A 57110-nucleotide genomic window follows, 5' to 3' on the forward strand; every position below is an offset into this window, starting at 1 on the left:
AACATCCATAGGTGCAACTATAAACCAAGTTTCAATGACCTAGGATTTTTTTTTTTTAATCTAAATGCAAATCCACCATTGCCGTCGGAAAAGTAATATCTATATCTCGTCTTTTTACTTCGTAAAGGCAAGGAAAACATTCCAGAAATCCAGTCAATTTGCAACAAAATATTAATTAATACATTAATTTATTTCACCAAACTAAATAAAAATTTACTAAATGTCTGAGCTAGACTGGCGAGTGTCAGAGCTAGACTGCAAAGTGTGATCTGACAACAGTAACATTTTACTGGTCTTGTTTTAGATGTAAATTACTGTCCTCATAACTTTAGCACTATGATGATGTAATTAGGTATTTAAAATTGTGTTATTTTCCACAAATGACATTACATAATATAACATTCATACTTAGGCACATAATGATCTATGATGATAACCGCATTCATTCTGGTAACAACTAAATACAAATACAATGTTAAATTAATACATGTAAATAAAAAGGTGTTTGTGAAAACAAAATGACAATCAATCTCAAGCCGTGAAATTCATTTGGTGAAGTGCAATCTTTACCTTAATCTGGAAACAAATTTTGGAAACTGAGCAGCAAAAAAATTAATATCAGATTAATGAGACTTCTAAATTAGATTATTAACACTCCAGCACAAAAATACACATTGACTATTGGGTATGAAACCCCCTTCATAGTCCATTCCTTGACATGGTGAGGGGGCTTGTATGTCTCAGTGACCCTGAGAGCTTTGGCTTCTGTTAGGGACACCTGGACTGGCCAATGGGTAGAGGCTAGACTGATATGGACTAAGGGTGAGTAACCCTAACAGAAACCTTGAGTGCTGAAGTCAAGAGGTATTTGGCCAGCACGGCACACTCTAATAGACCACAATACCATGCATCAATAGCTAATATGACTACATTTCTCGGGTGTGAAATAAAGGCACTGAAGACATGAGAGAAATGCGGATAAAAGAACATGATTTTTATTAACACTCTTGAAAATGGGAAATCCTGGATATATCGGAATTTTTTTTAAAAATAAAATAAAAATCATTATTAGAAAGCACATTGTGCATTTCAAGTGGTATTTACCATTTGATGCCCCTTTTCAGTTCTTATACTAGGATGACCATAACATTTTAAGACACCTTACTGAAGAAACAAAAATGTCTGTAACACCGTGAAACCGGTTGAAGCAGCCAGTTGAAGTGCCTCATGCAACCATCTCACTACTCTCCGGTAGACCACATTTATCAATTTCTCTCAAACATCTTAGAACGCTACTTTACCATTCTCCTATATATAACAATTGTTCATCATTTTTTTGCGAATTTATCAATGTACAAGAGTCACAATTTGTATAAAATCGTGTAGTGTAATAAATTCGCAAAAACTGACGAACAATTCTTATAATTACAAACAGCACAGCTTATTTAGTTAAAACTACACATAATTCATCAATCAGTTTCTAACGTTCTTCACATGATCTGCTTTACGTAATGACGTCATTTTCTGAGGTGTTTAGTTTAAAATCCTTCTCTACGCTATGCAATTTTATGCAGTTTGTGACGGTTGTACATCAATAAATTCATTTTTAAAAATGACAAACAGATTTTATATAATTACAAAGACAGGAGATTGTGCAGAGGGTGGGTTACGGCAGTCGAACCCTCCCCAAGATCAAGCAAATGTTCTCTTTGTTTCAATACTTTTCCGGGGAAGCATGTTTTATCCCCTCATAAATTTCGCTAGCCAGTTTAGCCCCTACCCTCTTCTAAAATGTATGCACAAGCGCCTGGACACACCATATTTACTTAAAATACACATAAATCAGCTTCTAGCATCCTTTCCATGACCTGTTTTACGTAATGACGTCCAAGCTGGCGTAACGACATCATTTTCTGAGGTTTATCGAAGGATAACATTCAGTTTTTCTTCGACTTCATCCAATCAGAATTGAGAAAATTGTACTTAATACATACACAGAGAAATTAATTCGACACACCCTGATATATACATGCATGGCTGTTAACTGTCCGTCGTGAGACGGATTTCCGTCGTCAGAGAAATTGTGGAAATTATTTTTTCAGTCTTTTTTTTTTTTTTTTATAAATGAGAATCACTTCGGTCGTTTTCGGTTTCCGTAATGTCAACCCGATCACTTCGGCCGTTTTCTTTGCCCCACTGACCCCCCTTTAGGTACCTATCGGATGGGTATAATCTACCATACATTTTGGGGCCTATGAAGGCCCCATTCCCCTAACGTAAATTCCCAATCCAATATCAAACCTTTTCCCAATTACCACCCAACAGTTTCCCAATAAAGATTCCCAAAGTTGCTCTTATCGCGGATACTTGAACTCATAAAAATGTTTTAAAATTTAGCTAATTGTATATTTAAAAAAAAAAAATGACATCGAATAAGTTTCGTTTTGGTTTTCCGATCGATTACGAACACGTGACGAACAAGTCTGACCTGGATATGCAAATTAGTTTTATCCTGTTTTGATAGTCTGTTGTGTCGTAGTTTTTAGTAATAATGCCTACATTGTCTGATATAATAGTTTTGGTAGAAGAATACAACTTTTTGTTTTAATTCATCCATTTGCGTTAACACATATTTGGGATCTATTGCAATACGTGCAATACGTCCAATCCGCTATTTACATAGACGATCTTATTTTGTAAAAAGGTGTGTACATATGTTTCGTACTTTTTGTTCCAAAAAACCATTTTTGGTATGATTTTTGTAATTAAAAAAACAAAACAAACGTTTCTACAGTAGTTGTAAATTAAGTGAAATAAAACCTACCTTTAATTTAAATGTGCTACTCACTCCCTTTGAAGTAATGGCCGTACCCGATGTCACATCATATGATGAACAGCACGTGCGAGTTTGAACACTGTTACAATGTAATAGTTCTGCTGGGAGATATTAGATTGCGTATTATAGATATTGAAACTTAATAAAGTTGATCCGGTCAAATATAACATTTACCGACCAGCGGTATGTTACTTTTTTTTATTATTTACGATTGAATAATGGGATCATTCGAGAACTACGCAACGTGCACTAAGGAGAGTGGGAATTATGGGATGTGACAAAACGTAATTGGGGGATGGGGGTGGAGGTGGTTATTGTGCAACGTAATGTTAATTCATAATGTAAAATGCAACCAGTCATTGCCATTTTATTTTAACATATATGTATTACTAAAGACCCCAAAGTAAAATATGACACGGTCACAAAACGTTACACGGGGAGAGGGGTATTGAAACTGCAAGATTTTGCGTTACGTATTGTTAAATGACACAAAGATCAACAAAGGACTATTCAACATTAGCCCCCCCCCCCCCCCCCCCCCCCCCCCCCCCCCCAAAAGAAAAAAAATAAATCCTGGGAAATATTTACCTTTTCGCTTATTAATAACTTTAAAAAGGTTCCTGTGTCATCCCACTACACAAGTGCCCCCCCCCCCCCCCCCCCCAATACAAAATCCTGCCTACGCCAATGCAATTTCCATTAATATAGGTTCACTGCAGGACCCATCAAATTAATGTTTTTGTCCAATAAAAAAATTAAAGGTGTGGGATGAGAGAAATACATGTTTAAAGTGGACTATAATTGTCATATAAAACATTACCATTTTGAATGCCCTGTACCTTGAAATTTCAGTCACATTTTACTTTAGTTAACAGCCATGTACATGTAATAAAGGACAGAAATTACTCTGATAAAAATGCAAGTTTTAACTTTTTTATCTTTAGAGGTGGGGGAGGTCACCTTCCATTTAAGAGGATATTCTTGTAGAGTAGTCCTATAGTAGGCTGCATTGCATTGGAAATGGTAGCAGTTGCCTCTTTATTGAATGGGACGATTCACTGGGGGGACTGAGACCATTGTTGGCACAAGGCAGTTTCAATCACTTTTTGGACTAGCCGGAGTGGGATCTAGCTCAGGTGCTAAGGTGCTTGCATCATAGGATCGAATCACCTCAGTGAACCCATTCTCTGACTGGATTCTCCCACCCCCTCGTCCCAACCACTACACTGGTACATGATATGTTCTGTCCTGTCTGTGGGAAAGTCCAACTAATAGGGAAAACATAGCAGGTTTCCTCTCTAAGACTATGTTGACATCTGAAAGCCAATGATTAATAAATCAATGTGCTGTAGTGGTGTCATTAACAAAACAAACTTTTTAACTTTGCTTTGAACTAGCCAGTCGAGGTTTGTCTTATTTAGATTACAATTTTTTTTTTTTTTACAGATGTGGTCAACTATACTCGACTGTTAAACTTAACAGATACACAGCTATTGTAGCTCACATTTTGCATCAAATAAAAGTCAAAACTATTATTAAAACAATTAAAATATTGAACATAGCCATCATTATTTGTTTTTATTGATCAACAGACTCATCTTTCAAATAACATTAATTTTTCTGACATATTTCAGACTAGATGCTAGTTAGAATATTTTTAAAACGGTCATAGTAGAAAAAATTGTGTGTGTGCATAGAGGATAATAAACGAGTTACCAGTTATTATAAAATTTATGTCCCAGGTGAAATAATTTTCAGTTGTCACGAGCTGTAGCGAGTGACAAATGAAAATTATTTAACGAGGGACATAAATTTGATAATAACTGGTAGTTTATTATTCTATTTATTATCTGAGCAATTTTTTTCTCTAAAAAGTTTTATTTTCAACACACATGCACGTACATGTATAGAAACGATATAAACCAGTTTACACACTGTTCTGAGTATTGCTATAACTTTGTAATTTAATCACATTTATAGATAATTTTCAAAAACCAAAGTTCTCTTTATTCTGGTACAAAATCTATGATGAATTGCATTAAAATGACATTTGTTATAAATTTAACACCAAAAACAGACGGCTGTAAATGCAAACTCTTTAAACTACATGATGTTATTGTGGGTGTTTGTCAAATCGTGATGACGTCATATTTAGTACCGACAAGGTCATTGGTTTGTAAGCGTCAAATCATCCAGTAGTATTGTTCGTTGGACCAATGCATGATAATTTCTCAGTGAGAAATTTTGTTTTTTATTTTCCACATTATGAGTGCCTGGTGGGGTAATAAATTTAATTAATTTCTCTGTGTATATATATCAAGCTGACTTATCTTAAAAGAATGTCTTTATTTCTCCTAAAACATTCAACACTGAGAGACTATTATTAAGCAACTGACTATCGTAAGAGGTCACACTTTGAGACTTAACTCGGGTGATCCAAATGTAGTGTGTATACAACCAAACTGATGACAATTTTAACATGTGGCTAAAATTGCTACATGCAGCATTTTAATCAACATACTATCACCCTCAACCTTAAAGTCAACAAGCATTTTGAGAGTACTGCTAAAGCAATACATGTTCCCTACCTGCTCAACAATTTTTCGCATCTCCTAAATTCAAGGGCCATAACTTTGAAAAGTGGGTAAATCACCCTGAAAGTTAAACTTATCTGTAAAGCTGTATACAAATGATAAATCTATGTACAAAATTTCATATTGACAACTCCAGGCATTGCAAAAGTCCGGAAAACAAATTTTCACATTTCCTAAGTTCAAGGGCCATAACTTCGTCAAGAATGGGTAAATCATCATGAAAGTCATACTTGATCTGTAACAGTAGACGATTTAGCTATATACAAAATTTCAGCTCCATACCTCGCCTTTAAAAAAAAGCCATCCGGAAAACATGTGGGACAGACAGACAGATAGATAGATTATAATGCCACTTCAAATTAAATCACACTAATTTACTGGCCAGAAAACACAACATATTATGACAACAAACACTGCCACATGTATTGCCAATGGCAGGACTGGTAACATTAACAGTGGAATGAAAAGTTGGGTGCACTTTGAACTTCGAGATACTACTTGGTATATTGCTAGCTGTATATTAACAAAAACACATATCGTTAAAAACATACAACAGTTATGACATCAACATATTGCAACTGCAGTGTTAAATATGTTGAGGATTAATTGAAGAGTTTAGGCGCAAAATGCGATATATCCATTTTTCATTTTCAGTAAAAGTGATTTTTTTAATTGGCATATATGGCATTTTGATTTTTTTTAAAACGGGATTTACCCAATACAATTTCATAAGGATCAATTACGTTTTGCAGCAAAACAGCGGTCCTACGATTAGCCCTTACTGACATACAATAATGGCTTTAACTAAAAACTAGAAAGAAAATGGTTTATATCGCGTTTTGCGCCTGAACTCTTCAATTATACTTGTTCATCGATTTAATTGCAATAAGGTATGTATGGACAGAACACAAGAAATCAAACAAACTATTTTTTTTTTTTACCTGGTCAGATTTAAATCCCAGGATATTTTACACACAATGGGTGTCAAACCCCATGACCAACTTTATCATACAAAAGACGCCATTAAATAACGTTACAATTTTCAACTGAAAACCTTTAGTTATATAATGGCAACCAAACGAAAAGTAAAATTTTGACAATGACAGATGTTCAAATTATTACCAGAAACCATACAAATTTTGGACATAGTATAACTGGTGAAAAAGAGAGAACACTGGCAATATCAAAGTGTTAACTATTTGACCATCAAATGGAAAAGAAAAGAAAATAACCTCCAGTTTCTCAATAACAGCACACAAAAATAATAATAATAATATCAAGAACAGGACATCGATTCTGAGTTTGATTTACAGTCAGGGTTTTTACACTTGAAAAAACATAAAATTCAACGACATTTCCAGGACATTTGATTTTTCCAGGACATGAAATGTTCAATCAATGAATGTTTTTATAACAAATTGTTATGTGAATTTAGACATGTTATAAGGACAACAAAAGTAAAGATGTGAAAAAAATAAACCACCCAATTTTTGGTCTAAATTTTCAGGACACAATAAAATTTAATGCTTTTTCCAGGACATTCCAGGCTTGGATTATAAAATCACAAAATTCAGGGACATTCCAAGATTTGCAGGAAGCGTAAGAAGAACCCTATTATTTAAAGAGCTACAGATGACCAACATGTTTGTTGAGTATGTAAAATAAAATTTGATACATTTGAAAGCACTACACTAGCATTTGCTGTATAGTCACTAGCTGTTGATGCTGAATATAGTCTGGTTTAGGAAATAGGTCTTGATTAAAACACTTTTTTTTATTAAAATACCGAAATGCCTTTTCAAATGGTTGACCTTGCAGTATCTAAATAACCCATTGGTTTGAAGTTATTTTTATTACTAACTCATAACATTAACAACTGATAAGCATGTAGTATTCTGCCACTCATATAACAACAAAATGAGTCAATGTTGCGGATTAAGGCCCACTTTCCATTGATGCGTTTTCACACGCGAGTTTATCAATACAGTGTATTTACATAGTACCTTTTCCATAAAACCGATTCCACGTGCGTGTATTTAGCGCAATTTTTTTAAAAGTCGATAGATAAGCAATTTTTCCGCATGCAAGTTTTTCAGCACAGTGAAAAGAAATGTTTTATTTAACGACGCACTCAACACATTTTTATTTACGGTTATATGGCGTCAGACATATGGTTAAGGACCACACAGATTTTTCAGAAGCTTCGGTTAGTGCCCCAAGTAATATAGTAATGCAACTGCTAAAATCCACTAGCCAGGATCAAGGGCTAATGAATTTGTCGAACCCTGGTAAATGGTGGGGTGTAATCTTAAAATGTTTGTCTAAAAATGTTATTTCACAGCCATCATGCATGCCACAGTGTGAAGAGAAGGGAGGCAACTCCAGAACCTTACTCACAACTTTTGATAGGAATTTCAATTGGTGGGAATTTCGTTATCATCAGTTATAATTTGTTCGTACCAATCGATCAACTTTCAAGTACAGAATCAGTTAGAATTATATGAACATGAGGATTTCATTTATAAGGACCATGCACATTCACCAGGATAAACTCTACAATTTGTTAATTTTACCTTTAATAACTTCTTTTTTGTCTCTTCTTTTAATATGTACAATTAAAAACAAATGCTAACCCTGCCCTGTTTACATCATCTAAGGTTGACGATAGTCACTTTTTGGACCATTGTTTTGGCTTCGTACACAATAAATAACATATCCGATGGTAATTTTTTGATATGATATATTTGACAAAAGGTACTTTTTATTTCTTTCATCTTTTAAAACTTAAAATTAATATTTTGTCCAGAATTATGAAAAAGAAAAAAATACTAACCTGTAAACAGCGTTGTCTGCTTGTTATAGAAATTTGACAGGGGTCAAGGTTAATAGATCAGTTTTTATTTTAATGTGGCGAAGCATTGTAATAATATAGCTAATTATAAATTTGAATGACATCAGTACAATAACCATAAACTTGTTAAATGAAGTTTCTGTTTTAAGAATGCTGGGAAAATTCCTATGCAAAATTGTTATTGAAATTTTTTTGTTTGAACATTACTAATGCACCTGAAAGTGTTTGAAGAAAATTTTATGATTAAAAAATTGTACCTTTTACGAAACATGGTTTTCAAGTGAAATTACGGTAAGATATGCTACATTTAATGTTGTACGAAGCTAAAAGTGACTGTTGTCAACCGTAAACTGGAAGAATAATTACCATTAACATTTTCTGCGACAATTGATTATAGATTTGTATAATCGCTCATCAGATCAGTACAGCCCAACTGATCATGTGAATACCACTACTGATAACAATACTAACATAACAAATTTGCTAACTATTTGTATGTTTCAGTATTTGTATAGAGCTACATTAAGTTCTCTATATCTCTGACAAAGTTGCTGGTACCAGCCAGTAAGTTAGAAAGATAGCGTTACATTCGAGGTAATTAAACATTACAGAGAAAAATTGTGACAGTGAGTTTTCATATTAAAAATATTACGTTTTGATCCACTGGTTGCATTTTTAAGTTGTATTGGGTGGTAAGAAAATCAGTCTAATTATAACTGCAGACTTTTGACATGGGGATTAGTTGGAACAGTTGTCAACAAGTAATGCCAAGCACCAATCAATGGTCATTATCACTTTTAGGTGGATTAATTTATTTTGTATTTGGCAATAACACTGAGAACAGTTAATTATTGTAAGTTGTAATAATAAACTGTTTTATGTTTCAATTTGAAACAACAACAACAACAAATTTATTAGCCTACAAATATCGTTAGACATATGATATAATAATAAATAATAATAATCATAATAAACAAGAAATAACATTGTATTTACATAACATTGAACACAGGTGTATCACAAAACAAAAGAACAGCAAATAAAATCAGTAATTAATGTCATGATTTAAAATAATAAATTTACAAAACTGGAATTTTTTTATTAAAGTTAAAATTCAGTGCCTGGTTTTCTCCTTATCTAAGGTTGTTTATAATTAAGGAGATTAGTATTAAACAATTTAAATTATCCTGTATGGTTATTTTTAAAGGGACTCTCTTGAATTTGTTGCCATTGTTAAGATGTAGCCGATTTACAGAAATGTTTTAATGACTAAAACTGCATATTAAATACATTGTTTTTTACATTTTGTATATCAAGTTCTAAGTTCAAATACAAGCATAACTGCACTTTTAATTCACTCGCAAGTTGTCGTCATTAACGCATATCGTCAAATGCTTACTACACACTTCGGAAAATTCTCGCCATTTTGTAATGCAACAGTAGCTAAACCGTGCTATTTTTAGCCGTATTTGATGTTGGTAGGAGCCCGTCAAAAGTGTCCCACTTTCAAAATACTGGGTTTATTTTTAACTTGGAAAGCCAGCATAGCAAATCCAATGCGGAGTGCGGCATCTTATATGCACCAAATGTGATTGGATTAACTGTTCTAAATGCTTAAATAATAAAAATATTCCAGGGACTGCCGCTTTAAAATATCACAGGCATCCGAGAATGTATAATTTGCCTAAACCATTTATGGGTTTTGCAAAAACAAATTGAGGTAACCCATTTTTTTTTTAACGTAGTCCGTCATGACCATATAAATGATGTCATTACTTCAATGCGCGAACGAAAAATGGGTTACGCAAAACTAAACTTACGTGAGCGATGCGTGACCTGTTGTCAGTGGCTGTATATTAAATTTCTTTCTGATTGTCTAGTGTTTGGACTAGATCAAACTTCATTTTATTTCACAATATATATTTTTTCGTAGGTATGAAATTATTCGGAGACAAATTCCAATTTATTTCCTGTAGTCCTGACATTTGTAGTAGCCCAAACTGGATTTCAACTCCGAGTCAATAATTTTGTATGTCTAAAAAATCCATATATTAATACTGGAAAATAAAATGGAGTTTGAGGCTTCAACAAAGATAAGTACGACCAGAAACACACAGGCACCAGTGTTGGGAATCGGTTGGAATTTCACAATCAGTTATAATCAGTTTGCACCAACCGAACAACTTTCGATTGTACAATCGGCCCGAATTGTATGAACATAAGGATTGGAATTGTAATCCCCAAGCACTTACTGTGACGTTCACTGTGAGAGACCCTAGAAAGGTACTTTTGTTATGTACACAAGAAAATGAACAGCAACCCCAACACAGTTACATCAATTCCATCATATAAACTGAAGGAAAAATTAGTTAATTTCCCACACAATCGATTATGGATTTGTATAATCAATCATCATTTCGGTGGTGCCAAACTGATCACTTTTTGATAACAGAACTTGATATTCTAAATGATACAATGTATTTCTCATGTAATTTAAGTCATCAAAGTTCTCAGCTAGTCAAAAAAAGCTTACAGTGACAGTACACTCAGAACAGTCTCTTTAATGTGATCAGTTTGTGATTAATAACACTAAATACACATATTCACTTTTGACAGAAACAGAAAATCACCGTGCTCAAGTGGGAAAGCTCTTCTGTTGAGATCAGTTTAATAATCTGACACCATATTTTTGAAGCTATCTTGGTACTATGATATCGTAAAACTATCAGAGGCTATGATGTCACTGTGACACACATTATAGTGCCCTTTTGTTCTACGATATGTAGTTCTAAGATTGCTTCAAAAATATGGGCCCAGCATTTTGTATTTATAATTTATAGCTGCATAACACTACCCACCTTCAAAAGAAGTGAACAAATACACACCTTGTCTGTTATTAATGGCTACGCTGACAAGTCTCTGAGAACTGAAAATTTACATAACCTATTTCAATTTGTGTAACCTGTAACCAGTCAAATCACGTCCTAAATTTAATGCTCAGATAAAAAGAACTAGTCTATCATGAAAAAAGCATGAACAAAATGATAATCTTTTGCAATTTTCAAATGCCAAGCTTGGTTCATAACCACTGCATGTACAATTATATACTGTAGATCTTGAAATCAATGCAATCATAATATTAATGCGAAAAATGCGAGTTTGTGTTATTTGCAATAATAATTAATATGACACATTTATTTCTATGTTTTGTCCAGCAAGCTATGTGTCACACACTATTAAAAAAAGATTAAAATTATAATATATTTATAAAATCACTGGAGCACAATTCATCGTAGGCAAGACAGATTAACAGCAAAAAACAACACAATTCATCGCGCGTAAATGGGTTTTAGGGTTTTAGGACGCTAATCCTGAGGTCGACCATTTCTTTGTTTTTACTGTTCAAGTTCGCTGCAATTTTGTCCGCATATCTTTGGAAGATATAGTTGTAATGGTATATGTATGCTGATGTTCAGCCAGATTTAGGTAACTATACACGTTAGGTAAATCATTGCTGCAAAAATATCTCATCAAAAACACTAGGGACTAAACAGGTTAATTGATGTGAATACAGACATGTTAGTTAATCTCATCGAAGACACCTGTAACTTGGATTTAGCCGAAAAGTACACAGACGTGTGTTATTAGGAAAGTAGTATTTCATAGAGAGGCTACTTGCATTAATTTCATGTCACATTTTAGTCTGCCCATTGTCACTCGCATTAATTAAGGGACACATTAATTTCAGAATCTACAGTATACAAAACATTTATGATGACTTCTTGGCAGAACTAGATGTTGAAGCAACAAGGAAGAAGAAAACATTTGGTCAATTCAATTCCATCAGGCACTTGGAATTTGCTCCGTGAAAATAAAAAAATGCTAATTTGAAAAAATTATATACCGTATTTCCTCTAATAAGAACCCAGATGCTTTTTCATTTCAAAATGGTCACAGACCCAGCAATTGTTGGAGACCCGGCCTTAATTTTTTCAAACAAATTTTAGAAATTGAAGCTAAAAACTACAAACTTACAATTTTATTTATGTTCTAACTTTAATTTCAAACTGTTACAAAACTTTAAACTTTAACAAAACAATGAACAAATTAATATTATTTGTCCACGTAAAGTTCCTAAATTATGCCAGGTAAGTAATCAGTTTTTGGCCATCTTACCCAGTGTTTATTAGAGGCCCCGCGCTTATTTTGTTGCAAAGTGTTACAGACCCGGTGCTTATTGGAGGCAGGTGCTTATTGGAGGCCCAGCACTTATTAGAGGAAATACAGTAATTGTCAATCTTTGATTAAATTTTTTAAATCCTGTTGTGTACATCAAGATCTGTCAAAATGCAAGAAACATTTTAAGCATGCTCCATCAAAATCGTGTTACAAATACACTGTTAACAGTCACAGCAACCATCTTAGATTTGGATTTCTCAAACCCTGTCAAGTACATCTAAATATGCTCCCACTATTTTCCGCCCACGGGATAACTGTTGAAATGCGTCAAGTGGTCATGGATTTCTTTACACTCGGCCTTGGTCATGGTGACTCCCTTCCAGAACATGTCCCATGCTTTGCTTCGACAGTATCTCTTGACTTTGATAAGTGCATAGACAACAGCCTGCAGACAGAAAAACAAAACATGCAAACAGTACACCAACACAAAATGTTTGTGCACATATTAAAGTCACAGACCCTGATTTCAGCCCGAGAAAATAACACTAAATTTAGTTAATCTACAAACCTGTAACACATCTGGGGAAACAGAGTGAAACAGAAGTCTGTGATAGAGAAATACCTTTGTAAATTGGCTTGAGCTTGTCTCACAACTGTTACTTCTCAGTCGTATGTGCTTTTTTAAAAATAGGAAAAATATATTTCGTAATGTTAGAAGCACTAAGATGACCAGACACACTTCGGATGTACGGATATGAATAACCTAAACAATAAAATCTAAGTGATGTCTGATTTCAGTTATCATAAATGGCTCTAATAGTGAAAAACATGCCTTAATGTTTAGAAAGTAGAGTCTGTTACTTTAAACTAAAATACAAGAACAAATAACTAACTTTATTTAACATAATATATCAATTAATAATCCAAATATTAAGACAAAAATGTACATGGCTGCATAAATTTCTCTTTCAAAATTCAAATTGATCCCTTGAGTGCTGAATTTGCATATTCCCTGATACACACAATTTGGTTTAGGCCTTAACTAGAGGAAAGAAATATTTAAAATGCAGGGCTCAAACTTAACAGCAGCAACGACGGGAACTGCCGTCGGTGACATAAACTGCGGCCGGTTGAGGGCTTCACTGATGGCACTTTTGTGCTGCTGGATAAAAATTACTGCCGTCGGGAAAGCTCCTCACCGACAGCAAAATATATAAACGTGTATGAACATTATCTGCCACTATTTAACGAGGGCGTTTGGGTTCTGGATGGAGTTAATAGGTGTTTAGTTTGTACCATTTGACAGTGAACATAACGTAATTTAACACTATTTTTAACAGCGTCTGTTGTGCCCCATACCAGTATCCATTTATATGTTTGATACACACAATAAAGGTTATATTTAATTTTAGCAATGAAAACATTTGATTTTTATCATTTTGGCACTCTCCGACTGACAAAACCACTAATTTGGTGCCAAATTTGTCATGTGATCAGAAAGGTCATTCTGTCTTTTGTGTCCACTAACTCGTGTCTGATATATTATCCTCAATTGCGGATTTAATTTGTCGTAACTGATGATTTTTACTTATTGTCATTTGTTTATTCAGCAATTCTTTATTAAATATTAGAAACGCTTATTTTTTTTTGGGGGGTGGGGTATGTTACTGCTCATAAAAACAATGGAGGTGGTAGTGTTCATTATTAAAATCATTTATCATGGGTGCCAAATAATATATACACCGCCTTTACAAAAACAAAACTTTTATCAGTTGGCAATATCAATGTGATTGATTCATAGGATGAACATGGAAATAAAAAGCACAGAAAAATGTTATCCCACAATAGGGGATCACTTAAAAAATTTCTTTTTATTATTTTTCAAATATCTTAAAATCTTTATTAAAATAATATTAAAACTTTGATCGGTTTAGCAAAACAAATACTCGTGAATGTCAGACTGACACTCCGTTTTAACTGAACTACGTTTTAACTAATTGCGAATAAAAGATAAGGCAGTTTGTACATCGTACCAACTTTTCAGCACCAGACACTGAGGGACAAAATAAGGGATAGGTATTTCCAGAAACTTGACCAACAAACAACGATATACGACAGCCAAACGTTTCCCTTTTATTTATTTTTTTCAATGGTGGGGTGGGGGTCGCGCCACCACCATCCTTTAATTCTCACCCAGCAAGAACACTGTATACAATTTAATGTGATCCATAGAACAACTTTCATGTCATATTCTCACCGAAATCTTGGACAACTTCGTCTCAGAAACGTCAGGTTCAGTTAAACGTTAGCTTATGCTAGTAGTCCATGATTCCATTTATAATAAATTCTTGTTCATTAAAGTTTATTGACATAAATTGAAGAAATATTCTGCATGTACATACAGAAAAATAACCTTTCAGTCAAGTTTATTTTTCTGCATGTACATACAGAAAAATAACCTTTCAGTCAAGTTTATTTGCCGCAAAAGTCAATTAAAAAAAAAATTGCTGTCGGCATACTCAAAATTGCTGTCGGATGATAAGTTCGAGCCCTGAAATGGTACATTTTAAACCATGGCTATTTACACTCCTCAAAAAAATTTGTTTAACAATACCACTAGAGCACAATGATTAATTAATCAAATATTTGATAATTGTGACACATACTTTACAGACGAAACCTGTCTTTTATATAAAAGGGATCTTTTATACGCTCTCTCCCACAGACAGTACATCACATACCAAAATCTTTGGTATACCGCAGTCTTGGGGCACTAGTTGGAGTGGGGAAAAACAAACAATGGGTCTGCCAAGGTGTTTTAATCCTATGAACCAAGTACGTCAGATGAGCACTCTACCAACTGAGCTAAATCCCAGCACATTAAACTGATCAAATACCAGACGTAAGTGTTTCTACATTAACACACAATAATGCTCACCTCTGGAACCCAGACGTCCAGTATGTAGCTGGTGTCGACGATGGTAGATTCGGTTATTTCCCTCAACCACTCAACCAGCTTGAACGTGATTTCATCTTGCTGCAAATGAAGAGAATCAATGAATGTATCATCCCATTATATAGGAAAAGACTTCTTTTTACTTTAAACCAGTAAATCAAATCTATGCACAAAAATTAATTGAATAAAAATATAAGAGAAGAAATTTTTATTAAATGATTACAAAACAAGACATGACATTCCCAGGGCTAGCTCTGGGTGAGCACAAAATTTCGCCAAATCAAAAGTTGAATCTCCAACTAATTCAACAACTAGAAAAAAAAAAGAAGTTAAAAGTTTGTTTTGTTTAATGACACCACTAGATCACACTGATTTATCAATCATCAGCAATTGGATGTTAAACATCTGATAATTCTGACAGACAAGAAACTCGCTACATTTTTCATTAGTAGCAAGGGATCTTTTATAGGCACCATCCCACAGACAGGATAGCACATACCATGGTTTTTGATATACTAGTCGTAGTGCACTAGCTGGATAGAGAAATAGCCCAATGGGCCCAATCGACGGGGATTGATCCTAGACCAGGCATGCATTTTACCACTGGCTACTTCCCTCCCTCTTAACCGCAAGGAAGTAAGTTATATTTGCCGTTAAATTTTTTATACACATATTCAGTATCAATGAAGGTCACTGCAGATAAAACAATTTCATAATAAAATTCATCAAATCTATTGATAAAATGTTATATCTCAATTAGCTAATAAAACTGATTAATTTAAAATAATTCATTTAGGCTCAACTTTAAAAAAAAGTATTTACTGTAATTATCACATCATTAAAATAGCTCAAACTTAAAGTCTGCCCCACCTCCGCCAAATCTTTAATTTTTTGGGGCTGAATTATCAACTCTTAAACTAAAGTTTGGATCATGTTACAGCAACCCAAAAATGTTTTGATCACCCACAATATAGCCTTGTATTTAAACCATGTACATGTATGCATGTGGGTGTGTGTGTGTGTGTGACAAACATACCAGGAATGTTTGGGGGGAAGGGGTAAATGATAAAACCCCATGTGACCAGTTCTGGTAGAGCCTATATAATAACATAAATTAAGACTGTCTACCTGTTCCTCATTCTCAATGGGACCAAAGCCTGCATGTCGCAGCCGATTTCGTTCTCCTTGGCTTGTTCTGTATTTTTGATGTAGCTCACTTTTTCGTTCTCTCTTCCATATTTCTAGGAGGTATTTCTAAACATATTTTGTATACATAATATAAAGAAACATCTTAGTACAAATTTTTTTAATAAAAACTATAAAAACAAGCACTCCGAGAGTACTGCTACGGTAATACAGGTCCCGGACTGCAAGCAAAACATTTGATCTGTGATAAAAGCTAAAAACACAATTTCAGGTCAATACCTTGAAGCACTGAAAGAAAAGTGATGCTGTATAATCTCCTTAAAGTTTTGAGCTGTTTTTTAGGGCTTTAATTTAGAGGCTTGACTTATTGCCGAGATTAACAAATAGGAAAAGATACACAGTAGTTCAAAAACAATATATATTCCAAAAAACAATGCTCCTAAAATCATGAAAGTAACCAAGCAATTTAGTAATTAAGTAAGTAAGTCAGTCAGTCAGCGAGGGAGGGTCCTTCATAACAATAAATATCAAGAGGCCCATGGACATATCTATTGATCTTTACATATATAAAGACTATTCAGTTACAGCATTTATGGAAGTAGAGATTTTTTTAACATTGGTTTAATTTTCCCCCTTTTAGGCACCTCCTGAAAGACCCCCGAGGGATCAGAATGAAGAAAGCTCCCACAAAAAGTGGTCATAATTAGCAAATTACTTTTGAAGAATAAGTTGAAAATGTGATGAAAACAATTAAAACAATTTTTAATTACCTTCATATCACCGGACAATATATAATCCACCACCGTCTGGTTTCTTGCCTTTAACCGTTCTTTCCTGTTCCTGTCGAATGAAAGAAAAACAACAGTGCAACAATAACAGAGTTCACCATTTTTGAAAATAGGAGACCGATTGAATAATGTTGGCAGCTACGGTGAAACTTCTCAAAAACAGACCCTCTGTAATCTGGAATTCTCTCAAAACCGGACATTTTTCATGGTCCCTTTTTAAATATATGTACAGAAGAGAACCTCTCTAAACTGGATACCTCTTAAAACAGGACTTTTTACTTGGTCTCGAGGGTGTCTGGTTTAGAGGAGTTTCACTGTATATTCTACTGAAAATCATTGCCTGCTTCTTATTCTGTAAATTTAATTTCTCCTTGACCTTAATGTCTCAAGTACTATGACAGAAGCTAAATAATCAGTTTAATGTCATACATCTAGAATTCTACTCATCCACCAATATTTTCACCTATCCAAATGAGTCGTTAGTTTCATTCAAGTGCAAGGACAATGTTTTTGATTGCTCCAAATAAATTTTAACTTGTCCACTGGTACATTTTGCTTGTCTGAGCAGATTTTCATTTGTTAGGATAAACAGACATGTGTTTATTTTTTCTTTCCGACTTGTTTGTTGGACTCGAACTTAACGCAGAAATTATTGTTATTGCGATATGAATTGTCGTAGGTCAGACTTTACCGCCGTCAGTTGAATGGCTAAAACATTTTCTTTTTATATTTGTTGTAACGGTTACTGGTTTAAAAACATTTTTAAAAAGCCAGAGCTATCAAATTCTTAATTTTGAGCCCTGTGTTTGGCATATGAAATGATATACACAGAAATCTAAATGAGCACATACTGAACTTCCATCTGCTTGTTGACTTTACTGTTGGAATTGGACAGGCGTCGTTTCTTCACCGGCGGCGAATCGCAGTCCCGCGGTTTCAGAGACTCCGTCTGGGCTTCGATCGACATGTTGAACGAAGCTTCCAAGTCACTGTCTTCCTTTTCTGCACCTGAAAAAACAAACATATGTAATGGACTAGCAGGCCTCTGCAAATTGCAAGAGTGATAGTTTCGTTCATGCATCGCTCGCATAACTATAGTTTGTGAAATCCTTTTTTTTCTCTTTTTTCGCGCACTGAATTTATGACATCATTTATATGTTCATGATGGTTTACCTAAAAACGAAATGGGTTACCTGAATTTGTTTTTGCTTAACACATAAATGGTTTACGCAAATTTTCAATTCTTAGAGGCTTGGAGTAGGCTATAAAGGTGCTTCCTCAAAGTTACAACTGCCATATGTCGCTTTATTATCCACATTCGGTCTATGATTAATCTCGGTGGGCCCATTGGGATAATTCTCGTTCAAGCAAGCGCACCACGACTGGTATATCAAAGGCTGTTGTATGTGCTATCTTGTCTGTGGGATGGTGCATCAAAAAGATAATTATAGAAAAATGTAGTGGTTTTCCTCTCTAAAACATCCAACAGCCAATGATTTATAAATGCTCTAGTGGTGTTGTTAAAAGAAACTTATTATTCACATGGTTGAACATAACCGAGTTAAGAACTATATGAAGCATGCGTGGAATAATAACAAGTTTAATCATGTGACCAACCAATGTAATGATGTAACTTTGGGAAACGACGTAATAAAATGACATGGCTTCCCCAGTTTTAGCCCTGTGCATGTGACATATTGTAATCACTTAACAAAATGACATCATTTCATTGTCTCCTTCAAGTCACGTTTAAAATGATTTGAAAGGATCTTAGTTATTCATAAAATAATAATAATATGAATAATAAAGAAATTGTTACAACCCAGTCTTCGCCAGGAAAGGCGAGCTCGCGCTCGCCTCCACAGTTTTAGGCGATCTACGAATCGATCGCCTTGCAATAAACTTTTAATTAATTTTTTTTAACTTCTAGCTCCTTTTCTTTATGATTTTGACACAACAAAACTATCTCACAAATCGGACACAAAAAACTATCTCACAAATAAATATGCGTAGTAACTATCGCGAACTGTTGTGTTTATTTGCATAGTAACAATCTCGAACTGATGTTTTTGTTTGCACCGTTATCAAGGAAACTCATTCCGAACTCCTCGACAGAATCTATGAACATCACAACTAGGAACATCTCGGCTGATACCAGAGAAATCGTGACGGGCCGAGATATTCCGAATGAGACATTAAAACGGTCCGATATCAACCAAAGTGTTCCGAATTAGTGGGTGTGTGTGTGTTTTTTCAATGGCGGGAAAAGGTAATTCTGTGGAATTAAAAATATTTAAAGCATAGCCCATGACTGACCATTTTGGTTACAAAATCACAGAGAAAAGTGGGAGAAGTTACGTCAATTTTGTTTGGTGCAAATTATGTGCAAAATACAGGGATTTGTAAAGCGAGTGTCACAAACTACATCAACGGCACGAGTATGGTGACAAAGTGTAATACCTCCTGAGATTATTTAGTAAATAGTACATATACATTTATTGAGGAGAGTGATTGCTCGCCTAGCACCATTTCAGGAGAGTGATCTTCAGCTCACCTTGATTTTGCTCATGGCGAAGACTGCAACCAATCACGAAATCTACAAATTCACGAAATCTGGGAAGTTGACTGTCCACAGTTAAATAGGGCTGTCAGATACAGAAGAGTTGCACAAAGACAGCAAACTTGTTAGCAACATCCACCAGGCAAAATGTTAAAGATTCTCCAATAAAAGGTTGGGGTTTTTTTTACTAGTAAATTCAATTGTTTGGTTGTAATGTTTAGTTTATATGCAGTAGTGTTGGTATAAAGTGCTCCTATTGGCAATAGCTAGTAGGAATTTCCCTATTAGATCAGGGGCAAGACATAGCCCAGTGGTAAAGCACTCGCTTGATATGTGGTCAGTTTAGGATCGATCCCTGTCAGTGGGCCGATTGGGCTATTTCTCGCTCCAACCAGTGCACCACGAAAAGAGTAACCCATGAAGTGGTGACAGCGGGTTTCCTCCCTCAATATCTGTGTGGTCCTTAACCATATGTCCGACACCATATAACCGTAAATAAAATGTGTTGAGTGCATCGTTAAATAAAACATTTCCTTCCTGCTATTAGATCAGTGGTTTGAATCCCCTCAGTGGAGGTTGATTTTTCAGTTACATATATTTCAAATCAAAATTTAAGAAATAATTTTAGTGGGAAGCTGCCGTTATACAATACTGAGATAGCACCTTTAAGAACTACAGAAAAATGGGGTGCTACAGGTAAAATAAAATTGAAGTGGACAGTCTGAAATAATCCAAATACACTCTATCTAGACTGCAGCATTGTAGCAACAATTACACTCACTGTTAATGACAGTCCAAGATGAGAACCAGCCCAATATGATAATAACCCTAATCCAAACTGAAAGAAGGAAATGTTTTATTTAACGACGCACTCAACACATTTCATTTACGGTTATATGGCGTCAGACATATGGTTGAGACCACACAGATTTTGAGAGGAAATCCACTGTCGCCACTTCATGGGCTACTCTTTCCGATTAGCAGCAAGGAATCTTTTATTTGCGCTTCCCACAGGCAGGATAGCACAAACCATGGCTTTTGTTGAACCAGTTATGGATCACTGGTCAGAGAAAGTGGTTTACACCTACCCATTGAGCCTTGCGGAGCACTCACTCAGGGTTTGGAGTCGGTATCTGGATTAAAAATCCCATGACTCGACTGGGATCCGAACCCAGTACCTACCAGCCTATTGACCGATGGCCTAACCATGACGCCACCGAGGCTGGTTCCAAACTGAAAGATTTAAAACCAACCTCAGTGGTATAGTAGTTATGCCATCGGACACAAGGCTGGTAGGTTCTAGGTTCACACCTCAATACCGGCTCCCACCCAGAGCAAGTTTAATAATTCAGTGGATATGGTCACTACATCGACCTCTTACCAACCATATAAAACAACTGAAGGTCAATTCATACTTTGATTGCTGACCTCATGTAAAACTGAAATTAATTTTTTTATTAGATAAATGAAAAAGTGTTAAATGAACGTGTGTCAAAATTTAATATGAACTGTGTTTAAATTCCCTGGAAAATGAGGATTAGGTTTGAACAAAAGCAGGATTGGGCGAGTCAACTACTCAACAAAGTCGCCGGTAAAGTATAAATCTAGCTTAACCCTTTGTCTTGGACAGACAGCCCAGATAGCCGATGTGTGTCCTAAGGACAGAGTGCTTGATATAAGCATAGAAATAAAAATAAATGAATGAAGATTTAAATACAAACCAAAGCTCTGTAGAGCCTTCTTGTTGATGTAGGCTTCAGCCTCGTGTACAGCATTCGTAAACTCAGTTCTCAAACGAGGATCTTCAATAGCCTTTCCCTCTTCCTGGTCAGAAAATAAATAAATAAATGAATAAACTCAGTCCTTAACACAAGGATCTCCTATCGTCTTTCCCTCTTCCTGGTCAAAAAATAAATAAAAAAATAAAAAAAATAAAAAATAAAAAAATAAAAAATAAATATAAACTTAGTTCTTAAACAAGGATCTTCAATCGTCTTTCCCTCTTCCTGGTCAGAAAATAAATAAATAAATAAATAAGTAGTTGCTCACGCTCACCTCATATTCACTAAAACGATCCTAGCTTTTGAGGTATATATCTTTTACTATCTTGCTTTTAATAAGTGAAAGTGGCGGGATTTAACCCAGTGGAAAAGTGCTCACTTGATACACAGTTCTGCGTCTGGACATAGCCCAGTAGTAAAACGTTCGCTTGATGCGCGGTCTGTCTAGGATCGATTCCCATCGGTGGGCCCATTGGGCTATTTCTCGTTCCAGCCAGTACTCCACAATTGGTGTAACAAAGGCCGTAGTATGTACTATCCTGTCTGTGGCATGGTGACTATAAAAGATCCCTTGCTGCTAATTGAAAAGAGTAGCCCATGAAGTGGAAACAGTGAGTTTCCTCTATCAATATCTGTGTGGTCCTCCACCATGTCTGACACCATATAACCGTCAATAAAATGTGTTGAGTGCATCGTTATATAAAACATTTCCTTCCTTGATACACAGTTGGTTTGGGATCAATACCCGTAGGTGAGTTCATTGGGCTATTTCTCGTTCCAGCCAGTGCACAACAATTGGTACAGCAAAGTCTGTGGTACGTGCTATCCTGTCTGTAAGATGGTGCATATTAAAGATACCTTGCTACTAATGGAAAAATGTAGTGGGTTTTCTCTCCAAGACTACATCAGAATTACCACGTTTGACATCCAATAGCTGCTGATTCATAAATAAATGTGCTCTAGTGGTGTTGTTAAACAAAACAAAAGCCAGTCATGGGCACTGGTTGGAATGGGAAAAAAGAAGAGTCAATTAAGGACGATTGACTGTATGATCAATGACACCTAAGGCAAGATCTCAAACTAACCCAAATATTAAAAATGGGGAAATTTTTCTGCACTTGTCTTTCATCACCCCTCTCCATCGAGGCGATCAATCCTATGGACTTATCACATATATAGGTCTCCACCAACCCATCCCCCAGTAATTAAAATTAGCTGAGTTAACATCTTACCTCAAATTCTTTCCTTTTAGAATGAGAAAAAGGAAGTATGTTACGTTTCCCAAAGTGCACAAAAAGCCTGGAAGTTAAAGCAGTATATGTGTGTGAATAAATATTATGCAGTTTAAAGATTTCAAAAAGATACAAATAATTCATTATATGGTAGCTATGGCCATACTAAAATAAATCCTACAATTTTTATCCAGTGGTTAAAGGCCTGGACCCCATTTTCTCATTAGTCACCCCAAAATATTTTTGTTCAATGTGTGGCATTTGTTCAGTGCACTCCAATGAATATCCACAGACCATATGCAACTATAAACCAAGTTTTACTGACCTAAGACTAGTTTGTGAGAAACTGATCTAAATGCAAAACCTGATAGTTAAACTTTTAACACAACAGTTGACGCTATTGCTGCCGCAATACGCACATCTCACCTTTTTTAGCAAGAAAAAAATATGGATGAAAATAAAGTATTTATTTTATTATGGCCTAATTCTGCATTTGGCTGTGCTCAGAAACTTGTTTATGTTCAGGTGCATTTGTAAGAAAATAAGTTCCGGTCCCCTCAAAATAGTCAATTGCAATGTACCTCACTTACAAATTTAGCTATTTTCACTAATAATGAAACAAAGTATCTTTAAAAAATATTAACAAAACTGTTTAATATAATTCTGCTACACACCCAATAAAAATTTATATATATTTTTTTTTTTTGCTATTTTATCAACTCGAATGTGTAAATTTTTTATAAACTATGAATTACGTCATTTTCCCAATTAAAATGGCTTAAAAAAGTATTCAAAATAATCTCCCACCACTTTTCAATGGTCTTCTATTTTTTATCATCAAAACAGAGTTCAGACAAACATTTTCTAAATTCAAAAGATGAAGGTCACTCAGTTAGCTTTTTTCTTTCCGAGTTTACAAGTCGGAAATACGAGCTTCGGTGCATTTTAGATGCTATTTAACACTCAGTTGTCGAAACGGTAATTACATGCACACTCGAACACATCATAATGCAAATTTATTGTAATTTACAAAAAGCTTTAGAAGATTAAGCTAAAGCTACCATATTTTTCCATGTATTATGCGCACCGGTGTATAATGCGCACTCCCCATTTTGAACGTTTATTCCAAGAAAAAACCCATGAACAACAATATAATGCGCATCGTTTTTTTAAACCACAAAATCGACAGTGAATGCAAGATGTACCATTTTCCCTGTCACCAAAATTAACGAAAAGCGAAAGAAGCGGTATATTCAAGAAACCAAGAAACAAAACTTAAGTTAGGTATTTGAGTACATAGACCTACATGTCACATTAAACAAAGGCTAGTACTTGCGTACTTACATGTCACAGACTCACACGTGCATAAATCAAAACAAAATTATATACCCATACACTGTAAATGACTAAAAAAATAAAAAAATAAAGTATATTACATTTCGTTCTCGTGGCTAACACGAGATTTCTAAATTTATAATAGTGTGGTATATTTCCGGTTTGCCGGAAATGGCCGAATTAAATCTCATAGAAATTTAAAATATTTACGGTCCACTTTTGTAATTTTTGTGCACTTTTTGGCGAGGTATGGATACTTTTGTAGATTTATTTTGCATTTATTACAACCATCACAAGTGAAAAGCAATTTTTAAGAGTGTTTTGGCGTTTCGTTGTGATGAACGCTGTCAATAACCTGTAAACTACCGATCGCCGATTTTTCATGGGTGATCGCTGGACATTTTTAAAAGATATTTTTTCTATTGCTATGTATATTGCGCACTCCTATTTTTAACCTGTATTTTCTGGAAAAAAAGTGCGCATAATACATGGGAAAATACGGTAATTAAACTTTTTGTTTTATGTACAATATTACCTGGGTGTAGTTGTTTGTCCAAGAAATGTGATACCCAGTCGTTTTTTTTCTTTAGAAACTCGATCGACCTAAAGACAAAACAAAAAGAACTAAAAATTATGTTTAAAGGTAGGAAAAATAATAAGACATACCATATCACTGGCTTATTTGTATCTCAGTCATGCTACTGTACCCGTGGCTTCATTTTAACAAACCATGCACCTAAGACACTGGTGAAATACAAACATTTGTTGACAAAGCTCATATATAACAGTTCTGAAATACTCCTGTTTGTGTAGCCAATGTATCATATTTTTTTGTTGAGTCTTTTTAACAACTAACATTAAATATGAAGTACATATTACAATATGATTCGCATGTTCTTCCAAAATACACAAATTATATCAAACACAACATCCAATGACCTCAATGACCGCTGAAGCTGAATTTTATAAACAAATACCGTATTGTTCCTCTTTGTAGCGCCCCCTCTAATATAAGCGCGCCCTATGATCACGAGAAATGTATCATGAAACAGTACCCGTAAAATAGTAAAACTGGCTTACCTGACTGCCGACTTGCAATGATTATAATCGGTAAACAAATAAAATCCAAACAGGTGAAGCACTACGACACTAGTATGGGCGAACAGTATGTCACACATGTCGTTTATCAAATGTATGTTGCTGTTATCTCCACGCAGAATGAACGCACGACACTCCGTTAACGCTGTTCAAAACCAGAAGTACAAACATACCGGTAGGTATTTACACCGACACCGTAACACCGTTTAAAAAACGGGTAAATGATAACTTTAACTAAACTGCAAACTGCAAACTGGAGTCAAATGTCAACAATTTAACTTTAACTAAACTTAAAACTGGAGTCAAATGACAATAATTTGTGTACACAGTGACAATCGAAATGTGTCAGTTACAAACTACTGGCCAGAGCTATCAAATACACTCCGCAGGCCCTATATGCCTACGTGCACAGTACCATGTATTTCGATAAATCAGCTGACGATGTACGGTACGCTACGTCATTTCAACAAGAAAACGTCACTGGTGGAGTGACTCGGCGGCAAAGCTTTTGATGTCTCAGCGAGCCAGATACATTGACAGTTTGATACGAGGATTTTTCACACGTATTACGAAACGTGTTCTAGTACTCTAATTAGCACACCCCCTTTGTGTTTTGCATCGTGCCCGGGCGCTACAAACAGGAACAATACAGTATTTTAAAATTTAACAACATTTAAATAAATTTAGCTAAAAAGGACGACACATAAGTACAAATTATCTAAACTAATAATAGATGATATTCAAAACTGTTTGTATATTTACCAGTAAGTACAAATTATCTAAAATAATAACAGATGATTTTCAAAGCTGTTTGTATATTTACCACAGAAGGCCAAAAAGGAAACTTTCTGTATTTTACCCACACTGCATCATTCTCATTGATGGTAACATCTGAAAAACAAATTATATAAAATTCTTTTCATTTGAAATCAACTCACAAATTGGTTTACAATGCAATTAACCAGTTTTCCCCCAAATTTACCACACATTTTTGTTGATTTTCTCATCAGATTATTGGTATAACTTGCTTATAAAGTTGACTATTATTATTGTTAATTATGTGACTGCCCTCTGTGGCATAGTTGAAAGCACCGGGTTCACATCCAGCTCTCTCTCACTAGTTAGTGCATTATTTAACGATCAATCAACACATTTTTATCTACGGTTAAACTGTCAATGCCACCACTTCTCAAGCAACTCTTTGGGATCAGTAGCCCGAGTACTCTGACTGTAAGAGAGCTAGACGGACATTTGGACATAAATACGCTCTCATTACAGTCAGAGACCAACCTATGTATATTTTTGGCAATTCCTGACTACCAAATGGTAGGCAAAGATTCCCGCTCTAATACCACAACAATCCTATGTTTGACGTCAAATACCTTTACATAGATCATTCTCGAGTTAACTGATACAAAAAAATCCACATATTAATCACTAATACACATACTACAGAAAGAAACCCGACAGCACCCACATTCAGCTACGCTTCGTGACATTCCGTCGCAACAATTACAAAGCTCGGTGATCTATTTCGAGACTGGGCGATTCCGCCTTGTGCAGCAGTTACAGGGGCCGTCTCATAAGAGGAGGCAGTACGTAGCACATACCTTTGCCGTATCCTGTCGATAACACCCCAAATGTATCCTTCAAATTCAAAATGGAATCAATAATGTGTAATTGTTTTGGTTTAATGACGTAATTAAATCAAAATTCATCCAAAACGGCATTAGCCAACTCTTCCATGTTGTAACGTCGCTTGGTATGAGACGGCCTCTGTAACTGCTGCACAAGTCGGAATCGCCCAGTGGCGATCACGTGATCTACGTCTCGAAATAGATCACCGAGCTTTGTAATTGTTGTGACGGAGTGTCATGAAGCGTAGCTGAATGTGGGTGCTGTCGGGTTTCTTTCTGTAGTATGTGTATTAGTGATTAATATGTGGATTTTTTTTTGTATCAGTTAACTCAAAAATGATCGATGTAAAGGTATTTGACATCAAACATAGGAGTGTTGTGGTATTAGAGCGGGAATCTTTGCCTACCGTTTGGTAGTCAGGAATTGCCAAAAATATACATAGGTTGGTCTCTGACTGTAATGAGAGCGTATTTATGTCCAAATGTCCGTCTAGCTCTCTTACAGTCAGAGTTCTCGGGTTATGGGATCAGAAGCAAGTGATTTTTTTCACGTGAACCATCCCACAGTCACAACTGTACATACCATGATCTTTGTTACACCAGATGTAAAGTACTGGCTGGAAAGAGAATAAGCTCAGTTTGTCCACCGGTGGTATCGATCCGGGATCAATTATGCATCAAACAAATGCTTTACCACCAAGCTACACCCTGCCCCTATGGCTCTTTATTTTCTAACATAGAGCTACTTAAGACAATTCGTCTAGGTAGTGAGAAAGGAAACTGGCTGTTTCCACATGTTACTCTTACGAGTAATCATAATGATAAATACAGTCATGTTATCTGTCAAATGGTGAAGCATAGCGAGAAACCCAATGATGTAAGGCCAATAACTTACTTGAGGTGGGAAAAGAAAGTCCCTCCGGCAGTTCCGAATCACTGTCTGAAGCACTGTAATAAACAACAAAGTAAATCAGGACTCGAAATTATAGAACATGAAGCAGGAAATGAATCAGCTAGCAGTATCGACTGTTGCAATACTGATCACATGGGAAGACGGGAGGTACCAGAATTATTTTATGCCTGGCAGGTCTACAGATATTTTCACTCTCATTGCAAACTTGATTTTAATAATTAAAAAAATAGTTTTATTATTGGTGGGTATATAAAACAAACTGCCTCCTACCATGTAATCCAAAGGAAGACCCAGGAAATATTTTAGAGAGGGGGGAAAAAAGGCACATAGACCAACTCTGAAAAAGCCTTTTTTTTTTCTTTTTTTTTAAATAGGGATGGGTCTTCTGTTTACCTAAGATGTTGAAAAATTGTCCCCTGCTTTCACAAAAGTAATTTCAAAGACTGATAAAAAGTTTTCTTCTAAATTACTGAATTAAATCCTTTTTTTCCCCTTGAACTATTGTACAATCATTGAATAAAAATTATTTGTCAATATCGTATAGTTCGTGAAGGATTCCCTAACCTTGAGCTGCATCCAGAAAGTGAGGGTGGACTCTGCTCGTAAAATGGACTCTGCTCATAAAATTTACGTTCAGCTAGAACGACAGCTGGCTGGAATTTTGCAGACAAGCTCAGACGTCGAACATTTTGGCCTGTAAGATAAGATAATATAATCTTATATCATTTAGTTTATACATTTCATACTATTTTAAATATTATTGACCGACATAATATTTTGAAAAACATATGAGGTGTATCAAGTTCTGTGTGTATTTTTTAAACCACTATTTGAAAAGAATAGTGGATTCCATAAAGATATATTCCACCTGACAAATGAAAGAAATGTTTTATTTAATGACGCACTCAACACATTTTATTTACGGTTATATGGCGTCAGACATATGGTTAAGGACCACACAGATTTTGAGAGGAAACCCACAGTCGCCACTACATGGGCTACTCTTCCGATTAGCAGCAAGGGATCTTTTATTTGTGCTTCCCACAGGCAGGACAGCACAAACCATGGACTTTGTTGAACCAGTTATGGATCACTGGTCGGTGTAAGTGGTTTACACCTACCCATTGAGCCTTGCGGAACACTCACTCAGGGTTTGGAGTCGGTATCTGGATTAAAAATCCCATGCCTCGACTGGGATCCGAAACCAGTACCTACCAGCCTGTAGACCGATGGTCTACCACGACGCCACGAGGCCGGTCACCTGACAAATATACTATATCTTTAAAAATACCGGTAATACCAAAATATTAAATTTTTAATATATTATTTGATAACAAAAAGCATTCACTATCAATTTAATACATCAGTTTCATCTGCTAAATCGAACCTTCATCAGCTGTCATATTCCATCTGTAATATATGGAACTAGAATCAAATGCATCCCTCATATTAGTCTGGTGAAATAAAACTTCTTAAAGTTGTATCCATACAAAAAAAAAAAAAAACAATGTTTTGCCAAGTGAGAATACTGTAGTGGCAAAATAAGCAGAGATGGAACGTTCACATACAGATTGCACTTCTACGTTTCACTCTTTGGTTTTGAAAATCACTACTTTTGGAATAGCAGAAAACTCTAAATTTCAATCCCTGTATATATTTGAAAAATGTTAAAGTTTGTTTTGTTTAACGACACCGACAGAGCACACTGATTCATTAATCATCAGCTATTGGATGTCAAACATTTGGTAATATTGACATATAGAAACCCGCTACATTGTTTTCATTAGCAGCAAGGGATCTTTTATATGCACCATCCCAAAAGACAGGGTAGCACATATTTTTGATATATGCTCTGGCTGGAACGAGATATAGCCCGATGGGCCCACCGATGGCAATCGATCTCACACCGACCGTGCATCAAGCGAGCACAGTACCACTGGGCTACATTCTACCCTTGTATATTTTGAAATTAGAAACTCAAATTAAAATGTTTTAATATGTCACATGTAAATTATACATTCGTTTGTAACATATTTCTTCTTTACCTTTCTTAATGAAATCTTGATGCTGAGCGCACATAAAAGGAAATATATTGGATCTACTTGTTACCACTTGGCTGAAAATAAAAGCAGAAATTAAAATTAACCAAATATTTGTTTTGATAGTAAAATGTAAATAGAATTCATTTTTAAATTAAAATTCAGAAAAACGTAAACACAAAATGTAATTTACTACATACAACATTCCTAAACAAACTTTTTTGTTTGTATTAGTGCTCTTCCATTGACAAAATTATATATACTATTTCAAATATATACTATTTCAAATGTCTTTATAGGACAACAGAAATAAATATTGTTTAAAGAAAATGTTTTTCACCCAGTCTAAAAGAAAAGCTACTGATTTTTCAACACACTGTTTTAACCCACAAATATTGTTTGATGAAAAAACAGTAGTCTAAGCCTTTTTCTTTACAAAATTCTATCAAATGAATTATTCAACATTTGGGAAAATTTCTAAATAATAATCTCTCTCTAATATCAAATAAATTATTCAACATTTGAGAAAATTTCACCACAATTTAAATGGAACCATAAGGAGTAATAAAGAATGAAGGATTCGATTTGTATTGTTTGATATCTTAATTTACGATTAGCAATTCACAGGATAGGTAAATGCACTTTTGCAAGTCGTGACATTATGACTGCATTGATAAATGCTTAAAAACACCCACAAGAATTCCACAGAATGAAATTGGGTGCATTGTGATGGACATCCATAGGTACTACTACAAACTACGTTTCACTGCAGGAAAAGTAAATTAATACCTATATCTATCCCAGTGGTAAAGTGCTTGTTTGATGCACGGTCTGTTTGGTATCGATCCCCAACGGTGGGCCCACTGGGCTATTTCTTGTTTTAGCCAGTGCACCACGACTGGTATATCAAAGGTTGTGGTATGTGCTATCCTGTCTGTGGAATGTTGCATATAAAAGATGCCTTGCTATCAAAGGAAAAATGTAGGTTTCCTCTCTAAGACTATGTCAAAATTACCAAATGTTTGACATTTAATAGCCGATAATCAATAAATCAATGTGCTCTAGTGGTGTCGTTAACAAAATAAACTTTTTTTCATAAAAAGGATTTAAAAAACTCTACCTATCTACACATTAAATTGCTAATAAATTATACTTACTATTCATCCTCATTGAAAAATTTCACATAAGCAACAAATGAGGTTTGGTTGATTTTGTCAGGTAAGGGACACAACTCTGGCTTCAATACCTGAAAAATGGAAAATAATGAAGATATTAAAATTACTTATACACTCGACTCTCATAACTATTTGAAAAATTAAGTTTGTTGATATTATGGTTTTTACCAAAATTCTAAATTGGTTGCTGTAACAATGATGTCATAATTCTTAAATTCTGAATTCTGATTTTTTTTTATTAAGGTGAAGAGTAAAAATTTATTTATTACTACTTTATTTTTTTTTAAACCAACCTACTATACCTAAAAAAAAAAAAATTCAGCACTCTCCCAGAAACACAGAGTTGTGTTAATAAAAATTACTTTGTGAACACTGGGCTGAAGGGTTATAATTAAGGACCATTCACAATAATAAACAATTTTATTACCATACAATACCCTGCTTATCTGTAAACTTTTAAAACTAAATTTAAAAAAATTAATTTTGTTGTACATTTATCTAGTGGCGAGAGTCTACACCCCACCCTGTCACACCCTAAGAAGAATATGATCTGCATGTTCATTAACCAGGGTTAGCTCTGGGTGAACAAAATAATTCGCCAAATTGTTTATTAAACTTCAAAAATTGCAGAAATTGTCAGTTATATTTTAAAAGATGTCAATTATTACACAAAATTTTAATTATTACAAAAAAATTGCAGAAATTATCAGTTATATTCTAAAAGATGTCAATTATTACACAAAATTGTTTCGCCAAACTAAAATTCGCCAACTGCTTTCAAAATGAACAATTGGCAAATATGGCAAGTGCCAGAGCTGGCCCTGTTAACATGTTGATAAATGAATAAATGAAACAACCTCGGCTGGCCACCATGGACAGCCACTGATCTTAACCCACACTACATCTCCTGGGATGTAATTGGCCATTCTTCAGTGGTATGGACATCTGATATCTGCAGAAAAAAAGAAGAAAAACTGACATTAGGTTATTAATTAAAATGTAAAAAAAGGCCCAATATTTGTGGAATGAGAATATAATTGGTACCAGGTTTAAAATAAATTATTAAAATTAAAGGAAACCTGTCACGAATATGACAGGGTCGGGACGTAGCCCAGTGGCAAAGCGTTTGCTCGATGCGCTGTCTGTCTGGGATCAATCCCTGTCGGTGGGCCTATTGGGCTATTTCTCGTTCCAGCCAGTGCACCACGACTGGTATATCAAAGGCTGTGGTATGTACTACCCTGTCTGTGGGATGGTGAATAAAATATCCCTTGCTGCTATCGAAGAAAGTAGCCCATGAAATGGTCACAGTGGGTTTCCTCTATCAATATCTGTGTGGTCCTTAACCATATGCCTGATGCCAAATAACCATAAATAAAATGTGTCGAGTGCATCATTAAATAAAGATTTCAAACACGACTAATGCTGAAAAGGATGTTGATTAAACTTAAATATTGACTATTTTAGACAGACTGATGGATTAAAGTACATGCTGGAGTCAAATTCCTGTTGCCGTTACTATTGATATTTAGCATATTTAGTTAATTTAGCATCTTTTAATGACTTACTTTTAATAATAAATATATAGATGACAGATGAGTATTCATGAATTAGGCAAAATAAATATATAGTAAGTCTCGGGTCAAACCAATGTTCCAGAATTGATGCGGTGATGCAGCCTTTATTGCTGGGGGTGGGGTATTTAAAAAGCATGGATTGCACAAATAATGTGGGTATATGGGTTTTTTTTTATATATCCTCCTTATTGGCCATGGTTACCCATTGTTTGCCTTGGTACCTTAAATGCATTCCGTGACATACATGTATTCCATATAGCCAAGGCAGCTTTTATGCCTTTAATTTTTTCTAAAATAACTTCATTTGGACTCAAAATGTCATAGTAAGTCACAATATTATTGAGGCAGCACAGCATTATTTCTGGTATATATACATATATCATAATTTATTACATACCTATTCAATCTTACTATAGTGATAAAGGTATTTTAACACTGTGTAATAAATTTATTTTGTATCGCATATATGTGCGACCGGAACTTTTAAATGGAGAACCCTTTTTAGTTTTACTGCAATTAGTACCTTTTAGTTACTGATGTCATATATGATTTACAAATTACGTCACGTCGTATTTGAAACATTACACAAGATTCTTAATGTTAAGTAAATCCATAAAAGGAGTATTAATCAATGATTTAAAAAAAAGTTGTTATGACGTTAAATTAAAAACCGTCTTTGTAAAACATAAAAGAAGGTATGTAATAAATACAGAACTTTACATATGTTGTTTTCGCTTCCTATTTATTGCACTAGTTTATTTTGCACAAGAAGATACCACTCAACCGCCATGCAAAATAAACGAGTGCAATAAATAGGAAGCGAAAACAATGTATGTGAAGTTCTGTATATATATGGCTCTACAGCAAGAAATTTGAAAATATTCAAAATGTTGACAGATGAGGTTAAAATCAATGCATGCACTGACCAGAGACAAGCAATATTTGTGGGGAGGGCCTTATGCTAAAACTTGTCCATAAAAAATTATCCACAAAAACATAGGCATATCATGATCATATGCTGTTGATCTTGGTAAAACATTTTTAATTTTGGTAATGAAATCTGTAAATAAATGATTACGGGCCACACTTTACGGTTTGTACAACTTTCTTTATTATGTTTATCATGGTGAGGAATAGTAACAATAGTGTACATCATGGAGTAATCAATAGTCACACACATCATAATCATGCACCCCACATTTCTCAGCAGGTGAATAAATAAAACTTCCCGATTCATTGTCCAAAATAAACATTGCGATAAGTAATACATAATTATTTTTGTGAATAAAAATATTAGTGTTTTCTAATACTAAAAGCAGCCGTCTACGTTAACTTTTCTATCTTGGAGCCAGATGGCACCTATTTGTATTTTATATAGATAGTATGAAATGTTTTAGTCGCCAATGAAGAAAATTGTCGCATATGCGACCAAATCGGTTACAATGTAGAGGGCTATGTGGGGTCTTTCATAACTGTTTGGGGAAATTAATTTGGCAGTAATCTGTAGAGATTACATGATTCCGGGTCGTTTCACCCTAAAATACATTTTCGTATCACCATCCCAACTAAGGGGAGGAGGGAAATTTTTATTTAACGATGCACTCAACACATTTTATTTACGGTCATATGGCGTCAGACATATGGTTACGGTCCACACAGGCATTGTAGCGAGTTTTGTCAGATGTGAAAACTGTAGCAGAAGGCACAGAATTCCCATCCCGTGATCCATCTGTGTGTAGTTTTTAAGTCTTTTTTTTTCTTCTGTTTATTAATTATTCATTACCAAATATTAGGTAATTTTCTGTCTTTGGCTATTAATAACTTACCAGTTGGGCCTCCACAAGTACTCGGGCATTGGCCAAGACTCAAGTCTATTCACAGGACTCAAGTACCCATACAAGTGAGACAATGTAGAGCATTAATTTCAAAAGTAACTAATCAGCACTACAAGCTACACAATAATTATATTATCATGTGCTAGTTTCTTTTTAATCTGACCGTTCGTCCGTCACAATTCTGAACTGTCAACCCTGGTGGAAACTACTCTGCCAAATAAGGCAGAACGACCTGTTCTCGTTTAGAGAGATTGTGTGTCATGTGACCAACGAGTTAAGTAAATAATAGTTATTATATTGTTTTTCTGTTATTGTTAATTACTTTACTGTTTGTCCTTATGTGCGCGGCTATTATTACTCCGATACCCTTACTGCCTCAGTCCCATAATCATAAATCACGAAAACTAGGATTAAAATTAAAAAGGAGCCTAATTTTGACACTACGAAAATTACTGATAAGTTGAGGACAGATTCTAAAACCGTACCCAAGATTATATATTAGAAGTAGAGTAACACAGTGACATGAATTTTGCTGTTTTATCAATAAAAAGAGTAATTTATAACCTTTTGAAAACCAAAACTTTGAAATATTCGTAGACTGATTACAGTTAAATTGCTACGCTGACTTTTAGTTTCCTCCATAGAAAAACAACCACCAACTTCATATAACTTAGTAGTAATAGAGGTAGAAAAAGAAGATTTATTTAGAAAAGGTTACACGAAAGATAAAATGCCAATCCTCATCTAGACCTAATTTTTTATTACTTAAATTATTAGTCTTTACTATAGTTTTAATTATCCATCTTATTGTAGTAGTCATAATTGCGAGAAATGTCAAAAACGTTGTTCTATTGGGATCAGGCTAAAACGGCACCACTACCAAAACGGCATCAATTTGGCTATAACGGCACCTCAATGTTTTGGCGTTCCATCTAGCTTCTTCTTCTTTTTTGTTCGCTAATTGACTACACCTCGAAGCCAGCAGAGGCAATGGACATTACTGTCCTCTGCATCTCACCTCGTACAGGTTCTTCTCGAAGATTGTCGTCGTCGTTGTGTCCCCGATTACTGATATGATGGCGGCAATAAAAAAAAAAAAAAAAAATATATATCGAAAGATGAAGTATCTAGTCCTGAGTCGGAATGCGAGTAGTTGCTCTTTTGGGGATAGCAGGTGATCTGTCTGGCAACTCTTCAGAGATATTTGGTTTAAACAATATTTATTTCTGCAAATCAAAGATAACGGTTTGGAATTGACCAACAAGCTATTTATGCCTAAATTATGGCCTTTCCCTACATTTAACACATATATATTTGATCAGTCAAAGTAATAAGATCATTTCCACTCTGGTTGTCAAGACAGAACGATAGAAAAGTAAATACGGAGATCAGGAAAAACGAAGGAATGAAAAGAGGAGTAGGGCTAAACAGTAAAATGATGAACGTTTAAAATTTATTCTCGAAATGCTTGCTATTTATAAGAAGAGATCTTAGAAATATTTGATGTGGGTATTAATTTCTTCATATTATTGGCTTGTTCTTCCGGAGCACCCAGTTTAAATAGTCCGACAGCATTCTCATTTTCTCTAATGCCGCAGTGAGAAATCTTAAGTTCTCTTACCCATCATCGAGATCTATCCATCTGTCTATTTACTTATTTATTCATCTATCCATCCATCCATCGATGTAGATCTATCTAGATCTGTCTGTCTGTCTGTCTTTCTACCTATACCTTTCTTTCTTTCTCTATTTCGAATTCTAGCCAGTGATCCACAATTGGTGTAACAAAGGCCATGGTATGTACTATGATGTCTGTGGAATGGTGCATTTAAAAGATCCCTTGCTGCTAATCGAAAAAAAAAGAGCAGCCCACGAAATGGCGACAGCAGGTTTCCTCTCCTAATATCTTTGTAGTCCTTAATCATGTCCAGTGCCATATAACCGTAAATAAAATGTGATGACTGCGTCGTTAAATAAAACATTTCCTTACCTACCTAGGCCTACCTACCTACTACTACCTACCTACATGTATAGTCTACCTACCTATATCAACCGACTGGCAATGGACATACAGCTTAGAAAATAAATGTGTGTGTGTGTGTGAGAGAGAGAGAGAGAGAGAGAGAGAGAGAGAGAGAGAGAGAGAGAGAGAGAGAGAGAGAGAGAGAGAGAGAGAGAGAGAGAGAGAGAGAGAGAGAGAGAGAGAGAGAGAGAGAGAGAGAGAGAGAGAAAGAGAGAGAGAGAGAAAGCCCAAAACAAACAACAAACAAAATTAGCACGTGTAGCACACCCAGTATAAATTATAGCTAAGCCCTTGCGTTTTAATGCTGAATCACAGAAGAGTTGATTTACACTGTCATAAATTATTTCCTTTAAGATATTTGATTTATAAATACACGTACGGTGGAGTTAGCTCGAGTAGACAATCTTCTAGCTCAACCGTGTTTATTAAGTGATCGAGCATACTTACAGGGCCGTACCCTGATCAAAATCCTTGGGGGGGGGGGGGGGGGGGACTACTGTTTTATAAACAAATGAAACACTACAAATTAAACCCTGAGATGTGTATGCTATTTTCTGGAGTGAAAAAAGAAGAAATATGTTCCGAGTTCACATTTCTGTCTGAAAAATGTGTTTTCCTTCTTGACAGCCCAGAACAGGTAACTCCAAATGTTGGCCAATTCTGTTATGAAATGTTCAACCAAGCGCAAAATGAACTTACCAGACACTCTACTACAACACCAACTTTAATTAACACATACATACATATACGTGTACATATCGTATAACTGTTACGTCATGTATATAATCATTGTCATCATTACTATTACTATGTATCTGATTTAACCATTTTATATTCTTATTATGTTGTCCAATGTATGCCATGCCATTTTTATATGATTCATGTATAAATAAATGATTTGATTTGATTTAACTTAGTTTTAAACTCAATTTCGACCACCAAACGGTCGCCAACTATGTATACATATTTATAAAGTATAGTTGTTGTTTTTTAAATCTAATGCCACAGTTTGACAATGTGCTCTAGTGGTGTCGTTAGTTAAACAAAAACAAAACAAAAAAACGTTTAAACTTGAAACGTCCTGTATTTAAATGCCAAATCACTGAAGAGATGATTTAATACATTGATTTTTTTAAATTGACGACCCAGAATGCATCTACATTCCAAGGGAGCAAGCACATATATATAATCCCCTTAGAAGCTCCCGATCCTCCGTTGTCAGTTGATACCAGTCATTATTTATATTTCCTCCCCTAGCTACTTCCGAAAATATCTCCGAGTCTGCGCAAATACAAATCAATCATTGATTAGGCTGTGTCAGTTATCGGAATTGTCACTTTCCAAGGTGATACTGACAGCATTTGAGTCGTGGTTGTTTCAGCTAATAATCTTTAAGAATGCCAGGGAAATCAGCCGTGTAGAGCCTATAGCACAAGGCAAAACACACAGATCTATCTACGTACGGCTTTTAGCAAACTAGTGTGTTGTTTTGTTTTCTTTTTGTTTTGTTTTCAAGACGTCCCCCCCCCCCCCCCCACACACACACCCTATTGAAGGACGCCATCTTTTGCCTAGTGACTTGATAAAACAAGCACCACCCCACCTATACAAGTTAAACATTGTTTTAATTAACAATATTACTAGAGCACACTGTTTTGTCAATCATCGGTAATGAGACGTCAAACATTTGATAATTCTGACTCATAACTTCTACGAAACCTAATTAGGTCATGCTCACTGTATGCAGATTTCAAACAAATTCATATCATTCTGGCACAGTCGCTTTACCAGGTTTTGTTTTTTGTTTTTTAACACCACTGGAGCACATTAATTAATTAATCATCGGTTATTGGATGTCAAACATTTGGTAATTTTGACTCGTAGTCATCAGAGGAAACCCGCTACATTTTTTTTTCTAATGCAGCAAGAGATCTTTTATATGCACTTTCCGACAGACAGGAAAGCACATACCACGGCCATTATCCAGTTGTGGTGCACTGGTTTGAAAGATAAAAAACCCAATCAGCTGAATGGATCCACCGAGGTGGTTTGATCCTGCGACGCAAGCACCTCGAGCGAGCTAAATCCCACCTTTTTTACCTGGGTTTGATGCCCATGACCTCTTGAGGGCATTAAAAAAGTTTTATGGAAGCTATATCTACTAAATACGATACATCACTGCACCAAAATGACGGCCGATGGTACTCCACATTTTGATCTTCTGCATACTTTTTATTTTTATTTTTTAAACTCTTTGGTGAAACTCTTGCACATATACATTTTGATAGTTTTAGATGAAGTGACAGCCCTGACAACTGTGATGGTAGTACCCATGACGGGTGCCACCGGTGGAGAAGGATATGCTCAACTTTCGCGAACACCTGATATCGTCACTGTTTTTACAGTGATTCATGCTACAATCTGATTAAAATTAGCTCTACTGGGTCTACCAGTAGATCTAACAGCATTGTGTGGACTCCCATGTCCAGGTGACATTTCATCTATAAATAACAATTTTAATATCGACCAATTAGACTTCGCCTTTTATAGCGTTATTTGGGTGCATACAAATTCTAAAAATACCGGGCGAGACTTATTTATGCAATAGGCGAGCTTGTCGGTCTATTTCAACATTGAAAAAAACGGGGAAAAGTGCAGTAATAAACTCTGGATTGTATACTAGTATAAACAGATTTTATGGCTATACCATCACGGTTTTTTGTTTCGTCTTGAAGCGAATTTTATATAAAAGTTTATATTGCAATTAGTTTCCGGCATACTTCGTAATTCACCCGAATCATTTCGTATACCCTAGGTATAATCCTGAATGTTTTCAAATTCTTTTCAAATCACTGGCATGATTTTGCAAGTAAGGTTTTGATTGGTCGAATGAAAGGTCAACTGGACATGTGTTCCAACGGGCTGCTGTTAGATCCACATGCAATTTTAATTAGATTGTTCATGCTAATGAGCTTTCTTGTGCTAGTTTTGATGTAGTAAACTAGTCTGGGAGTGGAAGACCTCACTGGCAATGCAAGAATAAAATCTCTAAAGGATCTCGGGAGAACCTGTCCTCCTGATTGAGGCGCTAGATAGATTCCAATCTAATTAAAATTAGCTCCACTATTACATGTGGATCTAACAGCAGCCCGTTGGAGCTCATGTCCAGTTGACCTTTCATTCGACCAATCAAAACCTTACTTGCAAAATCATGCCAGTGATTTGAAAACATTCGGGATTATGCAGAGGGTATACGAAATGATTCGGGTGAATTACGAATTAAAGTATGCCGGAAACTAATTGCAATATAAAATTTTATATAAAATTAGTTTATAGATAAAAAACAAAATCCAACAAGTTCGCCTATTGCATTTAATGGTCTCGCCCGGTATTTTTAGAATTTATATACTCCCGAATAACGCTATAAAAGGCAAAGTGTAATTGGTCGATATTTACATTGTTATTTATAGACGAAATGTATCTGGACATGAGAGGCCACGCAATGCTGTTAGATCTACTGGCAGACCCAGTAGAGCTAATTTTATTCAGATTGGATAGATTCGTGGAATCAACCACTATTTTGCCAAATGCACATTAGACTGCATGTGCAGAAATACGGCCTTGATCACGTATTACGGTTCTGTCGTTCAGATTTGTTTGGTTTAATGACACCAAGAGAGCACATTGTCTATGGGATGTCAAACATTTGAATTCTGATAGGCAGTCTTCAGTTGGAAGTTTGTTTTGTTTAACGATATCACTATAATCATATTGATTTATTAATCATCGGCTATTGAATGTGAAACATTTGGTAATACTGATATTTAGTCTACATTTTCATCTTTTCCGAGATTTTTTTTATTGAAGTTCTGAAAATTGGTAGGCTCCTATGATGCTCTGGGGAAATCTTCACAAAGGATACATTAGCAATAAAATATCTTTTATTGCACTTTCATACAGATAGGACAGAAGGGGTGGGGGTGGGGGACGACTCCCGAAAACCCTCCACCGGCACACGTCCCAAGCTAGCGCTTTGTTGAATGACCTAGATCCCACCTCCACATAAATGATAAAAGACCCACCAGTTTTCAAGATAATGTATGGCAAACAGTTTAAACAACACTAGGTAGAATTTTATTTGTCAAATAATTCTTATCGGACAGTGAAGGTCAACATGCTGTAGACATTAGAGGTCATGTCTTATCAATCCAGGGGATAACTGAAAATTTTACAACGGGTGGGTTCAAAAAGATGAAGAAATGTTTTATTTACCAACGCACTGAACACATTTTAATTATTTATTTATGACGTCGGACATATAAATGAGGAAACCCACTGCCGTCACTCAATGGACTACTCTTTCTGATTAGCAGCAAGGGATCTTTTGTACGCAGCATCCCACTGACAATTTTGAAATAAATACAAATGTATATAGATAGATAGATAACTAGTTTAATGTGCTCATATACTACCACTAGGGTTTCGAACACGCTTATCCAGTCCGACCTCCGATAGTATCGGTGGCCGGACTCTGGGATGGGGTTAGTTGAAAATGGGCAGAATTTTGATAGAGAATTGACTGCTCGGCCGAATATTTATATAATTTGGAGCATTTTAGGACAGTCCAAAAATATATAAGAGAAAGATGAAAGGATCGGACCATTTAATAATATTTTATAAAAGAATAATTTCGAAATAAAATTTTGAACGACGGTCTAAAAGTTTAAAGTCCGATCCATCTGTCCACGTGGTGTAAAGATGCTCAGAGAGGCGTTTTCATAGCAATTTAGTGACCCCCCCCCCCCCCCCCCCTGGATCCGACAAGATATCGTCCCTAGGGATGGTTGTCCTGCTTTAGGTGAAAATTCTCACCGTAATTCGGTTGAGCAGTTAAGACCTTGTCAAAACATGGGCAACTGGAGGAAGGACTATATATTAATTTGATATTCAGCTGTGGGCAAAAAAATCAGTTTGTTTTGTTTAACGACACCACTAGAGCATTCATGCATTAATAATCGGCAACTTAAATATATACCTATAGTAAAATGTGCAAACATGTATAACAGTTTCCGACTGTATTATGGGCCTATGGCCTTTATACTGAATAAAAATTGTCTTGCCTTGTCTAATCGGCATGGGCGTATGGGGACTCTTTGATTTAAGGGGGGCTGGAGGGGTTGATTTGCCCGAAATTTTACCCAAATTGGGGGGGCAATTGCCCCCCCCCCGGTCGTACACCCATGCTAATCGGCTACTGGATGTTAAAACATTTGCTAATTTTGACAGTGTTATATAGGAAACCCACTACATTTCTGTATTAGTAGCAAGGGATCTTTCATCCTAGTTTGCTACCATTGTAATGTGTACGACATGCAGTCTTTTTTATGATTAAAATTACGTCACATATAAAAGATTCATTGCTACAAATGGAAAAATGTAGCGGTTTCCTAAGACTGTCCAATTACCAAATGTTTGACATTCAATAGCCGATGATTAATAAATCAACGTGCTCTTGTGGTGTCGTTAAACAAAACAAAACTTTTTTTGTTCTAACCAGAATGAAATACTGTGGTTTAAATATGACAGGTAGACATTAAACAAACATTCCTTCAATTAGGTTGCATCATCCTACAACTAACATGTATTAAGTAAACGGCACACATATTATTTCCACTAATGTGCCCAAATAACTAGTATTTTTTTATATACAGTATTTTATAAACAATTGTTTAAATCTTTATTCAACTTAAATAGACAGAACAAAACAAAACACTTACATTTGTATAATAAAACAGCTTGTTTATTTATCTTTAAAAAAATAAATCTATGTATGTGAATACAATGGTTTCAAAGTAATTAACAATAATTGTAAATGTTGTTTCTTGTAACAAGGTTCAAACTAAGAGCTACAATCATGAATGTGATATCCATCTAAACCCAGTCCTCCCATGTTTTAATAATTTAAAACAAACTTTAGTTAAAAATACCCCTGCAATCAAATTCTAAAAATAAAACGTAACAGCCAATTATATATATATATATATATATACATATATGGCAGAGACAAACAAAAAATCAACCTCAAAATGAAATGCCAGTGTATCATGCAATGACATGTTCTATTGATAAAATAACTATAAGAAATAAAAACAGTGGAAGCTACCAAATTTGGAAAGTCAATGTAGATTCAACCAAAGAAGTTTGGCAAAATGTTCTTTAAAACAAATGGATACATGCCTTTTATGTGAAATTTTATGTTTGTAAATGATTGACCAATATTTTTAATTTTAGGTAGACCAGCTATTTGAAAATTTTCAGCTGAGGTTTATGCATACCAGCCTCTGGTATGACAAATGCCCACCTATGTTTGAAAAATAAAGAAACATACAGGTGTTTTTAAGTCTCCAGGAAATTACAAATACGGTCATAATTACCAGTAGGACTCGTTTTAAATATTTTGTAAATTTTTGTGTTACTTCCATCATAATATGTCCAAAATGTGTCCTCAAACTATGGTTTTTGGTGCATTGTTGACATGTTCACACCCACACCCACACAAATCCATCCATGCTGGAGGAGTTGATTGATATGACACATCAAAAATCTTCATTTAAATAAAAGTTTAGCTATTAATTTTTTTTACAAAGTCAGCTTGTTTAAAAATTTCCAAAAATGGTTGTGGCCCCATTTTTGTGAAGAAGTGAATTTTGATGCATGAACGTGCCAAAAGGTTTGCACTCCTAGTGAAAATCCGAATGTAATTAAAAAAAAAAATTCTTTAGTATCACTAAGCTTAAAAATTTACTTCATATTCAAAATATTAAGCCTTAAAAGATGGAACTATCCAAAAACAACAAGCGAACTGTATACTGCTACCTAAATATGTTAATGTATTCAAATACATGCATAAGTAATATCTGGTAAAGATTTTACACCAAGTGCACGTAGACTAAATCTAGTTTTTGCTCCACTCATGTCTTATCACTTTTGACAGGTTCCACCAGTTATTTTATAAAATATATATATTCTCTCAACATTTTGTAATACCGTTATGCTATTTGGATCTAAGAACGCTAAAAGAGAGCACAACAAATATTGGGGGGAAAAAAATCTCTAAAGATGCCATCAGATCGATGTATCTACACATTTTACTGATATCAATAAGCTCTGAGAATTTCTGAGATCTATGTATCTACACATATACTCTTGTCAATAAGCCCTGAGAATTTATTAAATGCATGTAGTTAAGATGTCCTGAGATTTTATTAAACACACACTGTGATGTGAACAGAATACATACCAAGAAATATTTTGTTCAGTATCACATCATGATTAGCTGTGCAAAGTTATATATATTCACATATACATAATACATATTAGATATGCAGATCTTTGGTTATTTTAGATTTGAGCTAGTTATCGTAGGAGAAAGATTTTTCATTGAACTAGCAATCAAATTAAAAGAAAGTCGTGTCAACCAAAAACAGTTGAAATACTATAAAGAGTCTTTTGAAAACAGAACATTAACACTTAATATGCATTTTACAAACAATAATCATGTCACAAAGAATATCAACTAGAATTTTTTTTTTTTAAATCCTTAAACATTATGTACAAGTACATATGGATGTAACTGAATTTTCCCCGATTTAAACAAGACAATGTAGTTAGATATCAACCAGGTCTGTCACAAACCATATAAATGTCAATTGCAGACAAGGCAAAATTGTGCATTAGCAAAGTTGGAACCTGCAGCATTTAACAGATCATGGTCTAAAAGATCTCTGCCATGGATATATCCCAATTAACTAGTTATATTTAAGGTTAATACAATTCAACAGTTGTAGGCCATGTTGACCTAATTTTAAAAATTAGCTTGCAATTTGATTCATACAACAGTAGTACAAGGGTGTCATTAGATTATGACAACAAGACATGTTATTAATAAACATAATATTCAGTTAATAATTATCAGTCAACCAGTTTTTATTTTTATATGTAAATGGGGGGGGGGGGGGGGGGGGGGGGGTAAAAAAGAAGAAAGACAACAAGCAAGTGTTTAAAAAATCATGCATATTTTTAATGATTCTCCAAATAAGACTATAAAAGTATGTAGTATTGTGCAAATAACAGGTGATAATAATTCTGTAAATGACAGCTCTGGTAATATATTAAAATCTAAAAACTACATCTCCACTTATCTCCAAAAAACTTACTACATACATGTATTTACTGAGCATTTTTTTTGCTATAAGAAATTATCAGACAAATTTTAAGTATTTTTTTTATTAATTTTTTTTTTTAATACAGTACACAATAATATTAAAGTCAACCAGCTGGTTTCTCAGTTACTGAACATAACTATTAGTAGTACTTGATAATGAAATATGTATAATTATGTATATTATGTATCATTTTGAAATGTACTAATAAATGTTCACTTCGTCCATTTTTATTAAACTTCATTTTGTTCTCAGAAGGGAGAAGTCACTTCTTTTTCAACCCTAGATTCGTAATGGGCCACCAAAATTTCAATCATGTGTTAAGCAATATTTTCAGAATTCTGTTTTTGATTTAGTTAGTTACTAATATAAGTCCGATAATAGGTTCAGACTAAACATACTGGGGTGATGTTAATTTTCTCTTCCCATGTCATCTTCCTTATGAAAGAAGTTAGAAATTAAAGCTGAAGTACCAAAAAAACACCCAAGAGTACTGGTGAGGTACCTGATATGCATGTCAAAAGTAGGTCACAATGACTTAGTTATGGTACACAACACACCACTATCCCAAGTTGTATTTGCACGTTTGATGATCCTATATGAACATAAGGCAAATATGTCCCAGACAAGGATTTTCTTTAATGTGCAGTGATGCATGAAAAATAGGTTGCGGTTACCTAGTTATGAAAAGCAACACCCGCCATCCTTTTTGACGATCCTATATGAATTGATAACAGAGATATGTTGCGGAAATTTAAAAGTTTATGGATGGACAGACTTATGTACGAATAACAACATTCCATAATACAACTATCATGTCACAATTTGCTGTGCAAGTTTACAAGATCACTACATAATTCTATACTATTATTTTTCAGATTGTTGCTCATCAAAATTTTAAAAACAAAATGTTCCCAGAAATAGCCTGGTTTGTAAGCGTTATCTGCAAGGATTTCCATATGAACAAAGAGGTAATCTAGAATTGGGAATTCAAGGGGAAAAAAAACAATAATAAAAATAAAAAAAACAACCTATATAAGTATATAGTAAAACATTTTCTATCAGAAATGTTTGTGTGTGTAAATATATACACAACAAATAATATATGGCTAAAACCTAATGCCGTTCAACTGGTTTGATTAACATTATATAACTAATCTGGTTATTTGTTTGTCTACAACAAACTTTTAAGACCCGTAACAAAGCAGTGATCTCTGGAAATGGTTTCCATCTAACCAAAGTAGGCGATGCATGCACACATTGTCGCTATGAGCGCTGCATCAAAGGTATGGTCAACGAAGAAGACCACAAACGATCGCCGGTTGAATGCAAGGTGTGGAATGTCGGCAATGGCAATGAGAGCAGCCAGTCCGAGGGCGGTTTTGACAGCGCTCAGAGTACAGGTAATCTGCAACGTCCTGACAAGACAAAAGCAGTAAAGTTCAGCAACACACAGAAATGTATCAGATGTGTAGTTGTAAATATATCAGATTTGTAGTTGTAAAAAGCATCAGAGAAGAAATAAACATTAACCGATTTTGTGCAACAAGATGTATTTTGGAGGGCAATAAATAAATAAAAAAGTGTACACAACCATAGGGTTTCTGCCAGAGGGTAAGAAAGGTACACTTACAAAAAATTTCAAACCTATAACAAACTAGTAGGGGTACTTATGATTGCTTTTGTTATTAATATATACCCTCAAGTTATTTTCTGGCAGAAAGCCTTAACTATAAGTCTTAGGGTTATTGTGTTTTATAAAAAAAAAACCTCCCACATGTAATAACAATAACAAATGAAAATTGGGTGGTGTGTTTTCAGTGTTGTTCAGTATAATTTACATATATATAGTCATGTAGAACACACACACACACACACACACACCCACCTCCCACCCCAAGCACCAGGCTTGGGAAGGAGCAGGGCTATCTCTTGGTGAGCAATCTATATTAAACTTCAAAAATTGCAGAAAGACAAGTTATTTTGCAACAGAATATTATTACATAAAATTATTTAGCTAAATTGAAATAAAATGTGCCAAAAGTTTTTAAAATTCGTAACTGACGAATTTGGCGAGTGCCAGAACCAGCCCTGGAGTGGGCTGGAGAAGTGAAACATTAACAACCCGTTTATTTACCAGAAATTATCGTTCTGACCAGATATCATAACAGTGTGGTCAGACACAGGTAAAGTTCCATCATTAGAAAGTATACAATTATCAAGTTTTATAACAAAGCAATGTTTGTTTATCTTAGGGGACTTACACAAAATGAGCAATTGCTAACAAGGATGTTACAAACTGGTAGCAAGCAGCGTCTTTTTGCCACTTATTTAACAAATGATCTCCAGGAACAGAATTATAAAGAATATGCTTCTGGGGTGACCTAATATATGTATGTATTGGTAGGCCTATTTTGGACATAAATTGTGTATGTTGTAATATGCATTTGAAAGAGAATGCCTGATTAGTTAATATTAACTTGTAGTTAATGTATAATGTTAATATTTAAGATAAACCAATGGATACAAACTTGTTTAGGTTACATGACATCCATAGCAGATGGTAATACTACCTACAATTTATTTTTTACCTGTTATTTCTGTTCTTAATGACATGATTGTCTAATCATTTTTTAAAACTTAAAAACAAATATTTCCTTTTGCGTAATACCAGGGTTTAAGCTGTCATTCGCCAAATACAAATTAAAATGAATTTGGCGAATATATTTGATTATCAAATTGCCAAAAAGCTAATTAAAAAATTGCGTGCTACTTTTAATCTACCGCTATTTTGGTTCTCTACTTATTTATTTGTTACTTGCTGATAATTCCTGCCTCTCAGTGACAGGTGAACCATCTAAATACTACTTACATTGTCTGCGCATCTGCACATACATGGCTATTTCTGGCCATCTCGGTGAGGTTCGTACCCGGCAGCATTGTTGTCATTTCATTCGGTACACATCGGGCCATTTCAGTCTTTAAAGTCCTGAGTATGCAGCCATTGTAAGATGTTCCCGACCAAATGAGCCTTTTTGATGACGAAAATTAAAAATTAAATACATTAACTTGTTTAGAATATCAGTGTCTGTATAAACAAGGTGTTGTTGTCCTAATGCTTATAGTAGCCCAATCTGGATTTTACATTCCAATAATTTTGTATATACGAAATAATATAAAATGAAAAATGAGTACTACAAACATTAGCACACAACAGCAAATACATTTGTTTATACAGACACCAGTGTTTTAAACAAGAAAATGTATTTAATATGTAATTTTAGTCACCAAAAAGACTCTTAAAGCGGCGTAATTTTGTTTTATTTTATTTGGCTAAATGAAACTGAATTAGGCAACAAATTTTCTGACCAAATCAGCCAAATTGTTAATGTTTTGGGTCTAGCTTAAACCCTGATAATACATGTAATTACTCAGAACAAAGACATTTAGCAAGTTGAACAAGCATTCTGAGCACTGCTAAAGTAAGACATGTCCCCTACTGGGCCCAACAAATTTTCATGGGGATTTCAAGGATTCTGCCAGAGGGTACAAATGGTAAAACTATGTACCGTACAATCTTGAAATTAATAGATACATTTTTATCATAATTTTTAGACAGACTACAGTAAGAGAACTGCTGTTTAAAATTTGTACATGAAATGTGGTGTCCAATTTCAAAAGATTTCAAACCAAAGAGCTCAAGATTATGATAGTTTTGTTTTTATTATGTACCCACAAATTATTTTTTGGCAGAAAGCCTGGATGTAATATATATATGAATATAACATGTATAAGAGGGAAAGAGTGCACTTGCACTGCTTTACCCTCAGAAATGTTATCACACTGATTGCATTATTGTGAAGTTATAGTGCACAACCAATAGTTATTCAAAAGGGCCATACCTCATGAAACTCAAACTATATATATGTATATGTATGTGTGTGTGTGTGTGTGTGTATATATATATATATATATATATATATATATATATATATATATATATATATATATATATACGTGCCCACCCACTCACCCCAAAAAAAAAAAAAAAAAAAAAAATTGTGAGAACTCTGATTTAGTGATGTTGTAACATTTCCTAAGTTCAAGGGACTGTGTTATGCATTCTGAGAGTATTGCTAAACTAACAAATTTTCATTTCTCCTAAGTTCAAGGGTCATAACTGTGAAAATGGTTAAATCAAGCAAAAGTTAAATTCGATCTGTAACAATACATGAGAAAGCTAAAGACAAAATTTTATCTTAATATCTTCAAGCATTGCAAAATAATGTTATTGTTACTGTTATTGTAAAATGAATGTGCCTATAAGGCAATAAAATAAATTGAGAATGGTTGTTTAGGTTACCACAAAAAGTCGAGAATGGTACTTCGTTCTCCACAAATGTTTTTGAATGTTCAAAAAAACAACAGCACATATCTAAAGTTTGATCATTTGTGTTCTGTTTAAAGATAAATTACATAACCAAGTATCAGTACAAGCAGACTGACATGAATATAATAAAGTATCAGTGTTTGTGATGGAATAAAATGGGAATAATCTTCATAAATGGGCCAGAACCTATTGCCCGTAATTTATGGTAACCAATACATGAGTTACCAGGCACTATGGTTGTTTTGATACCTAGTCTACGAATGAGCAGAGTACAAAACAAAAACACATCAAAATGGACAGTATATCAACTATGATGTCTCAAATTGCCAATGTGTTTTTGTTTACAGTGAGGCACAGAAAAATAAAGGGGAAGGGAAAATGGGCCAGCGAGAACACTAGATTGAAGTAGAGTTAAGGGTATGATGACCAATTAGTAACCTGCAAAATATGGCACGGCCAGTTGACTGTGAACTTCAGTTTAATTTTCAAGGTAATGGAGGCATTCACGTTAAATGCGAGCTCTGATAATGGTGAAAAACATCAAGTTTCCATAAACCCCAATCTTTATCTATAACCGTACTTGATAAAGATATACACAAACATTAGCTCAATATCCCTGAGGGATTGATAAAAAGAAGACTAAAATATTTATATATGCGGAACAGATGGACATAAGACAGAAAACCTATAGCAGGGCTTGAACTTAATTTGTTACCTATGGCAACTTTGAGCCTGCCTACAGTAAAATTAAACCAGTAACTTTTGCAACAAATATAAAAACAGTCCTTTCAACCAATGGCAATCATTTTTATTCATCGGCAAAAAACTGCCACCTGAGAAGCCCCGGACCAATGGCAATTCATATCGCACCTACAGCAATTGTCGTCGGTGTCAATGTCAAGATCGAACCCTGCTATACTCCCACCTGGTTGGACCGGTAGAGGACTAACAATGCTACAGCAATTTGAGATTAACCATATCATGTAAAATATCAATAAAATTGCTTTAGCTTAGGAAAACTGAAATAAAGACAATCACTTACGGAACCATGTACGAGAGAACAAAGGCCAGTGTGGTATGGCCCACAAAAGAAATTGCCACTGCACAAAAACAAATCCCAGCGCTTATACTGTCTTTGGGAAATGCATGTCTAAACCATAAGTTTCCAAACAGGAACCGGGAGTACCAAAGCAATCTGAGAATTTGACCTGCAACAATACTTGTCAGAGCTCCCAGAATCATTCTGACTGAAAACAAATTGGTACAAATTAGACTAAGTGGCCATTCAACAATTACATAATACACTGCGGGGAGGGAGATGCATCATGAAACATTTTGGAAGAGGGATGGGGGTGTCTGTCAGGTGTTACATAACCAGGGCTCGAAACTGCCTGTGGCCAGGTCACCAAATGCAACCAATGTCCTGTTTGGGCTACTTAAATATTAAAAAAATAATGGTGTTAGTCGCCCAAATAATATTATCTTCTTTAGAGCTACAACATATAAGCCACTATTAATATTTGTATTCCACATTAAAATCTTGATTGTGGTTTGTTTACCATAATTTGCCAGCATGCATTATTTTGGGGGCCACCATATTTTTTGGCGAGTTTCGAACCGTGTGTAACATTTTAAAAACAATTTCTAATTTTCACTCATAAAGTAAAATGCAGCCAGTTAATACTATTTTGTTCTTTAACAGATTTTAAAAATTTATTATTTAATACCAAACTGGACCAATTATATAGAGAGAAAATCCAATATTTGTCAAATAATGTATTTATGATGGGGATGGGAAAGTGCAGACAGAATAGCACATACCACGGCCTTTGATATATACCAGTCTTGGTGCATTAGAGTTGAGTGCGTCGTTAAATAAAACATTTCTTTCTTTCTTTTTGGTGCATTGGCTAAAAGGAGTAATAGCCCAATGGGTCAACTGCTTTTTTTCATTGGAGGTAATGGCATTGGCTACCAGGTCATCACCTAAATTGATATCCCACAGTAAGTCAGGGTTTCTGCCAGAGGGTATACCCAAATATTTTGCATATTTTATTTTTTGAAGTTAACCTTTTGACAAAAGTAATGACTCTTATCATTACTGTATGATTTTCATAACCCTAACCCATTTTCTTTCTGGTTGCATGAAATTTCATAGCGCCATACCCAAACATTTCTTTTTGGCAAAAACACTGACGGTATGTGTTACAGAAATAATTAATGTTCTCATCAACGGGTGTGTAATAAAAATAATTAACTTAACAACATACTGTTCATATTAAACTAATTTAAAGGGTACTAACTTAATAAAAAGTATGGAAATATGGATATTAGTTTCATAAACAAAGCAGGCCAAAATACTGTAAGTACTTCTAGTTTGTTTAACATATTAATTAATTTATACTTATTTTCGTGCTTACTATAGCCAATTCAGGTTCAAGCACGCAATCCTGGGCACACAACTATCTGGTCTGTCTGTCCTGGGCCCCATTCCACAAAGCGATCTAAGATTACTGTAACCACATAAGGTACTTTTGTACCTCAAGATGATCTTTTTCTTAGGGCTAAGATCGCTTCGAGGAATGGGATACAGGACTGGGTTAGTGAGTGAAAGGTTGGTGTAGTGGCCTTACACCTACCCATCAAATCATTAAACTCACTCTGGGTGGGAGCTGGTACTGGGATGCAAACCCCAGTACCTACCAGCCTTATGTCCAATGACAGCCACTACACCACTGAGGCCAGTTTATAATGACACTTGGAAACAAAAAATTACCAAATGTTTGACATCCAATAGCCGATGATTAATAAATCAATGTGCTCTAGTGGTGTCGTTAAACAAAACAAACTAACTTTTTAACTTGGAAACATTAATTTATAGTCTCTCGTCCTACAAAAACGTTTTTGGTAGGCTAAATAATTTCAGTTTCATTTGACGTAAAAACAGTTTTGGAAATAACAAAAAACAAACAAAACAAAACAAAACATATGTGTGAAATTTAGAAAACAATCGGCTCAGAAATAAATAGTTTGTGGTAAATTCCACTGTATTAATAAAAAGGCGTTCCATGTGGAGAGGACTATAAATATGTATTGAGACCTTTATAAATGGCGTCTGCTAAAACCAAAAGAAAACAATCCCATCAAGTAAGAATTAAGTGTCCCAAGCTGCGAACCAAAAGAACACAACTAACAGTAGCACATTTAGTAATAAAATATTTGTTTAAAAGGCAATTATATTTTTCACATTAATTTATAATGCAATAAAAGATGTCAGTAACTGACTCAGTTTCAACTTCAGAAAGTTTAGTCTAAACGCACAAAACGTTCAATTTAAATCTCATCAAAATTTCATTTTACACTTGTATTTTTGTCTTTATATTTTATACTTTTTAAATATTTAAAATCTAATATTGTTGTCAATACTGTACAGATCCTGATATTTGATCATAAATCTTGTATGAACAAAAACTCACGTTCAGTTGGTTGGTTGAATTCGCGCTAGTAAAATCGAAGTATCCCGAATGGGATTGCGGAACGTTACGAATTTCACCGAATGGTGCTAGAGTACAAAAAGTTCTTTCTCAACCTAACAATGTCATGGCAATGTTAAATGAAAATAGATTAAATTAATTATCATATTGTTTTAATATTTGCTTTTAATATATTTTGTTAAAATATCACTTTATTCCGCTTTTAACTCTTTTACTATCATAATACTGGAAAAAAAACATAACTACATGTACCTGCTCTGCACACCAAATTAGACCATTTACTAAAATTAGAATTAGTGCACACAATCTTCATATTGAATTTGGCAGATTTTGTAAACCTGAAAAAACTACTGAACAATGATTTGTTTTGTTTGTAATTCCCCAAAAATGTGGAAGATGAAATACATTTTATTTTAGATTGTTCTATTTATTATGTTGAAAGGCTACAACTATTTGATAAGTTAAACTGCTTTTCCAACTGTTCTCTAAATTTACATTTATTATGTCATAAAAATATTGGCGCATGAAGCGGGGGGGGGGGGGGGGGGGGGGGTGGGGGGGGGGGGGGGGGGGGGGGGGGGGGGGGGGGGGGGGGGGGGGGGGGGGGCAGGCATGTGGCCCCCCCACATCGTAGCAGCAGCGATGTTTTTGTATTTTATATATAATATAATATTGTAAAAATGAAAGGTCAAAGTACTGCCCCATTAAAGGCATACTGTCAGACCACTGACCTATTACATGGCCTAACAAAGTATTACTTAAACAAATATATATATTTGATTTGTCCCTAAATGTACTTTATTCAACTATCTACGTAACCACCATACTCTAACATTGCTGAGGGTTGACATGGATTTCACTCCATCATGGTGTAGTTAAAGTGATGCAATAGCTAGATTTGGTCTGTAAAAAATAATGCAATTTTGATTTATTAATTTTTAGAGAAATAAGGTCCTTAAAGCTGCGACAGTATGCCTTTAAAGAGACATTCCTGAGTTTGCTGCAATTTTTAAGATGTTGTCGACTAACAAGAGACTTTTTGACGACTGTAATTACATATCAAATATATATTTTTTGCATAAACTATTAGTGGCTGTATATTACACGTGTTTCTGATCGTTCTAATATTTGTGCTAGGTTAAATTTAATTTTATTTGCTAAAATATATTTTTTCGTACGTACGAAATTATTTGAAGACAAAATCCAGTTTGGGCTTCTTACAAATATTAAGACGACCAGAAACACATTGAATATACAGACACTGATATTCTAAACCAGAAAATATATTTATCATGTAAGTTTAATCGTAGAAATATTTTATTAGTCGGAAACATCTTACAATGCAGCAAACTCGGGAATGTCCCTTTAATAGCGAGAACAAGAACATTACGTTTAGAAATACAGCTGTCACCATTGTACAAGTGCGTAGGAAGGTGCCAAAACGTGGGGGTGGACCACACACTATGTACGTTCATATACCTATATATACACGTGTATGTATATATATATATTTTGTCTTCGTCTGGCTTGTACATTCATATTAGTGGTGTTATTATTAATTGTTGCTTTTGTCGTTGTTATATACATTTTTTTTTTTGTATGTTTGCCGACACTAGATTAGTCAAGCAGAATTTAAACATAAGCGTAAATTTGCGTACAAATATAAAAAAAATATATTTATCAGGGGTGTCTAGATGAAGAATCTGCCCCCCCCCCCCCCCCCGCTTTTTGTGTGACGTCATTAGACACGCCCCTTTTGGCGATACTGATTATGTAGGTCAAATGTTTTTCCAATACAAATATCGTGTTTTGATATCAAATTAAAGACGATACAGAGATTGCAAACATATGCATTACAATAAATAAAATCATATCTAAAGGTTACATTGAGGTCATAAATAGAAGCATTATTCTTTGCCGTTTGCACCGTCAGTTTCTTCACACCCATATATTTTTAATCTAAAATAATTATGTTGCTTTGTCGATTTTTCACAAATCTCTCTCCCCTACCCCCTCCATAGATGCATAACACATTATTAGTCCTCTACGGCTACAGGTCCAACCGCAGAGGACTATAGAGAGCATTATCGTCCGTTCCACGTTTTTACAGATCAAGTTTCATGGCGATTTACCCATTTTTCAGTTATGGCCCTTGAATTCTGGAGATACGAAAAATTATTGGGCCTGGTAAGGGTCATGTTCATAGTTTTAGCAGTACTCTCAGAATGCTTGTTAGGACCTTACCGCTCTCTAACGTCAGTCTATAACGACGAAAACACGGGGGCTGTGGGGAGGGGTTGGTGCCACCGGCTAAACAGTTCATAAACAATCCCAAAACATGTACATGTACTGCGGTAGTGGCGTCAATGAAGCTTTAAAAAATGTGTGATGTCAGATTATTTTGGTTTGGTCACATGGTCTTCTTTGCAACCTAAACCCCAACCAACTGCAGACGGCATTATCCAGGCATCCATGACCACGGGCGTGTGGGTCCTGGTTGGAGTTACGAGTTGGGTAGTACCGCTCGATGGAACAAGTCATACCCTGTGTTAACATATTGACTAAGGGTGTGCAACGCATAATAAGTAATTAAACAGATCCCCGCTCACTAAAAAAAAAAAAAAAACTGTTAAAAAACTATATACATATAGATAAAAATCTATACCGCAAAACCTATACTGGTCGATTCGTAGAATAATCATCTTTCTACCTATAAAGTTTAAACCGGACTCGAACGCCCGTGACCTTGACAGTGGATTCTACCAAAAACCTTGACTCCTGACTTCTGGTCGCTCCACAAACATTAAGTTGCATAGTAGGCCTATGTAGAGTGACGTAAAATCGTATTCCTAATATAAATGCTCATAGAGCGCTATTAATCGGCTATGGATGTCAATCATTTGGTAATTCTGACTTAGTCTTACAGGAAACCCACATTTTTCCATTACATATTGCTAGTTCTAAAAAAGAAAATTTATCCAATTCAAAATGCATGCAAATAAAATGTGCACCAACAAGGAACACCGAAGTTGTTTTCATAAATTTGGTTTATTATCAAACATCTTTCATTCTGTATATAAAACAAATTGTTGAAGTTCAAAGAAATAAAAACCGGACTTACTAGTCCCCTACGTATCCAACTAGTTGGGACCGTCCTACATATAGTTTTCCGAACTTTATTTTGTAAGGCCTCAAGATATGGTATAGAGCTGAAATTGTGTGTACACCATGATCATGGCTGGAACGAGAAATATCCCAATGGGACTACCGATGAGGATCGACCATAGACCGACCTTCCATCAGGCGAGCGCTTTACCACTGGGCTATATCACCACCCACCCATTTTCGATAAAATTATGGCCCTTGAGTTTAGGAAATATTAAAGTTCTCCGGACTTTTCTATACAATGCTTCAAGATAATGAACTGATATTTTGTGTATACCTTGATCAAGTTTGTGTTTCATGAGATACACGTATGACCCCTTTTCGACAGCACAACTGGTTGTTCACTATAACTTACAAACTATGTACTATTACCCTCAAAGAACTGTTATATGAATATATTAGTATTACATCTCCATGAAAAATCGTTAAACCAGGTAGGGGACAAGTATTGCTTTAGCCGTTCTCTCAGAATGCTTGTCTGTCTGTACAATGTCCTGATATGTATTTTCTTCCTTCAGACATCGCCTAGAAATTAGCAGAATGTGTATCTCTAAAACGTTTATACCAGCTTTTTTTCCCACAGAAGATGTCCAGCTGTGTTCCATATATACACCTTTGTTAGCAATATCACAATTTCAACAGGGCATTTTAAATACTATATAGTGCAAAAGGATAGAATCAGTCTGCTGATTAATATCACAAGAAAAAGTCTCCATTTGCTTTATTATAACTTTTATTTCTTCTTCTATTTGGACTTTTTATGGCGAAGCTTTGAAATTAAAATGTGTTTTTAACACTTTTTATTAACTTGTGGCACATTTTGTTAATTCAATTCAACTGATTATTTATCTAACATACATTTATTTAAGTAGTGCTAATGTTGTTAAGACAAACATGAATGAACTTTGGGTTTGAGTTACCTCGTAACCCATGATCGTGTTTCGTCCAGTGGCATCTTTACTGTTGGGAATTATTTTTTGTTGGGACTGCTTGGATGTACAGCACAATATGGATATACCCTGTTTTTCAGGATAAATCAGTCGGTTACATTATATACTGATGGAAAGCCATCTAATGGATTTAGCGCCATTATGAAGAGGTTAAAAAGACATGTAATCCTTCAACAGTTCACTCTTTATATTCTTCATGAAGGCGTTAAAATAAGCTGAGAACAGACATTTAGAATACCAGGAGATTGTCATGTCAAGAAAGTCGCGAATGGTATTCCGTTCTCTACAAAATCAATACAATGAGAACAGTGAAACCACAAACATGTCGTAAACT

At 34.9% G+C, this 57110-nt stretch overlaps 2 protein-coding genes across 4 annotated transcripts; both read right to left on the reverse strand.

Annotated features, from left to right (window-relative positions):
* Positions 1-9605: 9605 nt before the first annotated feature.
* Positions 9606-32082, reverse strand: LOC121384308 (PWWP domain-containing DNA repair factor 3A-like). Its single transcript, XM_041514637.1, has 14 exons — positions 31978-32082; positions 31103-31191; positions 29952-30022; positions 28471-28600; positions 27889-27941; positions 26180-26247; positions 24794-24861; positions 22924-22990; positions 21632-21734; positions 18202-18358; positions 17333-17402; positions 16545-16670; positions 15399-15497; positions 9606-12905 (listed from the first exon to the last, which is right to left on the reverse strand). The coding sequence occupies exons 1-14, from the start codon at positions 32044-32046 to the stop codon at positions 12753-12755; spliced, it is 1323 nt and encodes a 440-aa protein (XP_041370571.1). The 5' UTR covers positions 32047-32082; the 3' UTR covers positions 9606-12752.
* Positions 32083-42333: 10251 nt separating this feature from the next.
* Positions 42334-52690, reverse strand: LOC121384313. 3 transcript variants are annotated; one of them, XM_041514656.1, is made up of 4 exons: positions 52644-52690; positions 50210-50414; positions 47650-47808; positions 42334-46195 (listed from the first exon to the last, which is right to left on the reverse strand). In XM_041514656.1, exons 2-4 carry the CDS (start codon positions 50407-50409, stop codon positions 46009-46011), a joined length of 546 nt encoding a protein of 181 aa, XP_041370590.1. In that variant the 5' UTR covers positions 50410-50414; positions 52644-52690; the 3' UTR covers positions 42334-46008. The 3 variants fall into 3 exon arrangements, with proteins under 3 accessions (XP_041370590.1, XP_041370598.1, XP_041370583.1); XM_041514664.1 differs by lacking the exon at positions 52644-52690 and adding an exon at positions 52557-52575; XM_041514649.1 differs by lacking the exon at positions 52644-52690 and adding an exon at positions 52268-52286.
* Positions 52691-57110: the final 4420 nt, after the last annotated feature.

The sequence above is a fragment of the Gigantopelta aegis genome, chromosome 2 (assembly GCF_016097555.1).
Source record: "Gigantopelta aegis isolate Gae_Host chromosome 2, Gae_host_genome, whole genome shotgun sequence".
Lineage (NCBI taxonomy): Eukaryota > Metazoa > Mollusca > Gastropoda > Neomphalida > Peltospiridae > Gigantopelta > Gigantopelta aegis.

Bases quoted from the DNA above. Each gene is read 5' to 3' on its own strand.
- LOC121384308 (XM_041514637.1), bottom strand. From the start codon at position 32,046: ATGGCCAATTACATCCCAGGAGATGTAGTGTGGGTTAAGATCAGTGGC. The intron at 17,403-18,201 runs GTATGTGCTCAT...TTCATTCGACAG, and splicing joins AACAAGCAGATGGAAGTTCA to GAACAGGAAAGAACGGTTAA. The intron at 15,498-16,544 runs GTAGACAGTCTT...CTTCATTTGCAG, and splicing joins CCATTGAGAATGAGGAACAG to CAAGATGAAATCACGTTCAA.
- LOC121384313 (XM_041514656.1), bottom strand. From the start codon at position 50,409: ATGATTCTGGGAGCTCTGACAAGTATTGTTGCAGGTCAAATTCTCAGA. The intron at 47,809-50,209 runs GTAAGTGATTGT...GTCATCAAAAAG, and splicing joins GTTCTCTCGTACATGGTTCC to GCTCATTTGGTCGGGAACAT. The intron at 46,196-47,649 runs GTAAGTAGTATT...TTGTCTTGTCAG, and splicing joins TGTGCAGATGCGCAGACAAT to GACGTTGCAGATTACCTGTA.